Source organism: Mustela erminea, chromosome 4, assembly GCF_009829155.1.
Source record: "Mustela erminea isolate mMusErm1 chromosome 4, mMusErm1.Pri, whole genome shotgun sequence".
Taxonomy (NCBI): Eukaryota; Metazoa; Chordata; class Mammalia; order Carnivora; family Mustelidae; genus Mustela; species Mustela erminea.
The window spans coordinates 31,601,010-31,673,098 of NC_045617.1; the positions used below are offsets into that span (position 1 = coordinate 31,601,010).

At 38.3% G+C, this 72,089-nt stretch overlaps 2 protein-coding genes and 1 long non-coding RNA gene across 4 annotated transcripts in view; 1 reads left to right on the forward strand and 2 right to left on the reverse strand.

Annotated features, from left to right (window-relative positions):
• Window positions 1-19,125: 19,125 nt before the first annotated feature.
• Window positions 19,126-24,922, reverse strand: LOC116588196. The gene is made up of 3 exons (XR_004284837.1): window positions 24,813-24,922; window positions 21,560-21,678; window positions 19,126-19,147 (listed from the first exon to the last, which is right to left on the reverse strand). It is a non-coding gene; the product is annotated as an uncharacterized LOC116588196 (long non-coding RNA).
• A 6,165-nt stretch (window positions 24,923-31,087) lies between these two features.
• Window positions 31,088-57,611, forward strand: CCNC (cyclin C). 2 transcript variants are annotated; one of them, XM_032338968.1, is made up of 13 exons: window positions 31,088-31,364; window positions 37,158-37,264; window positions 38,081-38,165; window positions 38,335-38,404; window positions 41,134-41,185; window positions 48,254-48,309; window positions 49,223-49,258; window positions 49,937-50,028; window positions 50,680-50,747; window positions 53,582-53,661; window positions 54,816-54,934; window positions 55,739-55,829; window positions 56,374-57,611. In XM_032338968.1, the coding sequence occupies exons 1-12, from the start codon at window positions 31,333-31,335 to the stop codon at window positions 55,788-55,790; spliced, it is 849 nt and encodes a 282-aa protein (XP_032194859.1). In that variant the 5' UTR covers window positions 31,088-31,332; the 3' UTR covers window positions 55,791-55,829; window positions 56,374-57,611. The 2 variants fall into 2 exon arrangements, with proteins under 2 accessions (XP_032194859.1, XP_032194858.1); XM_032338967.1 differs by lacking the exon at window positions 55,739-55,829 and having other exon boundaries at window positions 31,097-31,364.
• An 8,019-nt stretch (window positions 57,612-65,630) lies between these two features.
• The window catches only part of TSTD3 (thiosulfate sulfurtransferase like domain containing 3), a 13,585-nt gene continuing 7,126 nt past the window's right edge, over window positions 65,631-72,089 (reverse strand). The window contains exons 2-4 of the mRNA XM_032338991.1: window positions 66,377-66,550; window positions 66,118-66,277; window positions 65,631-65,831 (exon numbers count right to left, since the gene is read on the reverse strand). Of these exons, the coding sequence (XP_032194882.1) occupies window positions 65,759-65,831; window positions 66,118-66,277; window positions 66,377-66,550 (407 nt within the window). The 3' untranslated portion in view covers window positions 65,631-65,758. The remainder of the gene's footprint in view (window positions 65,832-66,117; window positions 66,278-66,376; window positions 66,551-72,089) is intronic.

A 72,089-nucleotide genomic window follows, 5' to 3' on the forward strand; every position in this document is an offset into this window, starting at 1 on the left:
CTAGATATACCACATTTTGCTTATCCATTCATCAGTTGTTAGGTCTTTGGATTGTTTCTACTTCTTTGCTATTATGTATAATGATGATATGAACATTTGCATATACATTTTTGTATGTATATGTCTTAGCTCTTTTGGATTTTTAGGTATATGTATTAGTTCTTTTGCTTATATATCCATGAGTGGAATTGCTTGGTCATATCATAACTCTATATTTGATTTCTTTAAATAACTATCAAACTGTTTCCAATTTTATAGTCCCACCAGTAGTGCAGGGGTGTTCTAGTTTCTCCATATCCCCTAATACGTTTTATTATCTGTCTTCTTAAATTATACCAGCCTGGTAGGGGTGAAGTGGTATCTCACTGTAGTTTTGATTTGCATTTCCCTAATGACTAACTGAATAGTACTCAACCATTTTTTTATGTGCTTCTTGCCATGTAGATCTCCTTTGGAGAAATAAACTCCTATAGAGTTTATTCAAATTCCTTGCCCATTTTTTAATTGGGTGATTTGTCTTCTTGTTATTGAACACCATACTTTTTTTTTAAGATTTTATTTGACAGACAGAGATAACAAGTAGGTAGAGAGGTAGGCAGAGAGAGAGAGAGGAGGAAGCAGGCTCCCTGCTGAGCAGAGAGCCCGATGCGGGACTCGATCCCAGGACCCTGAGATCATGACCTGAGCCGAAGGCAGAGGCTTAACCCTCTGAGCCACCCAGGCGCCCCGAACACCATACTTTTTAAATCATTTTTTAAATGACCAACACAAAACAGATTGTTAGGTTTAACCATCATAATGACACTGACAAGGAGATTTTATTATTTGTCTTTTACCCATGAGGAAAGTTCAGAGAGGTTAAGAAGCTTGCTTAGGGTCACATGGTAAATAATAGATACAGAATTCTTTTTACATCTTTCTGAGTTCAAAGCCCAGGGCATTTTCACTTGACCACACTGCATTCAGAAGAGTTAATTGACTTTATACATCTGCTGTCCTCTGTGAGGATCATTAAGTTATCATGGAATGTCCCAGGATTGAGAGAGGTGGGCCCTGGAGTCAGACTGTCTGGATTCAAATCCTGTCTCTGAGTCTTATTAGCCATATGAACTTGAGCAAGGGTAACCTTTTATTCTTCAATACTGTCATCTGTAAAAATGAATAATAAGAAGACCTACTTCGGGGGCACCTGGGTAGCTCAGTGGGTTAAGCCGCTGCCTTAGGCTCAGGTCATGATCTCAGGGTCCTGGGATCGAGTCCCGCATCGGGCTCTCTGCTCAGCAGGGAGTCTGCTCCCCTCTCTCTCTCTCTCTGCCTGCCTCTCCATCTACTTGTGATTTCTCTCTGTCAAATAAATAAATAAAGTCTTTAAAAAAAAAAAAAAAAAGAAGACCTACTTCTGGATTCCTGGGTGGCCCAGTGAGTTAAGCGTGGGACTCGTGATTTTGGCTCAGGTCATGATCTCTGGGTTGTGAGATGGGAGCCCTGCATCCAGCTCTGGGCTGGATGTGGACCCTGCTTTAGATTCTCTCTCCCCCTCTCCCTCTGCCCCCCTCCCCCACCTCTTTCTCTCTCACCCTGTTAAAAAAAAAAAAAAAAAAAAAAAGATCTACTTCACAGAGTTGTTGAGAAAATTATGAGCTGTTGATACAAAGTGCTTGTCATAGCACTCGGGACATGGGATATACTCAGAAATGCACTCAGTAATGATGTTAGTTACTAATATTTTTATGATAATACTTATACCTACCACTTTCTGAGACCTATAAGGTACTGTACTCACAGGCTGAAAATTGTACATAATAAATCAAATGCAGAAGGACTTCTTGACACCGAGCAGGCACTTAGGCAGTCACATAAGATACAGGTGTGTGTACCTCAGGGCAACAAATAATGGATGAGGTGAGCCTTGGTTTATAGACATAATCCTGCTAATAAAGGACGACAGAGTTCAAAAATACAAATATTGTTGTTCTGCAACACTTCATAAAATAATGGAGCAAGGTGCTGGTCATCAATAACTAGAACCCAGGGGCACCTGGGTGACTCAGCGAGTTAAAGCCTCTGCCTTCGGCTCAGGTCATGGTCTCAGGGTCCTTAGGATCGAGCCCCGAGTCAGGCTCTCTGCTCAGCAGGGAATCTCCTTCCCCCCTCTCTCTGCCTGCCTCTCTGCCTACTTGTGATCTCTGTCTATCAAATAAATAAATAAAATCTTAAAAAATAATAATAACTAGAGGGGCACCTGGGTGGCTCAGTGGGTTAAAGCCTCTGCCTTCGGCTCGGGTCATGATCCCGGTGTCCTGGGATCGAGCCCTACATCGGGCTCTCTGCTCAGCAGGGAGCCTGCTTCCTCCTCTCTCTCTCTGCCTGCCTCTCTGCCTACTTGTGATCTCTGTCTGTCAAATAAATAAATAAAATCTTAAAAAATAATAATAATAACTAGAACCCAAAGGGCAAGTCAACTGCGTATTACATGCCTCTGAATGGAAGTACGCAACATGGGTCATGCCAAAACAAGGAAGCAAACAAAATTAAACCTGAATCTGATTGTTTTGATAATAGGAAATGGAGAGACAGATGAACTTGATAAGCAAATCCAGAGGCATATGATCAGGGGGAAAAAAAAAAAACATTAATCAACAGACTATGGAACCCTTTACTGAACAAATGACCTGGTTTTTTGTTTTGTTTTGTTTTTTTAAGATTTTATTTATTTATTTGACAGCCAGAGATCACAAGTAGGCAGAGAGGCAGGCGGAGGGGGGGGGGTGGGTGGGTAGCAGGCTCCCCGCTGAGCAGAGATTCCCAGGGCCCTGAGACCATAACCATCATCCCCAGTTGAGAGCCACTGGATAGAGATGAAAGCAAATCAGTATTTGTTTAATTTAAGTAACAGGTACATGGGGACACATTATACTTTCCTCTCTACTTTTGGATGTGTTAGAAATTTTCCAAAAAAGAAAGTCATTTAAAAATAAGATTTTTTTAGGGCTCCTGGGTGGCTCAGTCATTAAGCGTCTCCCTTCGGCTCTGGTCATGATCCCAGGGTCCTGGGATAGAGGCCCGAATCAGGCTCCCAGCTTCTCCCTCTCCCAGTCCCCCGCTTGTGTTCCCTCCCTCGCTGTCTCTCTCTCTCTGTGTCAAATAAATAAATAAAATATTTAAGAAAAATAAGATTTTTTTAAAAATCCAGTAGGCAAGAAGAGATCTGGAGCAGCTGGTGGGTGTGTATACATTGTCAATATTCCGCTGAAATCTGTGGAGGAAAAAATAGGTCCTTTGGTTATGTGATCTTTTAAGAAGCTGTAGCAGAGATGAGCCAGAGAGAATGGGCTGAGTTGTAGAGTCTTCAATCTAAAAGGCCATCTGGAATTCTCAAAGCTACAGGGGTGCCCCACCAGGACTAAGGAGCCCACAGGCAGTGTCCAAAGCAGTCACAATAAAAAATGTTCCTCCTGTGGCATTGAACAAAACTCCTCCTCTTCTTAACTGGAACAGAGTCCACCAAATGTGGTCTGTGGTTAAGTCAATTATACGTGGACTAAATTCATTATATTTATACAAATACCTTCCTCTAAAAAAATCAGTGAAGTTATTCTACATTCATCCTTGACCTTTGCAGTCTCGTGTTTCTCTTTTTGAAGCCAACAGGTGGGATGGAAGGCAGTGGGGAGGGGGTGAGTCCCCTGTATCATGGAGTTTGGGGGTACATTACCCCTAATTTGATGTCCCAAGACATGTGTGCGTCATTGGAAATTCTTATGTTTTATGGGTTGAATCGTGCCCCTCCCCCAATTCATATGTTGAAATCCTAACACCCAGTACCTAAGAATGTGACCTTATTTGGAGACTGAGACTTCCCTACCACAGAGGTAAGCAAGTTAAAATGAGGTCATTAGTATGGACACTAATCATGTGATGGTGTTCTCACACAAAGGGAAAATTTAGACATAGATATGAATGTAGGGAGCACATATGAACGTGGGGATGGCCATCTACAAGCCAAAGAGAGTCCTAGAATGGATCCTTCCTTAGATCCAAGGTTGTTCAGAGGAAATCAACTCGGCCAACACTTTGACTTTGACCTCCAGAACTGTGAGACAATACATTCTATTGCTTAAGCCACCTAGTTTGTGGTACTTTGTTATGGTACCCTAGCATACTAGTCCATGTACAAACATCAGAATCCTCTTTTAAAGTTTGAATCAGGAAAAGATATTAGGTGGTTCTGATTCTAAGCAAATGGCAGAAAGACTGACCTGGAGACCACTACGCCACCCCCCAGGAAAACTGCCAAATTTAGACCACAGGTGGCTCCACTGGGGATAGCGCCACTGCACAGGACACAGATCCGTAAATTGCATTGCTGACTCTGAGCATGGACCTCTGCCAATACTGCCTCAGGGAATTTGATATCTCTGCTACTACCCTCATAAAAATGGATTCCACACAAGTATTTGCTTTTTTACATTACATAATTCCAAATCAAAGTCCTGGACAGTAGCATCTGACTTAGAGCATAAGCCACATTGCTATGACCTAGATGCAAAAAGAAATATGAGAAAGTGAGCTTCTCTCTAACAAACAGGGGAAGGATGAAGCCACAAGGTAGATAGTCAATAGATGAAGGTACAAGGCAGTTAGAGGTGAAGGGTTTTCATAGATTCTAGTGGCCAAGAAAAAGCATGATGTAATTTCTCCACATTGCCTTAGTCACTGTAGCAAAATCTTCTGTTTGCTTCCCATGTACCCATTCTCCCCATCATCTTCTTTTTTCCTTAAGATTTTATTTATTTATTTGACACAGAGTAAAAGAGAGAGAGAGAGCAAAGTAGGGGAAGCAGCAGAGGTAGAAGTAGGCCCCCTGCTGAGCAGGGATCCTGAGTCGGAACTCTATCCCAGGACTCCGGGATCATGACTCGAGCTGAAGGGAGACACTTAATGCACTGAGTCACCCAGGTGCCCCATTCTCCCCATCTTCTAACAAAACCCTGACTACATGACATTACAGCTGGTTATTGTTGTCTGAAACAAAGACTATGTGTTCCAGACTCTTCCTAACTAGATGTGTTTGGGTAAGTTCTGGTTAATGTGATATAAGCAGAATGTTTTCTGGGGCGAAGGAGACAACTTGGACCCCTTTGGCTTTTTCTCATGTCTGAATGCAGACGTAATGGCTGGTGCTACAGAAACCATCTTGGTCCATGAAATGTTTTCTGTATATGGAAACCATGTGCTAAGGATGCATAAATAAAAAGATACAAGGAGGCAAGACACCAGATGACTTAATGGAACCACCACATCAACACTGGATTACCTATGTCTGGACTTCTCTTAGGTCAGAATAAATCTGATGTATTTGGACCTTTTGTTTGAGTTTTTAGGGAGAATGAGCAGGAGGGGAAATAGGGTCTCATTACTCACAGCTAAAAGCAATTCCTAAGGGGTACACTAACAAATGGAACATGTTGGTTTGTTTCCTTTTGGGTTTTGAATTTGTGTGTTATAAAAAAAAATGACTTTTTAGATTTCCTTGTAATTTGTTAATTCTTATATTTGGAAGATTTATAATAAATAAACCTTTGAAATTGAGATACCACTGATTTTATTTTACCCAAAATACTCGGAAAATTAAAAGGAAATTATAAGTTATTACTGAAACAGGAACCCTTCTCCTGAAAACTGCTGTTTAATTTTTTTAAAGACATGCTTTGAATCCAGTCCAACACTGGTGTGCATTCATGGATTTGTGGTCTGTGGTCTAAATTGCAGATGTTATCAGTTGCCTCAAGATTTAAGTATATTTTGGTAGTGTAGCTCTTAATAAAATACATCAAACTATCTGCATGCCATCTATCTTCTTCGGTTTCTTACTTTTCACAACTGATTCATTTAGACATCCCTAATATTAAACAGCGATGTGACCTATTTTATTCTTCTCCGGGAAAAGTAACAAATGCAAAATTGTGTTAAGTGCATGACGAAAAAGCAGCTTCCCATCACTGAACATGAAGGAGGGAGTCCCCTGATTTCCAAGATCAAACCAAAGGCCATAACAATATGGTCTATAATTTTAGCCCTGGTAATGACAACAGAGGACTGTATTTAATTTCAGCTGCTTAATTTTAAATCATGTAAAGAGTTGATTTGAGAGAAAAGAATAATAAAAAAGAGCTGGGAAGAGAGAAAGAGGAGATAGAGGGGCAGGAGAGAAGAGGGAGGGAAGGGAGGAGGAGTAAGAAGCTTCGAGTTCTTTACAACTGAACAACAGAGAAAGATGGAATGACTTGTGGATTAGTCTGATTGCAAGCATGGGAGAAATGGATTCTGCTGGGAGAGCATCCAGAATCAAGACATCATAAGGAAAAATATATTTCAGCAAGAAACTTTCTCTCCTCTGATGACTTCACAGACATTTCAGTGTCTACTAGTCACAAAAAGAGCGGTGTAACAGAAGGGCAGCTCTCAGAAGTCACTTATTCCATTCTTAATCCAGGGCAGGAAGCACATGTAGCCAAGTAGATAATTAAGTTGACAGGCTGAAGGCAAGTTTCTGCTTCTTTTTAAATAACAACTTGACTTATGTTTTTACAACCCAGTGATGTTGGGTAAAATAAGACCAATAGATAAATACTAAATCAGGACAAAGCTTCGTTGTTTTGTATAAGAAAAATATTTAGGGAGCACCTGGGTGGCTCAATCAGGTAAGCATCTGACTCATGGTTTCAGCTCAGGTCATAATCTCAGGGTTCTGAGATCCATCCCAGAATTGGACTCGTGCTGAGCAGGGAGTCTGCTCAAGATTCTGCTTGAGATTCCCTCTGCCCTGCCCCCGCCTCACAGGTTCACACACACGTGCACACTCTCTCACTCTCTCAAATAAATAAACAAATAAAATATCTTGGAAAAAAAATTAAAATTAGTTAATTAATTAAAGAAAGAAAGAGAAATATTGGGGCACCTGGGTGGCTCAATCGGTTAAGCGTCTGACTCTTGGTTTTGGCTCAGGTCATGATCTCAGAGTCCTGGAATCCAGCCCCAAATCCAGCTCCATGCTCAGTGAAGAGTCCACTTGAGATCCTCTCTCCTTCTCTCTCTGCCCCTCTCTCTCAAATAAATCAGTAAATCTTAAAAAAAAAGAGAGAGAGAGAGAGAGAGAGAAAGAAATTTAGAAAGATGCTTTATTTTTTTAACTTTTTCTTCTTTTTTTAAGATTTTTTATTTATTTGAGAGAGAGAGCGCAGAGTGAGAACGCAGTGGGGGAAGGGGCAAAGGGGAGGGAGAAGCAGGCTCCCCACTGAGCAGGGAACCTAATGCAGGACTCAATCCCATGACCTGAGCCAAAGGCAGATGCTTAACTGACTGAGGCACCTAGGCGCCCTGAGGATACTTCATTTTTATCCCATACCAGTTCTATTACCTTCAACCATACTTGAATTCATTTTTAGATAATTAAATTATTAATTTTTAAATATATACTAAATTGTGCAAAGTAAAAGTTTTACTCTGCTGAATTCTCATTTTTGCATCTCACTCTGTCACATCTTAGAGAAGTTATATAGCATTCTAAAAAGAATGCTTTGGGGCGCCTGGGTGGCTCAGTGGGTTAAGCCGCTGCCTTCGGCTCAGGTCATGATCTCAGAGTCCTGGGATCGAGTCCCGCATCGGGCTCTCTGCTCAGCGGAGAGCCTGCTTCCCTCTCTCTCTCTGGCTGCCTCTCCGTCTACTTGTGATTTCTCTCTGTCAAATTAATAAATAAAATCTTAAAAAAATAAAAAAATAAAAAAATTAAAAGAATGCTTTGATTTTTCACAATTCTTCCAGTAATTTTTCTTTTCTTTTCAATAGTCTTCTCCTGTGGTCCACTGGTACATAATCATCCCCCTCAGATCAAGCCTCCTGGTATTCATGTTCATGTGTAGTATAGTATCCTCTCAGGGAGACTCCGCACTTAGCCATGTGCCTTGCTCTGCTCAATGGGACATGAGCACATGTGACACCAACAGAAACTTGATAAATATGTGCACTTTGGGGCTTACCCTTTTTGATACACTGTTGATGACCATGTGAAGAAACCTGATCTCATCTCCATAAACATAAAAGATCACATGGAGAGAGAGAAAGGTCCAGCCCCCAGCTGCCTACCAAAAGATTACAGCCACTTGAATGAGCCTATATAATACGAGAGAAAGATCCATCCAGGTAAGCCCAGACCAAACTGCAAAATAGTGAGTAAATAAATAGTTCTATGCCTCTAAGTTTCAAAGTGGTTCACTATTTGGCAACAAGTAAGAGATAATACTTCCTGGGCGCCTGGGTGGCTCAGTGGGTTAAGCCTCTGCCTTCGGCTCAGATCATGATCTCTGGGTCTTGAGATCGAGCCCTGCATCAGGCTCTCTGCTCCTCAGGGAGCCTGCTTCCTCTCTTTCTCTCTCTCTCTCTGCCTGCCTCTCTGCCTACTTGTGATCTCTCTGTCAAATAAATAAATAAAATGTGTTTTTTAAAAAAAAGAGATAATACTTCCTATGAGTGAACTCAATTAAATACAATAGATATAAATGGGAGGAACTCGGGGTGCCTGGGTGGTTCAGTGGGTTAAGGCCCCTGCCTTCGGCTCGGGTCATGGTCCCAGGGTCCTGGGATCGAGCCCCGCATCGGGCTCCCTGCTCAGCGGGGAGCCTGCTTCCTCCTCTCTCTCTGCCTACTTGTGATCTCTGTCTGTCAAATAAATAAAATTAAAAAAAAATTTTTTTAAAGATAAAAAAATAAATGGGAGGAACTGCCTTGATTCAAATGAGCAGCCACCTAGAAACGTGAGAGCAACCTATTTAGACAAAAAATAGCCAACAAAATGGGAGTTTTGACTCATCAGAAGTGTAGGAAACACTATTGAGATGTCCATCCAACTGTCATTGTCCCCGCTTCTTTCTTGCTAACAGAACCTAGACTGTAGGGCGCCTGGGTGGCTCAGTGGGCTAAAAGCCTCTGCCTTCAGCTCAGGTCATGATCCAAGGGTCCTGGGATCGAGTCCTGCATTGGTCTCTCTGCTCAGCAGGAAACCTGCTTCCTCCTCTGTCTGCATCTCTGCCTACTTGTGATCTCTGTCTGTCAATAAATAAAATAAAATAAAATAAAGAACCTAGACTGTATTGGTTAAGTGCTTTAGGGAATGCTAAAATCCTCTAAATCACAGGAAGTGAATCTTGATTAGTTTACCTCAGCCATAGCAGTTCTTTTCCTCTTGTTTGTGATTGCTTTAGGAATGGGCTAAAACTGTGAGCTGATACTGTCCAAAAAGACATGAAGGCAAGTTTTCTGGAAATAATGGGAAAAGCTTAGCCTGATCTTAAAAAGAGGTGTCCAAAAGGAAAGAGTCCCATTATTCCTGCCTTTGAATGTTGTGTGAAAACGAGATTTTTAGAATAGTAATAATCAATTATGAACAAACCTCAGGATAGAAACCAGCATTCGGGGGCACCTGGGTGGCTCAGTGGGTTAAGCTGCTGCCTTCGGCTCAGGTCATGATCCCAGGGTCCTAGGATCAAGCCCCGCATCAGCAGGGAGCCTGCTTCCTCTGCCCTCTGCCTGCCTCTCTGCCTACTTATGATCTCTTTCTCACTGTCAAATAAATATATAAATAAATAAAATTTAAAGAAAGAAAAAAGAAACCAGCATTCAAAGGAGGCCAGTGACTTGTCCTTTAAATAACCAGCCTTAGAACAGTTCTTCTTTAGGTAAATAAACATCTGAAATGATAAATGGTATTTTAAAAGATAAAAGCAAGTTAAATGGTAAAGTACTGATGGAGGAATGTGCTATTTTATGAGAAGGCTAGGAAAGGTTTCTCTGACAAGAGGACGGCTGAGACTCAAAGGATGAGAAGGAGAAGGCCATGTAAGATATCTTGGGGAGATGCAAAGGCTCTGAGGTCAAAGTGTGCCTAGTAAGTTCCAGGTATAGCAAGAAGGCCAATATGACTAGAAAAGATGGTGTGAGAGAAAGAGTGGTAGATGAGAATAGAAAGACAATAATCGGGCCTATTCATGTAGGGCCTTCTGAGTCATCTTAAGAACTGTGGGTTTTACTTTAGTGATGTGGGAAATCATTACAGAGTTTTGAACATATGTGTAACACATTTGAATTTTAATTTAAAAAGACCACACTGGCTACAATATTGACAGTAAACTAAAAGGGACAAAAGTAGAAACAAAGACTAGCTAGGAGACTACAACAATATCCAGGAGAGAGATGATGGTGGTTTGGACCAGGGTGGTGGTGTTAATGAGAAGAGGTAAACTTCTGGAGATGTTTTTAAGGCAGAGCTACCGATTTTTCCTGATGAATTGAGTTAGAGTATGAAAGAAGAAAGGAATCAAAGATGATACTTAGGTTTTGTATGAGCAAATTGTTAGTATGGTTGTCATTTGCTACGATGAAAAGCACGGACAGAGCAGTTCATGTTAAATTTGAGCTGTCCGTTAAACATTCAAGTGAAGAGGGAATTAAGTAGGAAGTTGGAACATACAAATTTAGACTAGAGGAGCATTCAGACTAGAGATATAAACTGGGAAGTCATCAGCATAAAGTATGTACTCAAAGTCATGATAATGGATGAGATTGTTAAAGGAATTAGTTCAGAGAGAGATGAAAAATCCAAGGACTGAGCCCTGAGGTAATTCAACTTTTACAAGTTAGCGACGTGAGGAGGAACCAGCGGAGAAGACAGCAGAACAACCAGTAAAGTAGAAGGAGAACTAAAGGAGTAGTGTCCTGGAACTGAGGTTTCTAGAAAAAAAGAGAAAGGCAATCCTTGTCAAATGCTCCTGAAAGGTCAAGTAACAGGATTAAGAGTTGATCATTAAAATAAATAAAATCTTTTTTTAAAAATAAGAGCTGATCATGAGATCATGCTGGTAAAATGGTGGGCAAAGCTGACTTTGACTGGAGTTTCCAATGGACTAAGGGGTTCAAAAGAGAAAGAGAAAAGCAGAAGTAGGGACAGTGACCATAAGCTACCTTTTAAATGAGTTTTGCTATAGGGAACCAGATAATATAGGGTGGTAACTTTAGAGGGATATGAGATCAAAGAGTTTTCAAAGTTTGGTTGATACTACAGCTGTCTTGTCTGATCATGGTAATGATTCACTCAAGAGGAAAATATTGATGGCTCAAAGAAGAGGAAGGGACAATTGCTGAGTTAACTGAGGGTTAAATCAATATGGCCAGTGGCAACATAGCCCTGAAAACATCTGGCATATTGGAAGACAGGCTTAACAATTCAATCCCTAATGCTATCTATCCTCAATTCTCATCAAACCACAAAACTCAGAAGGCCCTAATGGCTGTCTAGTCTAGCCCTCTCCATTTTTCGAAATATCTCATTTTATTTAATTTTATATAAATTCAATTAATTAACATATAGTGTATTATTAGCTTCAGAAGTAGAGTTCAGTGCTTCATCAGTTGTATGTAGCACCCAGTGCTCATTACATCATGTGCCCTCCCTAATGCCATCCCCCATTACTCCTTCCCCCCACCAACGTCCCCTCTGCAACCCTCAGTTTATTTCCTATAGTTAAGGGTCTCTTATGGTTTCTTTCCCCCCCGATTTCACCTTATTTCATTTTTCCCTCCCTTCCCCTATGATCCTCTGTTTTGCTTCTTAAATTCCACATACCAGTGAGATATATGGTAATTGTCTTTCTGATTGACTTATTTTGCTTAGTGTAATACCCTTTAGTTCCATCCACATAGTTGCAAATGGTAAGACTTCATCTTTTTGGTGGCTGAGCAGTATTCCATTATGTATATATAATATATACGTGGAAGACTGCAGGCAGGAAGGCTGACCTGAAGGGTCACCCTCAGCATGGCCACCAGTTCTCACATGAGCAGTGGTAGGGCTCCAGTAAATTTGAGTGAGCAGGATCTAAATGAGCTTTTAGGGGCCTTCATCCAAAAAGTTTTGATTCTGGGGATTGAAACCAAGGTAGTTTATAGTCTAATTTGAATTGATGACCTCCTCTGGGCAACCTTTTTTTCTCCCAAGCCTGACTGAACTTCCACCTTTTAACAAAGTCCTACCAAATACCACCATAACCTAGCTAGCAGACAACTCTGAAAACTCCTTTGTATTGTGACTCATAAAGTCAGATATCTCAGAACCAAAGGAACATCAGGAGGCTCCAGGTCTTAACCTTCAGATATTTTTTAAAAATATTTTATTTATTTGTTTATTTATTTGACACAGAGAGAGAGAGAGAGAGAGAGAGATCACGAGTAGGCAGAGAGGCAGGCAGAGAGAGAGGGGGAAGCAGACTCCCCGCTGAGCAGAGAGCCTGATGCAGGGCTTGATCCCAGGACCCTGAGATAGATAATGACCTGAGCTGAAGGCAGAGGCTTAACCCACTGAGCCACCCAGGAATCCATAACCTTCATATATTTTTTAAAAACACACATATATATGTACGATATAAATCAAATGAAACAAATATGACTCTTCTAAGTTGCCCAATTAAAATGAATTCCACAGGACATCTTAACTTGATGCTTACTGATACTGGAACAGGTGAACATTTGAGAGATGTGGGTTCTTATTTCAGGTCTCCTTTTTACTCCTCTACTCAAGCCATATTTGAGCTTCCTTGGCCTCAACATTTTATGGTCCAGTAAAGGAGAGATACTTCCTCTCTCATTATAACAACTAAATAATTCCCCAAAATGGGGGAAATCCCACAATGTCACTTTCAAGTCACCAAAAAAATGCATTAATTCAGGGCAAGTTATTATTTCCAATAACCCTCTGTAGACATAGCCTATGGGTAAGCTCTTAAAGTTTTGGTGTGCTTAAGGACAAAATAATTTAAAGGCAACTGAAGGGTCCCTGGGTGGTGCAGTCGGCTAAGCGCCTGACTCTTGCTTTCGGCTCAGGTCATGATCTCAGGGCCCTAATCTCAGGGTTGTAAGATAGAGCCCTGCATGGAGCCCCAAGTGGAGCACCCACCCCACCTCTGGCTCTGCACTCAGCACAGAGTCTCCTTGAGATTCTCTCTCCCTCTGCCTCTGCCCTTCTAGCTCACGCTCCCTCTCTCTCTCTCTCTCAAATAAAAAATTCAACCTTAAAGGCAACTGAAATATTTAAAGAGGTATACAAAGTAACAAAATGTTTATATAATAATGAGAATACTAAAGACACAGGCTACCCTTGACTCAAATTTAGTTCATTTTAAGGAACCATAGCTATGCTGTCAAGGCTAAAGCTCCCAGATAGCCAATAAAGCAACTTTAAAAATTACTGATCTTGCTTAAATGTTGTATAACATTACTGACAAAGTTCTAATTTTATTATTTTATATGATAAAGATTATGACGGAGAATTAACTAGACTCCACACAAAATTTACAAGGACAATAAAGTAAGTTCAACGAGTGTGTTGACCATGAAAACCACTCCTACTTGTTTTCATTCTGTCTATATAATGGAAAACTAATTCTCAAGACTTCCTGTTATTAGGATGGAATGCTGGAGGATAACACATGGAAAAGAAAAGTATTGCTTGATCTCAGGAAGAAAGTTTTATGCTCTTCTAAGTTGGAAAGAATTTTTGAAGTAAGGATGGTTGTAATTTCTTCAAAGCCCTAAACTATGGCATTTCTTTCTTGGCACTCAAGGTAATAAACACTGGAGAAAGTTAAAATTAAGAATCGGTCCCTTTTTTATATTACAAAATAAATCTAAGACTAAAGATACAGAAATCTGATAAGCTGAGATATTCATTTTAAAAGTAGATCCTTGCATAAAAATGGTATTAGTTGGAAGAGAAAAGAAGAGCTTTTGCTCTCAGCAAACTTATTCCTTCCAGAACACACTCCAAATTAGGGAATACTTTCTACTTTGTTTGGTAGAATTGTTCCATCTGAGAAGATGAAGGAAGGTTTAGCTTGCATATACAAATTGAAAAGAACCAGTGCTTCAGCTACTGGCCAGTCCTGTCCTAAAGAAAGTTTCTGCCCAATAGGGGAGAAATAACTTCTGCCCAAAGTTTCTACCTACTTTTCAATAGGTAGTTAGATCTCCACATCAAAGAGAAAAGAAACTTCAGGTGTTCATTTGAATAATTTGACAACAATATCTGTAATCTAAGTATAAGCTGTGGATATTTTGCTTTGCTTTTTCTCTTGCAAAACTGGGGATTGAAATAGGAAAACAATTGCTGGAAGGCAATAAAAAAGAGGAACCAGTTTTCAATAGTTGTTTTCACTAATTTTTGTAACTAGTATTTTCCCTTCTGTATTTACAACTAATTAACTTTTCAGCATTGTTTGGCCTTTTAAAAACTGGTTGGAAATTAATAATAGCATCAGAACTCTACCTTCTTTTTGGAAAATAAATTCCAACAAACTATTCTACATTCTAGAAATATCGAATGTTACAATGAGTGCTGGGATCTCAGAAAGATTCCTCTTTCTGGAGCAATGCAATTAGCCGAGTTTTCCCATGATTAAATGTGGTCATCTACCCAAAAAAAAAATGACTGCTCGGGACATAAGATTATACTTCCTTACATCTAAGTGACAAACGGGTAAAGAAAGTTCCAAGCACATCTACCTCAGACAAACACAGAAGTGAGAAAGGAATGAAGTGTGACCCCATCAGTCCCCCCATTTGCTTCTCCAGCGCCATAGCAAAATTGCGTGACCTCGGACGGAAGCTGAGCAAGCTGTAGCACTGAGAGGAACGCTGGGGATCTTTGCTCTAATGGCCGAGACCCTCCCCAGACGCCTCAGAAGGAGGTCCCAATCCCTGTGCTGAGGCGGCACCGCACTCGGCGCTGCGAAGTCCGCTGCTGTGACCAAAGAGGCTCCACCGGACCGCCGGCCTCACCGCGAGGCCTCGCCTCTGCGCCTATGGCCCGAGCGCAGGGTGGAGGAGCGCCCAGGCTTCCTCTGGGGCTTGGAATGGATGGGGTCGGGGGTCTCTCCCCCCTCTTTCGGGTGTTGGACCCTTCAGGCGGTCAGGCTGTTTTCCTAAGGAGGCGGAGAGGAAAGGCTCGCCCCAGATCGCCGCGCAAGACCTTTCCCTCTTTCCTGTGGACATTTCAGGCCGCTCCAATACCTTCTTAGAGGTCGGCTTGCGTCGAGGTGACCTTGGGATAACGCACTCACAGATAGCCACGCCCGGCCACAGAAGCCCTCGCTGAAGTGAATGCACCCACGCGCCTCGGGGCGGGTTCCAGAAGCTGTTGGCAAGAGGCAGGAGCCGCTGGACAGCTCCTCTGTGGATCCTGTTGGCCCTCTGCCTGGCACTACCACCCCGGGTGCCGAAATCAGAGCGAGGCAGGTGCCCTCAGGACTGTACCAAGCTGCCGTCAAATTCCCAAGGCAGGAAGCGTTTTAGTGATAAAGACATAAATGATGATAAAAGAGAGTTCGGAACTCATAATCGTCTGTTAAAGTTTGAGTAACAGACCTCTCACAGTGAGCACCGTACATTAATTCACGCATCATTCATGCTTTCCATGAACACGTAATGGGTGTTTATTATGGAGCAGCTGTGTTCCCGGTTGACTAGCCTCATTCTAGGCCCTTCCAGGCCTTTCACATACCATCTTCCCCCATGTTTTCAGGAGCGCTGCAAAGTGACTGTAAACAGTTTAGAAAGGTCTGTGAAGCTTGGTGACCACTGCAAAGAAAGACAGGGTCATGTGCAGGAAAAGACTGTCCAGTTTACTTTCTTGGTGCCAGGCTCACATTTGGTATCAGACCAAAGTTTTGATGTTTGGGAGAAAATTGATCAAGGTCAAGGATTTGGTGCACCTCAGTCAGTTCTTGGAGCAAGACCAGGAAGACTCCAAACACTATTTTCATCATAATTATTTACTTTTTTTTTTAAGTTTTGAATGTGTAAAATAATTCCCCTTAGTCAAAGAGTTCAAGCCACAGCTCAATAAACCTGCAGTCAATTTAAGTACTCAATCCTAAGGATAGATACAGAAAATCGATGAGTGTGACTGTAAAATGTGATTGGTTTTCTGCGTCCCACGGTGGGTAATAAAGTTTTGTATATTATGAAACACAAACAAAAATGCATGCTTATCGAGGCGGAAGACTTTTTCCATTAGGAAACTTTTGTAGGTGGAAATGTTGAAATTGTCAGTTGAACTGTCAGGTGAAGTCTAACATTTTCCTTAAGACACAAGTGACAGGAGGATACAGATGCAATAAACGTAGTGGGAAATTAATTTTTCCTTTGCTAATCCCACCCACAGCCCCAAATTCGCCCCGCAACAATGTTACCGTTGGCAGTGTGTGGAGACGTCAGGCAGAGTATGTAATAGGGCGTCAGAACTCTTTTTATTTTTTTATTTTCATTTATTTGACAGACAGAGATCACAAGTAGGCAGAGAAACAGGCAGAGAGAAAGAGGAGGAAGCAGGCTCCCTGCTGAGCAGAGAGCCCGATGCGGGGCTCGATCTCAGGACCCTGGAACCACGACCTGAGCCCAAGGCAGAAGCTTTAACCCACTGAGCCACCCAGGCACCCAGTGGGCGTCAGAACTCTTAAGTAAAAGATAGTACGTTCCCTGGGCTTCCGAGGCCGGGCGGGTTAGCAAAAGCTGGCTCAAGAGGAGACTCCACACCGCCAGCTTGCGGAGCGGCTGCGGCTGCTTCCCGTGGGCCCCCCACGCCGCAGCCGCGCCCCCTCCTCGCGGTCTGTCGCCGTTCTTCGGGTGGAAGATACAAGAACTTCAAGTTCTGTTGGAATTCCGTGCGTGAGACTGGCCCGCGGGCACCGCAGGTTTCTCCGGCTCCAGCTGAAACCCGAGGCGTGGAGAGGGAGCGCCGCAGTCTCGGTTCGCCGCTCGGGAAGAAAGTGGAACCCCCCCGCCGCACCTCCCCAGGACGCCCCGCACCCTGCGCAGGTACCCGCGGGAAGCAGGCGGGGGTGGCGCAGTGCCCCAAGCCGCCCTCTAGGCTGCGCTTCAGGCACTAACTCGGCCTTCAAACCCGAGTCCGCGCCCCGTCCGGAGCGAAGTGGGTCGGGTCGCGAGGAAGAACGTGGCGGGGTGTTGCTGTTTTTGTTTTTGTTTGGGGGAATTTTTCCTTGACCCCCCCCCCCCCCCCGCTGCCTGGAGGAGGCGGGGGAAGGGCATCGCTCCCTGGAGTCCTGCAGGACTGAGCCGCAGCTGGGCCCAGGCAGTCGACAGGTGTGTGCCCCCGAACCCTGGAGCACCGGGAGGCGTCTGGGAGCGAGAGCAGACGCCGCCACGCGAGTCCGTCGGGAGGAGTCGTCTCGCGTGGAGCCTCTCCGGGTCTGTTAGTGGCGCTGTCCGTCGGCGGGCGCTGCGGGAGCCGGAGGTGCACGAACCCGACCGACGTGGACCGGGTAGACGCGCACGCCACCCAGCGCCGCCCTGCTCCGCTTTCAGCCGGGAGGGACGTCCTCGGCTCCGCACGGTGCTGCGCGTCTGGATTAGTTCCCTAGAGGCAGCCTCCAAAGGAAGCGCCGTGTAGCCGTCACTTCCCTTTTCTCAGCTCTTAGAGCTGTAAGCAGCGCACAGAACCGCTCGGGAAAATAACGGTTCATTCATTTAACAGGTGTTTGTTGATTGCTCATGCTGTGCCAGGCATGGACGCTGCCTCGAACCACGAGGACCAGGCATCTGGCCTCAACACGCCTGTATTTACAGTTAGTTGAATAAATGAAGCAAGAATTAGGCACCAAGAACAGCTGTAGAAAAGAAGGTGGCACCTCTGGGCCACCTTTCCATAGGTCACCTCAGAAAGGACAGGACAGGAAAACGGGGTCCCGGACATAGAACTAGAACCACCCTTCCCTCTTCCTGTGTTTCCAGGGTGAAGGGAATAGGGTAGAGGATGACCGGAGGGAGCTCCCGCAGTGATCAGCTCTGCATTCTGTGGGCAAATTACCTACTTTCTTACCGTATGAAATGCTCTGGTCTGAATGTTTGTGTCCTCCCAAAATTAGTAAGTTGCAATCTAATGTCCAGTGTGATGGTATTAAGAGGTGGGGCCTTGAGGAGGTGCGTAGGTCACCAGAATGGCCCCCTCATGAATGGGATTAGTGCTCTTAATAAGAGACCCCATAGGGATCCCTTCCCCTTCTGCCACGGTGAGGACACAAGGAAGAGACAAGCTGCCCTCTGTGAATCAGGAAGTAGGGTCTCACCAGAGAGCAGTCTATCTGTGTCATGATCTTGGACTTCCCAACCTCCAGAACTGTGAGAAATAAATGTTTACTGTTATTAAGCCTCCCCAGTGTATGGCATTTTGTTATAACATTCTGAATGGACTAAAATGGTCAATATATATATATATATATATACTAGGGAGAGAGGTCTGTAGGGTCTAAATGTAATTTGCCAGTCTACTCTCATGACATTAAGACAAAGACCATAAATAAGGAAATAAGGGACAATAAATAAGAGAATAAGGGAATAAATAAGAAAGGGAATGAGGAGAAAGGAGTTCAGTTCAAGGATTGGGCAAACAAGAGAATGGTGGGGTTAACACTACGTCCCTGGTCCCTTCTTACAAAGAAACAGTTAAGTTTAAGTTTACGAATTTCTCATTGTTTTAACATAGATCAAGGGCTGATAATTAAAGGAATTAGAATCACAAAATAAGTAGGTCCTCACCCTGATTACCTCCCTGGGAAGTGGAAGTCTTGATAATACTTGTTACTCCAGGGCACCTGGGTAGCTCAGTTGGTTTAACATCTGCCTTTGGCTCAGGTCATGACCCGGGGACCCTGAGATTCAGTCCCACTACCCTCTCCTCCCTGCTAGATATCTGTCTTTCTCTCTGTCTCAAATAAATAAATAGGTTCTTTAAAAAACAAACAAACAACAACACTAGTTACTCCACTTCTTTTAAAGCTACTTTAGCCTCTGGCTATGAAAAGATATGCTGGGACCATGTTCTGTGCTTAGATCTTATTGTAAAGGTGACTAAGTAATGACACAGACAGGTCAATGCCACTGAAAGAAAAATTAACGTTACTCACAGTTCCCCTGGAAACAAGAGGCACAGCTCACCACATAAGGCCACAGGAGTAACAACAGGTTTGGTTAGGAAGAAAAGACAGGAGCAAGCAGTATGTTTAGGCGAGAATCTTTATTTGGGTTCCTGTGGGAAAGGTAAGTCAGGGCAGAGTGAACAGTTTAAGTTTGGCTAGTTTGGATAATTTCCTGGGATTTGGGGCTATATCGGTGTTCCCTAATTGCCTGGCACTTGGTCCTGGGATGATGGAGGCCGAGGAATATTGCCTCCTGGGGTATAAGGGCTAGATAAAGGAGCTCTGGTTCTGGATCGGTTGGTTTGCATATCAAAGACATGCCAGGAGCTGAAAGCTTCGCAATCTCTACAAATTGGCTAGCCCTGATTAGGGCAGTCGCTCCCCAGCCAGAAGGATTGTTTAAGATGTCAAAACATGGTAATAGAGAGAAAATAAAAAATATGATTAATACAGCCTGGGGTAAGAGAAAGGAACAGAAATTTCTTGTGTTCTTTGGACAAAGTGCCCCTGAGAGTCTAACCTTTGGTGGGCAACATTCTTTTCTTTATCTCTAGAAAATGACTTTGGAAAAGCAGTTGATTAGTTTGGGTGGAGGGGTGATGGAATCAAGTGAAAAAGCCAGAAAAACAGGTTCAGAGAAGTAGGATCCAAGAAAAGAATGAAGTCATCAGGCAGACTTGTGGTGGGATATTGAGGTAGGTTTATACCATCATCAAGCCTGTGTAGTAGGGTTGAGCTGGTTTTTCCAAAGGAGTGGTTCCCTGTCTACTGGGCTTCTTTGAATTTGGAATCTGAGTCTGTAAAGCCTATCAGTTATTCAACAAATCTCATTTTCCCAAGAACTTCTCTGTATATGACCCCAACATTGGGATGTAGGTCCAGCAGGTATTATTATTCTGATTTTAAAACTGAGTCTCAGATAGATTAAGTCATTTGTCCAAGGCTCTGTGATTAGTTCATAGAAGAACCCTTGTTAGTTTCTTGGCCTGCTGCATAGCTCAGTATTCTGTGTGCCATTCCTAAACAATATATTTGTATTTCAGCAAGCACATTTTTTAAAAACTGTAAATCAATACATATTCATTGAGGGATTGCTAGTAATTAAGTGCCTCATACAGTATGAAGGCCTTTGGGAGTGTGATTTTTTTTTTAAGATTTTATTTATTTATTTATCAGAGAGAGAGAGGGAGAGAGAGCAAGTATAGGCAGACAGAATGGCAGGCAGAGGCAGAGGGAGAAGCAGGCTCCCCGCCGAGCAAGGAGCCCGATGTGGGACTCGATCCCAGGACGCTGGGATCATGACCTGAGCCGAAGGCAGCTGCTTAACCAACTGAGCCACCCAGGCGTCCCGGGAGTGTGATTTTTAACTGGTCCTTAATTTATTCAGTGCGGACACATAGCTGGTTTGTTCCTTCTTAGCAGTATCAGTAAGACACAGAAGTCATACACACTCCAGATATACACACTGGTTTTCATCTTGGTCCTGCCATATTATATATGTGGATCTGGCTCTTCACTTAACCTTCCTGCCCCAGTTTTGTCCTCTATATAAAAGAAGCGTACTATTTACTTAACAGGCTTGTTAATAGGACTAAATAAAATATGTACCTGCCACTATTGTTAGCTATGATAATGTTTCAGGTGCTGAATTCGATTTGACATAGATAGAAGGTCAAGAATTGATCCCCCAGCAACTGAATAAGGATTTCTGTAATCAATAATGTGAATTTAAAAGAGAACTCATAATAAAAATGTTTCAAATCATTATTATACTTATCATTTGTAAGGAGAGATAGGATCAGAGCAGTAACTCACCAAAGTCAAGTGTTTTCTATTACAGTTAGACTGAACCATGGTTTTTTTTTTTTTTAAGATTATTTATTTATTTATTTGACAGAGAGATGACAAGCAGGCAGAGAGAGAGAGGAAGCAGGCTCCCTGCTGAGCAGAGAGCCCGATGCAGGGCTCGATCCCAGGACCCTGGGATCATGACCTGAGCCAAAGGCAGTGGCTTAACCCACTGAGCCACCCAGGCGCCCCATGAACCATGGTTTTCAAATTAAACTTTTTTTAAAAAAGATTTTATCCATTTATTTGACAGAGAGAGAGAGAGATCACAAGCAGGCGGGGGGTGGGGTGGGGGGGCAGGCTCCCTGCTGAGCAGAGAGTTCGATGTGGGACTCAATCCTAGGACCCTGAGAGTGGAAGGCAGAGGCTCAACCCACTGAGCCACCCAGGTGCCCCCAAATTAAACTTTTTTTTTTTAATGTAAATGTCTTTTATTTATTTTTTTTTAAGATTTTATTTATTTATCAGAGAGAGGGGGAGAGAGCCAACACAGGCAGACAGAATGGCAGGCAGAGGGAGAGGGAGAAGCAGGCTCCCTGCTGAGCAAGATGCCCGATGTGGGACGCTGGGATCATGACCTGAGCCGAAGGCAGCTGCTTAACCAACTGAGCCACCCAGGCGTCCCCCAAATTAAACTTTTAAGTGAGCTTATCTAAGGCAATTTTTTTACTGACCTTAGGTAGGGATTCTCTTTCCTCCAGTGTTGCCATTAATCACCTCTAGTTAAATAATTAGTCCCATAAGACCATTTGAAGCCTTTCATTATGTGTTATATTTCTTGATATCCCTCCTCCTATTACATCAGAAAAAGAGAAAAGAAGAAAAGAAAAATATGATAATGTTTCTCAACCTTGGCCCTATTCACTGATGTGGGGGGACGTCCTGTGCATTGTAGAATGTTTAGCAACATCCCTGGCCTCCAGACAATAGATGCCTAGAGTGCCCACCCCACTGCTGAAGAAAAATGTCTTCAGAGAATCCCAAATGTTCCATGACTGTCAAAATAATCCCTAGTTAAGAACCACTGACATACAGATACAATAATGAGCAGCAACAGAAAAGGGAGTGATTGTCTCCCCCCTCCAAATGCTTCAGTTTAAGACAGGGACAACCTTGTCCAGAACCTCTCAGTGGATTTTTCTTCTGTTGCATTAGCCAGGATTGCACATGCCCAAGCCTCAGCCAACCACATGCAAGGCAAAAGGGAGCCAGCACTGCCTTTAGAGTCAGTCAAGTGAGATACTGCTCTAGTATGTGAAATTTAGCGTGTACATCATTTAGAGTATATATAATTCAGGGCCTGAAATTTAGAGTATATACAATTTTTACAATAAACCTTTTTAGAAAAAAATTACAGAAAAATTGCAAAGATAATACAGAAAATTTCTGTATATCCTTTACCCAGTTCTCGCTTGATAATATTAGCATCTCATATAACTAAAGTACAACTTGTCAAAATTAAGAGGCCAATACTGGTACGTTACTATTAACTAAATTCCACACTTTACTCAGATTTTTCCCACCAATGCTCTTTTTCTGTTCCAGGATCCTAACCTGGATATCACCTTATATTTAGTTATCAAGTCTCCCCCGTTCTCTCTGGTCGGTGAGAGTTATCAGTCTCTTCTTGTTTTTGAAGACCTTGGCAGATTGAGGAATCCTAGTCAAGTGTTCCATAAAACATCTCTCAATTTGGGCCTGATGCTGACCAGGAGGTAAAGTGCTCTACTTGTAACATTATGTCTGGCGTATATACTATCAACATAACTTACCACTGCTGTTGTTAATTTTTATCATTTAGTGAAAGTTGTGTTCACCAGGTATTTCCTTTACAAAGTTACTATTTTTCTCTTTCCATAATCCATTCCGTGGAAGCAAGCCCCTAATTTCAGCTCATACTCAAAGGGAGAGGGATTAAGTCCCATCTCATGGTGGGGGGTAATATTTACATATATTGCTGGGAATTCTTCAGTAAAAAAGTTTTATCTCTTTTTATCCATTTATTTATTCAATTATATATCAGTATGAATTCAAAAGAAATGTATTTTGTTATGTGTGTTATAATTGCTCACATTGTTTCAGTTTAGGCTATTGAGGTCTCTTTTAGGTTGACTCCTGTGTTCTGATATAGTCCCAATCTTTTGTTTTTGGAGCACTTCTTTTCTCCCTCATTGGTAGTATGAGCCAGGACCACCTTGTCTTTTCTCTGCTCAGTCTTAGAATTAGCCATTTCTCCAAGGATCCTGGGTTCCTTTTATTGGAGTGTGGTATTTACAAACCAAGATTTGGGTGTGAGTAGGCTCATTACAATTGGGTATCAGTGCTTTCAACTCCTCTCAGGAGATGAAACTAAAACACAGATATGTTACATACATGTATATGAATACTAACACATGTATACAAGCTTATGTATATCTACTCCATACCTATCTGTATATATACATGAGCAGAGCTAGTTCTGTAATTTCTGATTCTAATCCATTACCATAGAGTTCATTCTGTCTTTCTTTCCTCAATGATTCATAACGTCCTTCTCTGATGATGAGAAACCTGGCTCCCATTATGAATTATACATTTACTTATGTGTTCAACCTCAGCATGCATATTCAGAATTATTAATCTATTCTCCTGTGAGAAACCATTTAAAAACCAAAGTACAATGTTTATGTACAGTTTTTTCTGTTTTTAGTCTTTCAGGTTCCAGTGGAATACATTTCTAAATCAGAATGTTTATAGAGAAGGCGATCCCACAAAATTTTTTGCTCTAAGCCTCACACCCTAGCAGTGGTCGTGTTCTCTTTTCCATTAATTCTATTATTATTTTAATGCTTGGTGCATATTCTCCCGCATTTTTCTTCTTGATCAAATATAAATAAGTACACAAGGATATAGATACTGTATAGGTGTATTTGTTCTACAGAAGACATTTGGCCTGGGGTTACAGTTTGAGAAAAGGAATGTTTTAGAAGCAACCCAAGTACTTCTAAGGCAAAGTCATGGTTAAGGATCACCACTCTAAGCCAATCATGGTCATTCTAATCAAGGCTACCTCTAGACAATACTTCTTGTGTGTGACCTTTACCTATGTAGACAAGCAAATAGAAGAAATAAGTAGAAAATGAAGTAAAGTGGAACTGAAGTGGAAAGCTTATGATGTAGACAAAAGCTGAAGAGCATACAGACAAAGTTAAAGGGAACAGAGATGATGAAGGAGACAGAGTGGGGAGACTGCATGGGCCAGTTGGGAACAAAAGAAATAGAAAACACACAGAGAGAAATAAGTCTCAATTCAGGACAGTTTTCTAGGTACAATTCTAATGTGAATCATGTTTCTTTATAGTGAACTGTAAATTTCTGAAATTTTAGCAACCAAAAGAGTCTAATTAAAATATATAGATTGAAGTAAGAGTGAATAAAAAGAAGAAAGGGAATTGGCAAGTGTTGCAGGGATAAAGGATTGTAATGGAAGAAGAGAGCATTCTGTTCATAACCAGATGGTAAGATCTATTCTGAGTTTGGGTTTAAAGAGAAAGATATATTAAAGTCATATTTCAATCATTTGAGACAGATGGACTTCCTCAAGGCTTGGGGATCTGAGTCTTATTCTTGCAGACTCAGAAACCTGAGTTTACCTTATCTAGATCATCTCTCAGGTATGGCCACATAGTAATCCATCCTGCAGAAATTAATATATTAAAAACCTAATATAAATTTATTGGTTTATATGGACAATTAATAATTGACAAATTGATTGGGTATTTTTGTTTGCTGTTGAGAGCATTATATTTCCATAGGCAAATCCATGTGAAAAGCCAAATTACTATTGGGAGATTGCTTGGTAAGTATACAATTTAGATTAATAGGAGTTAGTTGGAGTTAGTGTTATTAAGTTACAACACTCATATGTATCCACTTCTAAGAACATACCTGCTGAAGAGCCTCGATACTTAAGTCTTTGAGTCAGAGCCACTAAAGGTACTGCAGAAATCAGAATAATACACCCCGCCCCTGTAGTCAAAGATATCTCAAAACTTAATACCCAGAACCTGTAAATATGTTAGGCTAAATGGCAAAAAGGAATTAATATTGCAGATGGAATTAAGGTTGCTAATTGGTTGAATTTAAAATAGATTATTCTAGATTATTCAGTGAGTCCAATGTAATAAACACAAGCTTTAAGTATGGAAAAGAGGTAGAAGAGTCAATGTTAAAGTGATGGTTTGTGAGAGTTAATTGGCATTATTAGCTTTGAAAATGAAAGGGACCATGAGCCAAGGAATGTGGGCAGCCTCTGCAAGTTGGAAAAGTCAAGAAAAACAGATTCTCCACTAGAGCTTTTAGAAAGGACCACAGTCCTGCTGACTCCTTGATTTTAGCTCAGTGAGACCCACCCATTTAGGACTTCTGAGCTCTAGGATTATGAGATTTGAAAATTGTGTTGTTTTAAGCCACTGTTTATAGTAATTTGTTATAGCAGCAATAGGAAAATCATATACTCTGCTAATTTGACCTTTCTGATTACCATTTATATATTCCATAAATTTTCCTTTCTTCCTTTCTTTTTTAAGCAAAATAATGTAATAACTTAGTGTTAACTTTTAGTTGCAATCACAATCCTCACAGGCATCCCAAGGTGAATCACCTTGACCGGACTGAAGTGTTTACCCATATTTGGATTTCTTTTTTGTTCTGGGGAATCTTCTTAGAAATGGGCCATTTTTTGGTCCCAGGGCTCTTCAGGCAATAAGGATATTAGGCTCTGGTTCTCAGGTTTCTTTATGATATACACTGTGTTCTCTCAAGGCCATTCTAGACTCCCTGAAACCAGAAAGTGAATTCTGGAATCCCTAAACTGTTTGGGGATTCTAGACCTAGAAGTATGCAGGGCAGAGCAAATGCCTCATGGCATAAATAAACTGGCACATTGTAAATCATCATACTTGATTATTTTTCTCTGTGGAGTGCAGAAGTATTAAAGTATCAAGGACTAGAATTAAGAGGCAGAGTACATATTTGTATCAAGGTAGCACTATTTTCCTTGTCTCTGAAAACAGAGTCCTTTATAGTCCAGATTGTAGAATCTAAACTTGTTTTAAATAATAAAAGCTAAAAGTAAAAAAAAAAAAGTAAAATGTAAGAGGGTTTTTTTTTTAATTTTATTTATTTATTTGTCAGAAAGAGAGGAGCAAGAGCGAGCACAGGAAGACAGAGTGGCAGGCAGAGGCAGAGGGAGAAGCAGGCTCCCTGCCAAGCAAGGAGCCCGATATGGGACTCGATCCCAGGACGCTGGGATCATGACCTGAGCTGAAGGCAGCTGCTTAACCAACTGAGCCACCCAGGTGTCCCAAATGTAAGAGTTATTGAGCTCTTACCATGTACTAGGCACTGTTCCAATTTCATTTAAGGTTCATTTAAACCTCTCCAGAACTCTATGGTTTAGGAACTATGATTATCCCTGTTTTACAAACGATGAAACTGAGGTTCAGTGTGATTAAGTAGTTTGATCAAGTTTACTGGCTTAGACGGAATGGAATTCATATGTGGAAGTTCTGATACCCGGGGGTATTTAGAAATGGGGCCTTTGGGAGTCAGATAAGTTTAGATGAGATCATAAAGGTGAGGCCCTCATGATAGTATCCTTACTGTCTGTCTCTGCACCACGTGAGGACTCAATGAGAAGACACCCATCTGCAAGTCAAGAAGACAGTTCTCTCCAGGAATCAAATCTGCTGACACGTTGATCTTGGACTTCCCAGCATCCAGAACTGTGAGAAATAAACGTCTGTTGTTTAGGCCACCCAGTGTGTGTGGTATTGTTACAGCAGTCTGAGCTAAGACAGTTACACAACTAGTAAGTGGCAGAGCTGTTACCTGAACTTGATCAGTCTAATTTAGAGACTGAGTTCTTTTTTAAAGATTTTATTTATTTGACACAGAGAGACGATTCACAAGGGGGAGTGGAAGAGGAGAAGCAGGCTTCCCACTGAGCAAGAAGTGCAATGCTGGGTTCCATCCCAGGACCCTGAGACCATGACCTGAGCTGAAGGCAGATGCTTAACGACTGAGCCACCTAGGTGCCCCAGAGACTGAGTTCTTAACTAGTATCTTTCACCATAAGTTAGCAGTTTACTCATCTTCCACAAATACGTGTATCCAGAAATTAAAATAAAGGGATGCAGAGTGAATGACCACATAGAGGAAAGGATATTTCCACAATAAAGACTATTAGTATCAGGGCAAATTACAAGAATACTTTAATTAGAAGTGAGAAGATGTGTGGGGTGCCTGGGGCGCTCAGTGGGTTAAGCCTCTCCCTTCGGCTCGGGTCATGATCTCAGGGTCCTGGGATCGAGCCCCACATCGGGCTCTCTCCTCTGTGGGGAGCCTGCTTCCTCCTCTCTCTCTGCCTGCCTCTCTGCCTGCTTGTGATCTCTATGTCAAATAGATTTTTTAAAAAATGAGAAGATGTGGATGACTGGAAGGCTCATTCGGTTAAGAGCCTGTCTTCGGCTCAGGGTCATGATCCCAGGATCCTGGGTAGAATCCCATAGAAGGCTCCTTGCTCAGCCGGGAGCCTGCTTCTTCCTCTGCCGGCCTCTCTCTCTCTCTCTCTCTCTCTCTCTCTCTCCCTCTCTCTCTCTGTCTGACAAATTAAAAAAAAGTGAGAAGATGGTCTCCAAAAATAGTGTTTGGGAAGAGAAACTTCTACTACAAGCCTGGAATAATGTGTTTATAGTAGTTTAATCATTATAGTTTTATCATGAAAAGCTCACTGCACTGGGAATCAAAAGAACTAGATTCTTGCTGTTTCGCCACTAACCAGCTAAGTAAGCTTGATAAAGCCACTACATTTCTAGGTTCTAGTTTCTGAGAATAGCATTCATACTTCTGAAGAAGGCATTGTAGGAAAAAGAATAAAGGGGCACCTTTTTAAGTGTCGTTAAGTGTCTGCCTTCAGCTTGAGTCATGATTCCAGGGTCCCATGATCCCATGATCCCAGGATCGAGCCCCATGTTGGGCTCCCCTCTCCCACTCCCACTGCTTGTGTTCCTTCTCTATCTATCAAATAAAGAAATAAAATCTTTTAAAAAAAGGAATAAAAACTTTTTTTAATCCACAGGAGAATCAATATTAGCATCAAGAATTTATTGATCATATACCTATTTGAAAAGTACAAGCTAAGTAAAAAATTAGAAGGGACAGGCTGATTAATTCCAGTAAGTGATTAAGTTAAGTAAGTGATTGAGTAGTGAGGACTGAGAAATAATACTAAAATTATAAAGAAAAGTTAAAAAAACTATCAGTAAAATGAAGCCTACATGACATCTTCTTTTGCATCCAGGTAAAGTGGGATTTCTAGGCATTTTAAGAGCTTTTATAAATTTCTCTATCCCATCAGAGATATCCTTAAATTAAGTTGGCTTTTGATTCAAGTCAGTTCAATTCAACCTATATTTACAGGATATCTTCCGAGATGATTTGCCCTGAAACTAAGCTTCATTCAGGACTTGAACAGCCGCTGGGAGTGCCAGAGCTGCTGGGAATATGAAGTTCTGATGGGAAGCAGAAACCGGTTTGCAGACAGAAAACATTTCTATTTAACATTTTTGGTAAATTGCCTAAAAATATCCACAGAAGAAAATGACCTGATCTCCAAGGCCTTAGTCATTTGTTTGATTTCTATTTTGCATTCTAATACTCAGTTTTTGACCTCTGTCCATAACACTACATTCTTTCTCTTCAAGCACCTTGCCCTGCATTTATACATCACTTTCAAATGCCAGTATCTTCTGTGCTTACCGCATGTTATGCTTTGAACTGATAGAGATACAAAGATGAAGGAGCTCACAGTTTTGTAGGAAGAGTGCAGAATTAGACATAAAACAGTGCTAGTCTAGTGGTAGAAACAGAGTGTAATCGGGGCACATGAACAAAACATTTTACAATACTAATTTGTGTCCTTATCTTTTGAAAGATATTAAACTGCCCAAACCTCTGGGAATTGGAATTCTGAACCTCTGTGAAGTAGTCTGTGGCCTACCACTTTTCAAACTTTTTTGTCTGTGATCTGGAGTGTGGCAGACATAAGTGTTCATCAAATGTACTACATGTTCCCCTGCATTTCTCAGCCTCCCTTGCAGTTGGTAGATCATGCACCTATTCTTGTCAATGGGTCAGGAGAGGAAGGGATTGTACTGTTTCTGGTTCAAATCTCTTAACACTGATTAAGAGCCAGTGAGAGTCCTCTGTGCTCTCTTTAGAAAGATATTTAAGCCTAGAAGCAAAGAACCAAGAGGCAATAGTTGAAAGATGAAAATATGCTGGATCCTTAAAGATCTGGAGGACAACCACCAAGGAGGTCAATCTACTCCACATCAGACTTTATGGTAGTGACATGCGACATATAAAATATTTTTATGGGATGGAACTAGAGCGTATCATGCTTAGTGAAATAAGTCAAGCAGAGAAAGACAACTATCATATGATCTCCCTGATATGAGGAAGTGGTGATGCAACATGGGGGCTTAAGTGGGTAGGAGAAGAATCAATGAAACAAGATGGGATTGGGAGGGAGACAAACCGTAAGTGACTCTTAATCTCACAAAACAAACTGAGGGTTGCTGGGGGGAGGGGGTTTGGGAGAAGGGGGTGGGATTATGGACATTGGGGAGGGTATGTGCTTTGGTGAGTGCTGTGAAGTGTGTAAACCTGGTGATTCACAGACCTGTACCCCTGGGGATAAAAATATATGTTTATAAAAAATAAAAAATTAAAAAAATTATATTTTTATGTTAAGTCACTGCCATGCATTTCACATCTGGACCCAGTGTGTATGCATGTGTGTGTATGAAACAAAAATTTAAAATAATACGACTGTAATACTTGCTGTTTCTGACATAGTTATATTTTCATTCAGGAAAATGCTCATCAGACTTACAATGTCACTACACCCTAATTGGTCCCCATAATGTGAAAAATAATGTTTTTAAGGGGCGCCTGGGTGGCTCAGTGGGTTAAAGCCTCTGCCTTCAGCTCAGTTCATGATCCCAGGGTCCTGGGGACCGAAACCCACATCCCGCTCTCTGCTCAGCAGGAAGCCTGCTTCTTCCTCTCTGCCTTCTTGTGATCTCTGTCAAATAAATAAATAAAATCTTTAAAAAAATAATATTTTTAAAGTTTTTCTCTTATTTTAACTTTAATTCCATTATAATTAACATACAGTATTATATTAGTCTCACGTGTACAACAGAATGATTCAACAATTCCATACATTACTCAGTGCTGATCACTGATATGTGTACTCTGAATCCTCTTCACCTTTTTAACCCATCACCACTCACCTCCTCTCTGGCAACCACCAGTTCTCTATGCTTAAGAATCTGTTTTTTTGTCTCTTTTTCTTTCTCCATTTGTTTTGTTTCTTAAATTGCATGTGAATGAACTCATATCCCATTTTCTTTCTCTGACTTATTTCGCTTAGCTGAAAAATAATGTAAAGCTGCTCAAGACATTGGTCGTCTAGGAACAGCTTTCAGGTGTATCCAATTATTTAGAATAGGAAGGTTTACAATAAATGCTGTGTCACAATGATAATAAAAATGGGAAATACCGAGTATTTCATCTTGTAAAATTAAATTATTGCATTTTGGCTGTATGTTTCTATTTGGCATCTATTTGTGAATACACACACCTACATACATGCATACGTAATAAAGGAACAATGTTTTTCACTGTTCTGCAAAACCGGTAGTCTCTGGCACTGAAACGTACTGCTGCTCTAAAATTTGCATTCCAAAAAATAAAAATAAAAAATAAAATAAAACAAAATTTGCATTCCAATCCTAAAGGACTCCATTAAGAAAGTATTCGGCTTGGTGCAGGCAAATTTTGGTAGATCCCTGAGGACAAAATAAGCTTTATTCCTTTTCTCAATAACAGGAGAAAGAACCGAAGTCAGGAAATCTTATACTTTAATGAAGCGCCGTAGCGGTGGCCTGTAAAACGAAGCAGCAAGATCCCAGACCGGCCTAGCTTTCCTCTCCACTCTTTGAATGGACGTAGCTCAGAGAAAACAGCTCTCCAGCTCTAGGCCGGAACCAGAATGAAACTCTCGCGAGAGCCTCCCGAGCGCCGGGAGCCTTCTGTGAGCACTAGTTCCCGCCCCGTCAGTGCGCCTACAGGCTGCCTGCTCCCCGCCGGCTGGCTTCCTCTGCTACTGCGGGGCGGGCCGGAACTTTTATCCGTAGGAACGGGTTTACACTGTAGAGTGTTGCCGGCCGGCGTCAAGGAGAATAGAGTGCCATCCTCTTCCTCTCACCGTAGCCGCCGCGGAGCGGAGCCGAGCAGATCAGATCCAGGAGCGCGGTTACCGGGCGGGCTGGGTCTATGGTCGCTCCGCGGGCCGCTCCGCCGGCTGGTGCTTTTTTATCAGGGCAAGCTGTGTTCCATGGCAGGGAACTTTTGGCAGAGCTCCCATTAGTAAGTGATCTTCCGTCTCGTCGCCCGGGGCTTGCTCTTGGGAGTCGGTGAGGACGGGGCCTGCGACTCCCTTTGGCCTGGATCCCGGCCCCTGTCCCGAGCGCCGCGGGGTCTCCCGGGAGGCGGCAGCGGCCGGAAGCGGGATGCACTTTTCTCTGGCGACTCCCCTCTCCCCGCCCCCTGGCAGCATTTCGGGGGTGGTGGGGGGGACATAGCTGTGAGCGGGGAAGGGCAGGGGCTGAGGGGGTTCGGTCTGCGGGGAAGGAAGGAGTTTAACTTCCAGTTCTTGGATAATCTAGGCCTGGAAGCGGGTGGGGTGGGATGGGGTGGCATGGGCCCAGGTCTAGGAAGCGTGGCCCGGTTCCGGACTGTGAGGCCGGCTCCTCGGGACAGTTGGGGTTCGCTTTTGCCTGGGCTCTCTCTTCCGTTGCCGGCATTGTAGTCTTTTGTCGTTGACCTTCTCTCTGGAGTGGATTTAATACTATTCCGAGGAGAGATCCAGACTCAGTCTTGTGTCTGCTCTCTCCCCGCTTCTTGCCATTGCCTTATGCCTAGCTGGAGTTGGATTATTGGTTAGGTATAGGGCAGGTGCTCTCAAATTATCCATTTCATTAGTCTGTGCCTTATACTTTAGGCATGTATTTTCCTGTGACGTCGCCAATTTCTTGAACCCATTTCATGAGTTTTTGTTTTTGTTAGTGACCATGGAAGAACTAGAGCAATATTAAAAATGTGTAAATACATATATCCCATACATACATTTGTTTAGGCCGAAAGGTGGGTGATGCGACTGACAGAACTTGGCCCAGGCTTTCCGCTGCACGGTTCAAAGATGAACAGAGCTGGATACTGTTATATTTTAGTGTAAATATGTCTGAATGCCAAGAGAGCGTTAGTAACTGGAAGTTAAACTTTGATTCTGTGAAGATGGTGGATTCCTATTCATTCTGCTTTTAGTCGTTTGTAAGAGAAGAAAACAATGGGGTTGGAAACCTATTTTCAGAACAGCTGGTTTGCCCCTTGCTGTAAATGATTCTGTGGAGATGAAATTCTATAGAAGCCCTACTTCTGATTATATTTTTATTTGGCACTCTTTTGCTCAGTGTAATACTTGCTTGGGCAAAATTAAAATATAGAAAATTTAGTGAAGAAGGGATAGTATTTTTTTTTAAGATTTTATTTATTTGTCAGAGAGAGAGGAGCTAGAGCGAGCACAAGCAGGCAGAGTGGCAGGCAGAGGCAGAGGGAGAAGCAGGCTCCCTGCCAAGCAAGGAGCCCGATGTGGGACTCGATCCCAGGACGCCGGGATCATGACCTGAACTGAAGGCAGCTGTTTAACCAACTGAGCCACCCAGGCGTCCCCAGGGATAGTATTTTGATAAACTTTGAAAGAAGGTGAAAGAATTGACAGGTAGCTAGGTGTTAGTTATCAGAAGTTACAGCCATTTTTCAACTTAAAAAAAAAAAGATCCTACCTGCCTTTTGATAAATGGTCTCATTATGCTTTCATTTATTTTTGGCGTAATGAGACCATTTATCAAAGGGGGAGCAGTATCTATAATACTTGTTTTTTTCACTTTGGAAACATAAAATTGTTACACTGTTAAATGTGCCTCCCCCCCCCCAAAAAAAAGTGTTTAAATGTACTTTTTCGAAAGCGTCCTTGCCTTACAGTTCAAATAGTCCTGGAGAAAGGGGCCACTGAGATCTCTTGATGATCATGAAGTGCCTGATCTGCAAAAGGTTACAAGTGAGAAAGACAAGGCAATCAATTCTGGGAAAACAAACCAACAAAAAGATTACAAAAACCATTGTTCTAGGTGATTTTGGTAAAAGAGGAAAATTGACGTGAACTATGTTGTATATCATGGTTTGAAGATGCACAGTTTAACATTTCTGAAATGGGCATGACAGTTTTTTTCTTAGTAGCACATGATATAATGGTAAATTTTACAAACAGTGTAATCTTAAATTTTATGAGATTTCCTATTTATAAGTGTTCTTGGTTTACCTCCATACTATATGCTGTGAGGAAAAACTTGAATACTTGTGAAATTTATTGTTTTAAAAACCTTAAATGACTGTAAGGATGGAATTAATGATAATGCCAGAACATAGTGAATCACAGTATTTTCTAGAAAGTTGAAGTAGAGCACAACATATTCTTTGACCTTAACTGCAGTAAAAGTGGAAGGGCACTGAATACTAGGGGTTGACTGAACTAGTGAAGAGATAACAGAAATAAAAAAGTACAAAATCAGTTCTGGGTATTTTATTGTATCAAAGAGGAAACTGAAAATACAGTTACATAATATCAAGGAAATAACCTGATGAGATCAATATATATCCATACCTATGGGATGTAGCCAAAGCCAGTTATAAACAAACATCCAGAATAACTGAGAGAATAAAAATAAGTCAAAATAGTCTACTTAAGAATATTAAAAAGAAAATGGTGGAATAAATCCAAGGGGGGAAAAAAGACTTAAAAAGGTAACACTGATAATAACATATTAAAAGGAAAAATAGTCAAATTATAAGTGCTGATTCTTTGGAAGGGAAAATCAAAACAGTAGACTGAACTGTTGAATCAAAGTTGAATCAAAGAAAAGAGGGATGATGCAAAGATAAAAATTAGGATAGGAATGAGAAAAGTAAGTAAATCTAGAGGTACCTTTGGGTCATCTCCACGCTAGTAGATTTGAAAGCCAAAGCAGGGGTGCCTGAGTGGCTCAGTGGGTTAAGCAACTCTGCCTTCAGCTCAGGTCATGGTCTCAGGGTCCTGGGATTGAGCCCTGCATCTGGCTCTGTTCAGCAGGGAGCCTGCTTCCTCCTCTCTCTCTGCCTGCCTCTCTGCCTACTTGTGATCTCTCTCTCTCTGTCAAATAAATTAAAAAATAATAATAATAATAAAATCTTAAAAAAAAGCCAAAGCAAATTAAGTTTCTACCCCTTAAAAAATGCTCTGGCCTACCTTATGTCATGGGTAAATGTTTTCGCATTTTCAAGAGAATCTACTGAAATTATTCCAGTTCACACAGAAAGAAAGCTTTCCAATTCTCTCTTTGAAGCTACAAGAACACTGATAAAATATAGCAAAGGTAGCACTAAAAACAGTCTCAGTTTTGAATATTGATACAAATGTAAATTATTAACAAGTAGAGTCTAACATTACATTAGAAATATAAAAAATGATAGTCATTTTATTGTAGAAATATAGTCAGTATTAGGAAATCTGTTAATGAACAGTGAAGACATCAAAAGAAGCCTATTAATCTGTTCTTGACTAAAAGAAGTATGTTGTTTTCTTAACATGGTAAGAACATCAAAACATGAATAAGAGATATTTAACGGTGAAACATTAGGAAAATTAGGGTGCCTGTTTAACATTATTCTGAATTGATACTCAATACAATTAATAGAATGAGGTATTAAAAATGATAAAGTAGTCAGCCTGTAGAGATAAAATTAACTTGAAAATTCAGCTGATTGAAAAATTATTATAAACAATAAAGGTTTAATAAAGTGACCAGTTACAAAATGTAAAAATGGAAAGCTTTCTTTTAAATGAATAGCAATGGAAAATATGAAATACACAAGAATAAACTAAAGAAATGTGTAGGACCTATCTGAAGAAATTTTTAAATTCTGTAGTAGAAGATTTTAATAAGAGGAATTTGAATTCTAGCATTGTAGAGATAACATTTCTTTATTTCTAAATTTTTATTTCTAAATTTCTAAATTTAATGCAATTGGGACTTGACATAATACTTCTAATTCTAAAGTTCACGTCTTGGAATAATTGTAATAGAATATTGAGTTTTTTTAAAAGAATAGCAAGTGGCAAGGGGGATATTTTCCATATGAGATTTTAATAATTTAATCTTACTTTTTAATATAGGATGGCATAGGAATAAGAAAAATTGAAAGAAAAAAGCCTGAAGTGTATTAGAGAATATAGGTGGTTTTTTTAAAAAAATAATTTTGTGTTAGTGTAGGCCTTCCCATTTGTGACCAGCATAAAATCAGAGTGAAATATGGGTTAGTTTTAGTAAGTGATTCATATTTCTATGTTACAAATAATTAAATGTTACGAGATCATGCTAAACTTAGGAAGTGTTTGCAGTTTATTTGACAAATGATTTATTATCCATAATATGCAGATTATAGGGGCGCCTGGGTGGCTCAGTGGGTTAAGCCTCTGCCTTCAGCTCAGGTCATGATCTCAGGGTGCTGGGATCAAGCCCTGCATCTGTTGCATCTGTCTCTGCTCAGCAGGGAGCCTGCTTCCCCTTTCTCTCTGCCTGCCTTTCTGCCTGCTTGCGATCTCTCTCTGTCAAATAAATAAATAAAAATCTTCAAAAAATAAAAAATGCTTTAAAAATATGCAGATTATATGGGAAGACTCTCTAAATCGTGAAAAAGACCATTCCATTAGAAAAATTATCATTAGAATTACAGTGTACAAAAGAACTCTATTTGGCCAATAAGGCATGGAAAAATGTTTAACCTCAGAAGTAAACTAAAAAACAAATAAGACTCCCTTAGACTCCCTTAAAGATACTACTTTGCCTTTAACTTGTAAAGTATTTAAAAGATTGACAGTAGTAACCCATGGGGGGTTAAATATCTTACACTCTCAGGTACTGTTAACATGAACGGAAATTGGTATGACACATGGAATACAGACTGACAGTGTAAAACAGAGTTACCAGCAAAACCTACTGATCGGTTCTATTTCTGGGAAATTATTTTAAATATATTATTAACCAAATATGCAAGGGTGAATTACAAAGCTGTTCATTAAAGCATTATTTTTAATAGTGAAAAATTAAAAGCTGCATGCCTATTAATAGGAATTAACTAAGTAAGTAACAGTCTGTCCATAATACTGTGCAGCAGTTTACAGGTATGCTGAATAACAAATTTGTTGACAGAAAGACTTCTAGATCATACTCAGTGACAAAAGGAAGTTGCAGAATAGTCATTTTAATTTCATATCTCTGGTTAAAAATAGTAGACTTGATTAGGCAGGTGGAGGAGACTATTAGTGTAATAACTTCTGAAGCAGCTTTTAACATGATTGGACTTTGTGAAGTAGGGAAATTAAATACTGTAGTTACTCATGAACAATGAGAAAAGATACTTTATTTTTTTTTAAGATTTTATTTATTTATTTGACAGAGATCACAAGCAGGCAGAGAGGCAGGTCGGGGTGCGGGGGGTGCGGGAAGTAGGCTCAGGGCTGAGCAGAGAGCCTGATGATTGATCCCAGGACCCTGGGACCATGACTTGAGCCGAAGGCAGAGGCTTTAACCCACTGAGCCATCCAGGCGCCCAAAGAAAAGATACTTTAAATCTAAGGCACCATCATTTGATGCTAAATAATTATATATATGTGTGTGTGTGTGTGTGTATATCTGTCTATCTAATGATTTTATGTATCACTAGGAAAAAATAAATATTTTGCCAGTTAAAAGCTTAAGGCATCAGTGATTGTAAGATTTTCTTGATCCCAGAGTCTTAAAACCAATAAAATAACAATATAAGGTAGTGAGAGAACAAAAAAGAGAGACAGACAATTAGAGTGAAATTTTTTTCAGGGCATATTTACATTCATTACTGAGATACTTTCAAGAGTTTCAAGAAATGTGGAAAATACTATCTTCTAAGGTTACTTCTTGCACTTCGTGTTTTTCACAATGTTCATAAATTGTTCAGTCTTAGAATTTTTTTTTTGTGACTTTGTTAGTTGATTTTCTGTAACATATCTTAACATCTTCATTCTTCTAGTTTACAATGGATTTTGGATAAACAAGATCTGTTGAAGGAACGCCAGAAGGACTTAAAGTTTCTCTCAGAAGAAGAGTATTGGAAATTACAGATATTTTTTACAAATGGTAAACTTAAAAAAAATTGGCTGAAATGGTATAGTTGGTGATCTCTGAATTAAATCTTTGTACAGTAATTTGTGATGAGCTATTTTAGTCCCTACTTAGTATTTTTTATTCATGTATTCTTTTTATGACTTACATTCATTTAAGTAATCTAAATAAAGTCTTTTGTGGATCTTACGTTGCAGAGACACTCAAGACAGTTTGAAGGTGTTCATTAATCTCCCTAAGCCTCTATAATATGTTGTTAAACCCAATTTAATATTGGCTAAAGCAAGTATTTTGAGGATAAATGGATTCTTTGGGCTGATATCCTATATTGGTCATTCTTACAAATTTGCTTTGGAGGGAGAGGGATTGTTACATGATCTTTCTAACCCTCAGTTCACTCTTCTGCAAAACTACCTCTCTGTTGTTTAGAGAATTTACTATGGACTTTTTAATAAATTTTACGAAGTAGAAGTTGTAGTGAGTTTGATAACTCTCTAATATTTTCTTTTTTACATTTATTCTAAAGATAATATAAAAATATTGAAAATACTTAAGGTAGAGGGAAATAATTATCATTCAACCTTAATAGAAGAATAGTGTTTGCTGTGGGACACTCTCTATTTTTTATTGTTTATGCATACCTATATTTTTTTTAACAGATTTGCAAATCCTAGTACCAGCCCAGTGTGATCCAAATAGAGTTTTACAGCATATATAGGTTTTTCTTTTTGTTAAAAATTAATACAGTCATTTAACCACATGAAAGTTCTTGTTCAATGTCAAAATTATAGAGATACCTGAACATTTAAAATTTTATTATTTTTCTTTTAGTTATTCAGGCATTAGGTGAACATCTTAAATTAAGACAACAAGTTATTGCCACTGCTACGGTCTATTTCAAGAGATTCTATGCCAGGTAGGACTTTTATGTTGGGATTATGTCACACCTATTTGAAACTCTTACATAATGTTGATGAGCCTTCGTATAAATGAATCATGAGTTTGCCACTAGAGTTATCTTGTTTTTTATTTTTTACAGTGTTTTCTAAATGAGTGATATTTAACTTTGTTTTATCATATTTTAGGTATTCTCTGAAAAGTATAGATCCTGTATTAATGGCTCCTACATGTGTGTTTTTGGCATCCAAAGTAGAGGTATGAAATAGTTTTCTGTTCTTCATTGAAGTATAGTCAATGTACATTGGTTAATCTGTCCTGATTTTCACATTACCTGTATAAAAATAACGACAGATGGTGATTTATGCAAAATACTGAAATTCATGCAAAATCAAAGATACACGTCTTTATATATTCCTTTAACGCTTACGTAGCATTTACTATATACCAAGTGGTATTCTAAATTCTTTTACAACTATAATTGACTCATAATGTGATTTATAATCCTCGTAAGAAACAGTGCGGTATATGGTAGTAATATCTTCCATTTCATAAAGGAGGAAACTTAGGTATATAGAGGTTGAGAAACTTGCCTAAGATTATAAAGCTGGTAAGTGGCAGAGCCTGGGAGCCTGGCTACTAATTCCATGCTTTTAACTGCGTTTTTCTAGGTCCTCTAAGACATTTACTGTTTGGCACTGTAGTATTCCATAAGTGCCACAGCTTCTCTACTATGACCTGAATTATAGTACCTCTTCCTATGTTTGTATTATCTTTCTTAGATGTCTTTAGAGTCATAATTGTATTCTTGAAAATTAAATGTAATTTATTTTATTTTTTTCTTAAGATTTTATTTATTTGATAGGCAGAGATCACAAGTAGGCAGAGAGGCAGGCAGAGAGAGAGGGGGAAGCAGGCTCCCTGCTGAGCAGAGAGCCCGACATGGGGCCCAATTCCAGGACCCTGGGATCATGACCCAAGCTGAAGGCACAGGCTTTAACCCACTGAGCCACCTAAGCACCCCTAAATGTAATTTAATCGTAGTACGTTTATGTTCCTTTTGGTGGTCAATTTTGAATTAGTTTTTAGTCATTATTTAGGATTACTGAAGACATTTTACCTAATTATTACCTGAAGTAATGAGAGTTGACTCTGTTAGAAATAATATTAAGACAGACTTTCTAGAGGCTTATGGTTTTCCAATTTTAAGTGGTGGCTTAAGCAGAATCTGTTCTGTTGTTATTATTGAGTTCTTAATAGTGGGAAAAGGAAGTGTTTATAAAAAGCCCATGGTATTGGGTGTTATTTCCAAATGTTAACATGTAATTTGATGTATCTGAAGTGAAACCAATATGGAAAATCTAGATAAAATTTTATAAATTTCTATTCTTGAAGATTAACTTGGGGAGTTTAATTTGTTAAATACCTTTTGTTGTATGATTTACTGAGTGAAAGTTTTCATTCTGAGAATATTAGATAAAGAATAATTCCTGGATTGGGGTGCCTGGCTGCCTCAGTTGTTAAAGCATATGACTCTTAATCTCGGGTTCATGAGTTCAAGCCCCACATTGGGTATAGGGAATACTTTAAAAAAAATTATTCCTGGAAAAAAAGATGTATCCCTTCATATTTGGTTATAGCATTATGTTTTTAATCTTTATCTGTGACCATATGTTTCTGTGTTTTGTCTAGTTGTGTGGGTATTATATAGAAATGACTTTTAAGACATCTGAGGCATTTACTTTTTAGTATCAGTTACTATGGTTTAAGATTTGAATATAAATATAAATATATATGCACACATACATAACCACCCCAAAAATAAGGATGTAGGTTGAAGGTATTTATATAGGCTAGGTTCAGTTTAGTTCCTTTTGTTGAATAAGGAAACCAATTTTGGATTTTTCTGTTTTAAAATGAAGTGAAGGCTTTAGTAATCTTACGAGGTTAATCAAATCAAATGAGACAGTATATGTAAGGTGGATCACCTCCTAAATTTTCGTTATTTTTACAATGGTGGCATACTAAGTTCAAAAAGGAAGTGGGAATTGACGTTAAGAATCTTGCGGCACGTGGGTGGCTCAGTTGGTTAAGCATCCGACTATTGATTTCAGCTCAGGTCGTGATCTCCAAGTCTTGGGATGGAACCCCACATTAGGCTTCCTGATCGTCACACAGTCTGCTGAAGATTCTGTCCCTTTCTGTCTGCCCCACCTCCCACCCCCAACCCCGCTTGCGCTCTCATTCTCACTCAAAAAAAAAAAAAAGAGCTTGCTTTATGGTAAGGCTGAAATTACTTTAAAAAAAAAAAAAGAAGAAGTCTTATGGGGCATCTGGGTGGCTCAGTCAGTTAAGTGTCTGACTCTTGATCTCAACTCAGGTCTTGCTCTCAGAGTTATGAGTTCAAGCCCCATGTTGGGCTCCTCACTGGGCATGCATGGAGCCTACTTTAAAAAAATAGAAAAAAAGGAAAGTTTTACATTGTATCATTCTATTATTCTTGTCTTCTTCCAAATAGAATAATAGTTTCAGTGGTCTTTTAAATTATTTTGGTGATACTAAAGTTTATCTTTAGAGATTTAGGTGTTTTATTACTAAATAGCGTAAGTACCTGTTCATTAATCCAAAAACAGTTGAATAGGAAGCATACTTAGTATTTTTCTTGCAGTTAAGTGTAGAATCTAAGAAATCTTTTTGGAAACTAATTGGCGTGGAGAAAACTGGCACTGTTGGTTTAGGGCTTGACTTCTAACTTGGTTGATGTTAAATGACAAAATTATTTAAACATTTGTCTTACTGCAGCAATTTTAAAGAAAACTAATACATTTTAGAGACTTAAGTACTTCATGCCTCAAGTAGGTAGAAGATGAAAAACAAACTATAAACATGGGGGATATATAAAAAATGCTTTGCTTTGAATAAACCCAGATACCCTCAGGCTCATTGGGTTACTATGTACCTGATCTCATCCACTTTTATTTCTCTAGGAATTTGGAGTAGTCTCAAATACAAGATTGATTTCTGCTGCTACTTCTGTATGTAAGTGCAAAAAGTATATTCTGTTTTAAGGATGTAATTCTTTAAAAAAGCTCCATAGGACCTTAATGTTTTTCAGTTTATGAGAACTATGAAAGATTTGGTTGTGTTTATTAAATTTCCTGGGGTCACATTTATGGCTAGTGTGTTTGGCTAAAAATAAAGTTAAAAATACAAAAATTTTAAAAACCACTTGTAGTGTTATGTCCAGGACATTGCTTTTTAATTCTAAAAGTGGATAGTAACTATTGTCCAAAAACATAAGTTCAGTGGCTCTTAATTTTAAATAATAAGGGTAAAGAAAAAACTTATTTCCCAGCTCTTTTGTATTTTTTTGCCTCATAATGACTAGCCATTGTGTCATTCTTGTGGGTAAAATAAACTGTTTCTTTAGTAATTGTAGTATATGTATTTGATGGGAATTAAGTATTTTGCCTCCATATTGAAAAACAGAGTGCAGGGGGAAAAAAAATGCTGACTGTAGTAGTCAGCCCCAATTCTGTCTAAGCAGCAGCTGTATAACCTTGAGCAAATTGCTTTACCTCTTGGCTTTAGTTCTGTTTACAAAAAGATAGGGTTTAGCTTCCTTGGAGTCATGGCATTAAAGGAAATAACACTGTAGACTAGTGATTGTAAAATATTGTATACAAGGTATTAACATGATGCTATTCTGCATCTACATAGGTTAAGCACAAAGGCAGCACCTAACAAAAGATGAAAGATAATGCAGATTTTTTTTTTTTTAATGTGATCTTGCACAGAAGAGGCAGAAGGTTTTTTTGTGTGTTTTTAGGTTTCTGAACCACACTAATTTTCATATTTTTGGGTCTTTCACTTTTCTGAGATGAGTGTAATAATCTAATTCAGTTTTTTCCATGCCATATTTTACTCTTCTGAGGATAGCAGAGTAGTAATCAGTTTTGTCATAGAATTTAATATAGCAGACATATCTCATTGATAAGTATTGAATTGCCCTCTGGAAAATTGAATTATTAAACATTCAGAAACAGCCGGAAGGTAATCCACCAGAATGTTAGCAGTGCTCATCTGCGAGTAGTGTATTCTAGGTGCCTTATTTTATTCCTATGTCATTTTTTGTTTTCCAAATTTTTTAGAAGGTGTGTATTTTTAAAAATGTAAAATACAGGGGCACCTGGGTGGTTCAGTTGGTTAAGCATCCACCTCTTGATTTTAGCTCAGGTCATAATCTCAGGGTCCTGAGATCAAGGCACACACTGGGCTCTGTGCTGAGTGTGTTAGCCTGCCTGAGGTTCTCTTTTTCTCTCCTCCTGTCCCTCCCCCTGCTCACACGTGTGTGCTCGCTCTCTCTCTCTCTCTCTCTTAAAAATAAATAAATAAATAAATAAATAAATAAATAAATAAAATAAAATACCTATTACTAAGGTTTATTTTTCATGCAGAGATGTAAAGGTATATACTTAACAGTGTTTGGTTCCTAAAGGAATAGGAAATTATTACAGTAGAATATTTTGTTGAATTTCATAAATGTTATGGTGTATTATATTGGCCCACACAGCTAGTTTTCAAATTTCAGCTCTCTTGCTTTCTTTGTGGCAAATCGAACAAAATACAATATCTGTGTCTCAGTTTCCTCACCTGCAAGGTGAGGATTAGTAACATTTACGTCAAATGGTTGTTGTGAGGATCAAATGAGTTAGTATCAGTAAAGCCCTTAGAACAGTGTCTTGCTTAGTGTCTTAGTTTGGTAGGTCTGCCATACAAAGTGATAGAGACTAAGTGGTTTAAACAACAAAATTATTTTCTCACAATCTGAAAGCTGAAGTTCAAGATCAAGGTCCACAAATTTAGTTTCTCCTGAGGCCTCTCTTCTTGGTTTTCACTTGGCCACCTTTTTGCTATGTCCTCACATGGCCCTTTCTTTGTGGTTGTGCACCCTTAGTGTTTCCTCCTCTCTTAAGGACACCAGTCCTATAGAATTTGTGCCTCACCCTTATGACCACATTTAACCATAAGTACTTCTTAATTACCTATCTCCAAATCAATCACATTGGGGGTTAGGTCTTCAACACTGAAATTTGGTAGGGGCAGGGAGAGAAAGCACAGTTCCATCCATAATACTCAGTAAACTTAAGTGCCTACTCATCATCAATAACTGGATTATCCTCACTAGAAACACCATATCAAATGCAGTGATGGTTACAAAGATAAATACAAGGAACTTAAGGACAAGAATACAAGACATGCATATATAAATGCTAATACAAAAGAAAAAACAAGTGGCATAAGAGAATTAGAGAATGCAGCGAATGTTTTAAGTGATAAAAGATTATTTGTTAGAGGAATCCAGAAAGGCTTAACTGGGATTTGGTAAAGAAAGACTTTGAACCTGGGGAAATGTAGGGGAAAGATAGACTAGTAACACTGAACAGTTTGGTCAAAAGTAAAGAAAACTAATGAGTTCCATTCAGTGAATAGTCAGTAAGGAAAGAGGCAGGAATAGTCCTACCTGGCTAAGGCCAGGTAAAAGAGGGCCTTCAATGAAGAATCTGCCATTTGTTCTGTTGATGGTGGTAGTATGTTTGAAGGCTTTTTTCTCAACATGAGGATAATGCCAGAATGGCAGATTAGGAAGGTAAATCTGGCAGAATAATGTAAGATGAATTAGAAAAGAATGTGAGTTGAGGTAGACAGATTTTAAAGTTTTTCACATGCTACCACATGGATGAACCTTGAGGCACCTGGCTGGCTCAGTAGGATAGCATATGACTCTCAATCTCAAGGTTGTAAGTTTGATCCCCCACATTAGATGTAGAGATTACTTAGAAATGAAATCTTAAAAAAAAAAAAAAAAATGGATAAACCTTGAGTACATTAGGGTAAGTGAAATAGGCCAGTCAAAAAAGATAAATACTGTGTGATTCCATTGAATACTATAAATAATCACATTAATAGAGATAGAAAGTAGAATAGAGGCTGTTAGGGACTGCAGGGAGGGGAACATGGGGAATTGCTGAATGAGTAGAGAGTTTCAGTTTTGCAAGATGAAAGTTCAGGAGATGGATTGTGGTGATGGTTGCACAATTGTCAGTGTACTTAATACTACTAAACTGCATACTTAAAAATGGCTAAAGATGATAAAGTTTATGTAATGAGTATTTTACCACTTTACCATTTTACCATTTTGAAAGCACCCAAAAAAATCCCTCTGAAATATACATAAAACTGCAAATTGTAGTCAGTGACCTCACCACAGGGTGCTATGAGAAATAAAAACTAACAAGTTTAAAAAAAAATAGGAAAATATTATTTTGAAGTTACTGAAGTGGCCTAGGTGAGTACTAATGAAGGGTTAAAATGATGTTTGGGCCCCCAGCAAGGAGAACAACAAGCAAGCTAGATTTGCATAATAGAGTCAGCAGAGCTTTTACAAAGCAAGGTTTTAAGACAAGTCAGAAATGGTTTTTGAGGTGTTTTGCCTGGGCATTGGGAAGGTGAAGGTGGTACCAGAAGAGGAGAATAAGTTGGTTCTGAAAAGAGTTAAATTTAATCTTGGACCTTCAGTGTGTAAATGTATCAGTAGAACATCTTAGAAATGTGAGGCCGATGATAGAAATTTGGAACTTGGTAAAATTTAAGAGATAGAGGTGCATAGTGTCTTGTGCTGCTTAGAAGATGGGTGCCAATGGGGGTGGGGGGGCAGGAAGAGACAGACTTTTGGTTTTGTGATCTTTGAGAATGTTGCCATCATTAAACATGGGATGGGTGTTGAAGCCAGATTGCAAAGAACTGAGAAGTGAGTAGGTGCAGAGAAAAGGAGAATCTAACTGTATTACAAATACATAAAATAGCCTTAGTGAAGGGGGTGAGGGGAGGTGCTGACCTAGTAACTTTAGGAAGTAACTTTAGGAAGAAGAACAGTCTGTAAGACCAAAGGCAAAAGGAACTGCATACGAGCACTATATTCTAGTTGATAGATTTGATACTTAATAATATGGACACAAGTTAATTCTGATACTGCTATACTTGTATCTGGAATTGAACAATTCCAGTAAATATATATATCCATGGTAAATGGATGGCAGATGTTGGGAACTAGGTTTCTCACTGCTGGAATGGGAATACACAAATAAGGAGAGGAGACCAGAAAATCCATGTACTGATCAGTTAGAGTTAGAGGCATCAGTATGAGCTCATGGTTACCTTAACATCTCAGTTGCAATGAGTTCTCCTTGTGTTCACATCTTTGTATCTAATGCCATTCTCCAATAAAAGAACTAGGTCTCCTTGGAGACTGGGATAGGAAATATGCAAGATAGACCTGGTGCATAGTGCCAATAAGTAAGGAAGTGCTTTAAAAAAAAAAAAAAGGCCCCGAAACAAAAACACCTAGCTTAATAGGATTACAAAGGGGACATAAAACCCAACTGAAAGCTCTCAGTGGCCAAGGCTAGAAGAATTTGTACAACAACAACAACAACAACAAAAAATAGTATTGGATTATAATCCAAAGTATAAAAAAAAAAATCCATGAGTCCATACTGATACAAATAAATTATTGAGTAAATGGGGGAAGAAGAGAGAAATTCTAATACAGGAGAATTTCATATACTTTACATAGCTAACTACATCGTCAGGGAAGCATAGATTTCTGCTTCTTAAGTATTCATTGTGCATAGTGACTTCCTTCTAATTTGTATATTATGAAAAGGGATGGGGGAAATAATTTTACAGTAGACTAACCCAACAAACACTACCTCAGCCAAGTGGTTGAGGTTATTTTCAACAGTGATAAATCACTAGTAGTGTGTACCTTTCATGCGATATGATGAAATGGTGCTTTATTTCTGTCATCCTTCCTTCCAAGATCCCACAACCCCAGTCTAAACTTTAAGTAAACATCAGACAAATTCCAATGGAGCGTCAAGCAACAAAATAATACTTGGGGGGGATACAGTACTCTTAAAACTGCCAAAGTCATCAAACATGGAAAGTCTGGAAAACTGTCACAGCCAAATGGAATCTAAAGCAGACTTGACAAGTAAATGTAAAATGGTCTTCTGGATGAGAGCCTGGAACAGAGAAAGGACATTAGGAAAAACTAAGGAGATCTGAATAAACTATGGACTTTAGTTAATAATGTACCATACTAATATCAGAGGTTAATAATAAGGGAAAACTGGGTGATGGGGGGTTGTTTTAGTCTATTCCAGCTGCTCTAACAAAATACCATAGACTGGGTGGCTCAAACAATACACGTTTATTTCCCACAGTTCTGGAAACTGGGAAGTCTAAGATCAAACAAAGTGTTTTCCTTGATCAGCTCCATGACTGGCGGTTTCCTGGCAAGCAGACAGTGGCTTTCTTACTGTGCTCTCACATGGCAGAGAGAGGTTGCTCATCCTCTTATGAGAACACTAATCCTGTCATGGGAACCCCACCCTCATGACCACCTAAACCTGATTAATTCCCTGAATTTGGAGGTGGCTCTAAATACCATCACACAGGGGTTGTGATTCCAACATACGAATTTGGGGGGACATATTCAGCCCATAACAGGGAGTATATGGGAACTCCCTGTCTTTTCAGTTCTATAAATTTAAAAATGTTCTTGAAAATGGTCTACTTTTAAAAAGCAGAAGAATATAATTTGGTAGAGGTTTTATGTGTTTCTGATTTTGAGAGAAATTTGAGCATTTTAGTAAGTGATGGGACAGATTTATTGGAGGAGGAATGGTTAAGGGTGCAAAAAAAAATATGAACTGTCAGTTGAGCAGATGAAAAACAAATACACAAGTGATAGAGGTAGCAGTAGAGTGGAGGGGTGTACTTTCCTCCCAGGTTAGAAAAGGATTAGAAGATAGAAAATCAATATGCAGAGCAGTTTTATCATGGAGTAGGAGAGAGGTTAACAGTATCAGGTGAATGTCAGAAAGTTAGGCGTCATAGTTTCAGCGTTAGGGATGCATATTTGCTTTATGTACATTTTTTAATTTGTTAATTAGTTACCATTATGTAAGTACCATATGTAAGTTATGTAAGTATACTTTACATCTTGTTTGTATCACCAGGATTTGTAAAACTCAGAAGCCTTAATATTAGGTATGTCTTCAAATAAAGGAGAAAGAAAAGGAAAGCTTAAGTATAAATTTCCTACTGTCAACTTTAAATGGTTTAGATTTCAATCTTGGCAGATGTTACCTATCTAAATTAGTTGTTAGGTTCCTCAGTTTACAAAATAAAACTTTTTGAAAATAAAATACATAGAATAAATGAAAAAAAATTTAAATCTCTGTGAGGTCTTAGGCTTTATACAAATGGAAGGGATCACAGAACAGATCCTCTAGAATGTCACTTGATTTAGTGAAATGTTGCATCATAATAACCTGAATACAGTTTTTTCCAATAGTAGTACTTAAAAGTGTACACTCACCATTTTGAAGAGATAGAGGATTGATAGTTCAGCTTTTTCATTTGTACTTAGTGACAAAGAAGAGTAGTAACTGTGTGTATGCGTTTGTGTGTGGTGTGAAAAAGTCCTAGAGAACTTTGCACATATATTTATGCTTTTATTTAAATATATCTTTTGACAAAGAAATTCCTATTTATTCTAGAAAGTATAGATTAGTAAAAATCCTTAAATCTCAGATGACCACTATTAACATTCTTTGGTTGTATTATCCTTTCAATTATTATATATATTTGGAAATACATATATTATATATATATTTCTGAACACATAAATAACTTGTGTTCCTTCTACGCTAAATTACTGAGAAATAAAACCAATACCATTCTAAAGTTGGAAAGATTTTAGAGATGAAACCTGCCCCTTTATTTTTTAAGCTGCAGAACCCCTTTTTAATACAATAGTATATAATTAAAGCTCTCTGATTGTAATATAGATAGGGGCCTAGGACTTCCTGCCACTTAGTTCTTTTCCCTTGACTGACAATAAACAAGTCTGGGTCCCTAAGCATCTCTAAGAGCACTTACTAACAATGATTTAGCTCTTATACACTGTGTTAAAGAAATTTTGGTTTAATTTACTTTTTCTTTTTCTTAGTTTAAGTCATTTTTTGTTTTCTGCAGTAAAAACTAGATTTTCATATGCCTTTCCAAAGGAATTTCCTTATAGGATGAACCATGTAAGTATATTATATAAAATAAAACTACTTGTCAAAGCTGTATATAAGCTAGATCCATTTTATGTTAGAATAAACTGTATAGTTTATAGGAAACGACAGTTTCCTATAAATGGCAGTTTCAAATACTATAAGAATATAAACTTTAATTCTAAATTAAAGCTAAATTGCTCCTATCTTAAAAAAAAAAAAACTACTTAATAGCATTGGTTATCAACCCTGGGTGCTGCCCGTTAAATCACTTTGGGAACTTTTTAATAATGCTGATACCAGGGCCTCTGTAGACCAATGAAAACAGAATTTTTAGGCTTGAAACCTGGGGATTGGTATTTTGTAAAAGCTCCCAGGTGATACTAGTATGTAGCTAGGGCTGAGAACTATTATAATGGAACAGTGTGAAAACCATATTTGAAACTTTAATTTAGAAGGTGAGTTTCTGTTAACATTTTTAATAGGCATGTCCTTTTTCTACTTTTGAGGGATTTCATCATCCTGTATAAATTGTATATTTTTGTTTCATTTTCAGTATTCTTCCCTTTTATTGATGCGTAATACAATAAGAGTAACACATAAGTGGAGATAGTTGCATTTTTGCATTTGTTGAGTGTAAAGTGTATTAGAAAATCTGAAGTTTACACAGCAGCTTTTAAATTAAAAAAGTAAGAATGCTTATATGAGGCTGACTTTTCTATAATGATTAAAGTCCTTTATAGTCATAATTGCATGCACTGTATAGTAGTAAAAAAGTAATTTTTATTGAACCTGTTCATTTTGATATATTGTATGTATCTATGTATATTTTCTTGATTTAAAAAAATTAGTAAAAATTTATGGTATTTTAATGTATAAATTGTTAGGTTAGACTAAGACTCACCTAATTTGTTTCACAATGACATTTATAATTTTTTTTAAACAGATATTAGAATGTGAATTCTATCTTTTAGAACTAATGGTAAGTATATTACTTCCTTGTGATTAATAGAATAAAACTTATTTTCAAATTTAGTGAAGTCAGAAATTCTTTAAAGAAATGATTTATAGGGAGGTGCATTTTTAAACCATCAAAATGATACATGATGGTGAAATCGGAGTACCTAGTAGCATCATCACCTATTACCTCTGAGAAGCCTGTAAAATAATTTGTATATCCCACTTAAGATGGGAAAATTTTTCTATTCTGTGGTAACTGTAATAAAAGAATACAAGCAAACCAGTCAGAACATGAAGCCACTGTAAATAATTTGCACAATTTGTGTATGTGTGTGGTGTTATTTAAAGATAGATTATGTCTTTGGCAGAATTCTGCTCCTCCAGTTGGGAATTACGGATTTATAGGCTAATAAGAGGTTTCAGTGTGTTGCAGATGTGACACTTTGAGTCTCTAAGGGAATGGATGCTGACTGACTGCCAACCGATTTACCAAGGTATATTCCAGAGAGAGCGCTGCCTTCACTATTATAGTAGAGTTTAGGGCTACCATACTGCTTGCTTAAGAGAGTAAGAGGGAAGCAAGCATGAGTTAGAGAAATACATTTTGAAATACACAATTACAAATCAGTTGGGTAATGATAAGTTTTTGTGTTGTAATAAATCTGTTTTTATACATACACATTTTTTAAACTGTTTCTAGGATTGTTGCTTGATAGTGTATCATCCTTATAGACCTTTGCTCCAGTATGTGCAGGACATGGGCCAAGAAGACATGTTGCTTCCCCTTGCATGGTAATTAGAACAGAAGTTATTCATAGTGTAACATGTTATTAGCTAGGAAGGTTGACAAATGAATGTGAAGTTTAGTATTTTTAAAGTAATTAAACTAGTGCCCCAAGATGATGTATATTGAGTGAAATACCTGTTTGTTGAATTTTAATTAACTATATTTATAAATGCTAAATTGGTAAGGATCCTTAATTCGATCAATATTTCCATTAAAATTTGGTCTTATCCAAAAAACCCAGACTAATTACATAAAAGTTAAGACAGTTTATCTTTCAAATACAGTATTTTTTGTTGTTATTCAACAATATTACATATTAATTCATTGTATAATTTCTGGTTTCCTCTGATTTTCTAGTTTTTGAAAAATTGGGAAAATCCTTATTGTAATTTATTGTAAGGTTTTAAGTTTTAAAATCTATTTAGCTGTAATTTTATCCATTAAAATATGCTTATTCGTTGTCATGTTCATGTATCCATCTTTTTCCCTTGATTGGTTTCACCTGTGTATCTATGCTTTAGTAATAATATAATGTACAAAGATGGAAAATCTGACCCTCTCTGGGGGGGAACTCTGACCCTCTCGGGGGGGAAATGTACAATCATACAAGGTAGTTCTGATTTCAGTAATAAAATGATTTACATTTATTTCTATAGGAGGATAGTGAATGATACCTACAGAACGGATCTTTGCCTACTGTATCCTCCTTTCATGATAGCTTTAGGTATGTAAGCATGGTATGCCTTTACTAGTAGAATCGTTACAAGCTTATTTAGGTCATCCCAAAAGAAATTTCACCCTGTTACGCTTTGCATTCTTATGGTTCATGAAGTAATAGACTAATCCTTGCATGTGAACTTGTAATATTCTGAAATGCAACTCTCAGAAGTGAGAGTTATTGTCCTTCTTACCCCCCTTTCTTTTGGTAAGTGTTTATTTTTTGGTTTTTTTTTTTTTCTAAGTCATTTAAGATAATTTTGACCAGTGTTTGAACAGAACGTTTTTGTTTAGGAGGTAAAGTTCAGAATTAAGCCTGCTCATATTACTTGTAAATTATATAGAATAACTGGGCCTGACTTTTATTCCCTGAGCTCAGTTAAGTCCTCAGAGGTTCAGTAAAGGAAACTTGTTGTCGTTGCCTTGCTGGAGGGAGAAGTTAGCTACCATTTTATTTATTTGTGAAAGGTAGTGTAATGGGTTAGAACACTGTATTTGGAGTCAGATAGTCCTTGGTTTAAACTTAGCTTTCTTTACACTTGTGGGAAAAGCATTTAACCTTTCTGAGTTTGTTGCCTTAATTGTAAAATGTTGGGGATACTAACTCCATACAATTGTTGCAAATATTAAATGAGATATATTAGAGAACATCAGTAATTGGGACACCTGGGTGGCTCAGTGGGTTAAGCCTCTGCCTTTGGCTCAGGTCATGGTCTCAGGGTTCTGGACTCGAGCCCTGCATCAGTCTCTCTGCTCAGCAGGGAGCCTGCTTCCCCCTCTATCTCTGCATGCCTCTCTGCCTATTTGTGGTCGTCTCTCTCTCTCAAATAAATAAATAAAATCTTTTTTAAAAAAATTTAAAAATAGGGACACCTGGGTGGCTCAGTTGGTTAGGCGGCTGCCTTCGGCTCAGGTCATGATCCCAGCGTCCTGGGATCGAGTCCCACATCGGGCTCCTTGCTCGGCAGGGAGCCTGCTTCTCCCTCTGCCTCTAGCCTGCCACTCTGTCTGCCTGTGCTTGTGCTCTGTATCTCTCTCTCTCTCTATAACAAATAAATAAAAAAAAAAATCTTTAAAAAAAAAAAAAAATTTAAAAATAGATTAAAAAAATAAAAGAACATCAGTAATGCCTGCCATATATTAAGCACGTAATAGTTTCTTTTCCCTTTGTTTTTCCTATCAATTTCCATGATTCTGTCCTCTTGATTTTCGCCCATTCTTTTACCGGCAGTTTCTGGATAAAATACACAACTTCTTTTAACCTGTACAGTACCATTCTCTGCTGCCATTCTCACCTTTTTTAAAGACTTGTCTCACATACCACCTCTTTAGTGACCCTCTCATCCCCAAACTTCCTACATCACCTCACTCCAGGTTTAGGATGTTTTCTCTATGTTTGTCCTGTAAATGGCATTTTCCACTGTATTTTATTTTATTTTATTTTTATTTTTTAAAAGGAGTTTATTTATTTATTTGACAGACAGAGATCACAAGTGGGCAGAGAAGCAGGCAGAGAGAGAGGAGGAAGCAGGCTCCCTGCTGAGCAGAGAGCCCGATGCGGGGCTCGATCCCAGGACCCTGGAATCATGACCTGAGCCTAAGGCAGAGGCTTTAACCCACTGAGCCACCCAGGCACCCCTCCACTGTATTTTAATTACCCGTACTGTAATTTCAGTTCTTTGACCTCTTAATCCCTTCAGGGCCTACACAGTACTTTACAGCTTCATTTGGCTTGGGTCAACCAGTATGTCAGTTCACATTTGAGTCACTATTTGCCTAGAATGTCATCCTTTGCAAAATCACGCGGGTAACTAAACCAGGGAATATAACTCTTAAGAAGCTGGTGTGGGCTTAAGGTAGCCAAGCTGCTGGTAGGAATTATATTAGGTAAAATGAGGATGTAGATTGTTGTTTCTGGGTTCTTTTACTGTTTTTGTTAATTTATGTTTTGTGTAATGTATATATACTTGACCCTAGAACAACATGGATTCGAATTGTGCAGGTCTACCTATTTTACACAGGTTTTCCTTATGCTGGTCTTAATAACATTTTTTCTTTAGCTTTACTTTATTATAAATATACAGTATATAATAGATACACAAAATATGTGTTAATCAACTGTTTATCAGTCTTCAGTCGAGAGTAGGTTATTAGTAGTTAAGTTCTGGGAGAGTCAGAAGTTACCTGCAGATTTTTTTAACTGCAAAGGAGGCTGGTGCCCCAACATGTTGTTTAGAGGTCAACTGTAATTATATTGTATATAGTGCATTATACTTTTTTCTAAGCTCCTTTTAATTGTAACATTGAAATTAAATACTGGGGTGCCCAGTGTTCACTGGACTTGGTCATGCACTAATAACTGAAAACAGAAGCAACACACTGCTTTTAATTGAAATATCAAAAAATAATCAGTTGTTGAAATGTATCAGCATATTATTGGCCTGTGTGCGCATGAGTATATGTATGTGTGTGAAACTGACTTCTGGGTGTATTTTGACCACTCCTTTAAGCCACTGCTCAGGGATTGCTTCCCTGCTCTAATTTCCTCATTGGATTTTTTTCTTAACATGCCCTGTTAGAGCAACTGTACCATCCTTAGTATACAGTGAAGAGCAGGAAATGTCAAGAACTTTAATATAGTCTAGTAATTTTTCTGTCTGTGCTACATTAAGTTGATGGGATGGTCATTGGTAACTATTAGATGAATCTGTGTAATTTTTAAAAAAGAATGTTGGAAAATGCACATGCAAATTTTAAATGAAGACCTTATCTTTAGTTTTGAGTCCATACATTCCATATTTGTGGTTAAACATGGGCCTTTTTCTTTCATTTTCTTTCCAGCTTGTCTACATGTAGCCTGTGTTGTACAGCAGAAAGATGCCAGACAGTGGTTTGCTGAGCTTTCTGTGGATATGGAGAAGGTATTCTTTAAAATTCCCTTAGTTGAGGGGCGCCAGGGTGGCTCAGTTCGTTAAGTGTCTGACTCTTGGTTTCGGCTCAGGTCATGATCTCAGGGTTGTGAGATCAAGCCCCATGTTGGGCTCTGCACTGGGTGTGGAGTCTACTTAAGATTCTCACTCTCCTTCTCCCCTTTATCCTGCTTGCACTTACTTTCTCTCAAACAAAAATTTAAAATTTTTAAAAATACATTAAAAAATAAAATAAAAATAAAACACCCTTAGTTAAATATAAACTTGGACATTTTAAAGTTATTATGGTATTTACTTAACATGAATCTAAAGTCTTACAATGTCCACAAGGCTAAGAAAATTTTTGGTAAAAAATATTAAGAAACATATTTGGCAAGAACAGTTGATGTTGACTGTTTTGGTTATGTTTCTCTTTTGGGTTTAGGCTTAAACAGAATGATAAGCTTTTGGTTTGCTGAGGTGCAAAACTGCCTCTGATTTCCAGGATTATTTTAAAAACTACCTAGAGACCCGTAAATACTACTGTAAACTTTTGTAACAGCCTGTCTCTGACAAAGTGGGTTTTGCCCTTTTTTCTACCCTTTCTGTGTAAAATGTTGATAGCATTAGAATCAGTCCAATGTGAGGTCTACTCAGATGAGAAAGAGGGCTGATTTGGAAACTGGATATGACAGATGTATAGCTGCCAGCTTTTGAGTACCTTAACTCGTGTGTAGAGTAGTTAACAGAGAAACCAAACAATGTCTTTCCTGCACCAGCTCCCATTAATTTGTTTGAAACAACTGGTTTTAGAGGACCGTACTTTGTAGTGGCATACTTCTTCATGATTTAGACCTTGTTCCCAGTATATCACTGATTTGTTTTGGTTTAGGATAGTAGCAGATAGAAGGAAACCAACTGCGGAAATCGGTAAGGATGAACAAAGTATACATGTTAAAAGATGAGAGGGTAGAAGGAGAAGCTTACAGAGCAGTGCAGTAAAAATACTGCTTTCAAGTTTATCAAGATTGTCTAATAGAACATGAATACTTAAGGACAGAGACTATCTTTTCACTGTTTTCTGAGGATGTGTGTGATATGTGTTCTTTATATACTAAATGTTGCTTGATATTGCCACTGAGAACTTCTCAAATATTTACTTCTAGATTTTGGAAATAATCAGGGTTATTTTAAAACTATATGAGCAGTGGAAGAATTTTGATGAGAGAAAAGAGATGGCGACTATTCTTAGTAAGATGCCGAAACCAAAACCTCCTCCAAACAGGTACTTTGTAGACATTAATTACTGATTTCACTTATATATTTCATATGTATTTTTTCATAGATTATATTTATTCTTTTAATGAAATTGCTTCCAAAACTTCATGATTTATGTAACTTTTTAAAAAATCTGATTTGGTAGATTGACAATGCCTCATTTTAAAAAATACATTAATCTGATTATCTGTTAACTTTCCCTGATGCAATGGCAGGTCTCTTACAGGTATCCCTCAACATATGGCTATATACAGTTCATAAATTTAAACAGAACAGAATTTAGGCTAGTTCATTTGAAATTCAGGGATAAAGAATTCTGTGGTATCCTCTGTCATTTTGACTCTCTGACCTCCCCACCGCCACACACAGTGCTGGCTTTTATCCGGTTTTATAAATTTCAGTAGCAGTTTTCAAAAACTTAGGTGATTGATCTATTATTGTAAAGATAAATAATTTTTTCTTTTGAGCTACCTGAAGATCCATGGCACATAGTAACATGATTTTGGTAACTGAATCACTTGTGCTAAGAGGGTTTTCTTTTTTTTTTTTTTTTTTGTACAGCATCTTTTTATTTAGGTCAGTGGTTCTCAACTCTTGGTGTATATCAGATCACTTAGAGTAGGAAAAAAGATCAGAAGGGAAATAAAGAAATGCTACCCATCTTAATGATCAAGAAAAATAATTATATAATATTAAGATAGATTTATAGGTTTGATAAGTTGATGTTACCATTTAGAAAAAATTGATACTTACACAAGGAGCTGTTTAAGGCAGTCATTCAAACAGCTACCTTTGGATACATTTTTTGCAGAAATTCCCTGAGTGATTCTCCACTAGTGGCAGGGCCTGAAGCTGCAAGATGATGATGGACAAGATAAGGCAATAATCCTGTTGCCACACTGGTATTTTGAGTTTTAGTTATTTTTATTTTAAGTATTCAGCATTTTCCAAGAAATTGCCATTTTTCTTTCTGACTTATATAAGTTTGCTGTATTTACATGTGATTCTATTATGCATTTGGACAATAATATTTTGGGAAGAACCCTTCTTGATTTTCATATTTAGTAGGAATGAGATTTTATATGTAAGATTTAATTTTACAGGAAATTTGTTCAGAAGAAGCTCTAATCTCTATGTTGAGTGATACCTGTAATGACAGTAACATCCCATACCCTTATTTAAATTTTTTCAGTGTATATGGACACTAACTTCCAGAAAGTTTGTTTTGTGTGAGGGCACCAAGTTAACATAAGAATAAAAATATAAAACCAAATGTTAGTCTTCTGTATTTTAATTTTCCATCTCTTGTCTTAATGTTATCAGGAATGCCTTTGTTTTGTGGGTTGTACCATAGAGTAACTAACTTTAAAAATTAGTTGGCTTATTGGGATGTTGAAAATGAGTCTTTTAATTGGTATAAAATCTCTTTCTTCCCCACTTGAACAGTGAAGGAGAGCAGGGTCCAAATGGAAGTCAGAACTCTAGCTACAGCCAATCTTAAAACATTCCGAAGAATTCCGTAGTGGACCAGTTGGAAATAAACCATTGGACAGATTTCAGTTATGTCTTCAATGGAACACAAATGAAAATGAATAGCTTGTTTCTGTCAAGCATATTGGGAAGTGATTTTATTTTTGCAAATAAGTTTTTCCTTACCTAATTTGATTCTAGCACATAATTGATTAAAATCTCTTGATTATAAAAGCATGAAAGGTTCTAAGGGGACCTACAGACAGACTTACATAGACATTTCAAAATTAATAGCTTTTGATTAGTATAATTTTTCTTAATTTTCATAATAGAAATTATAGCTTTTTAGTAAGCCACGAAACATGAAGCATAATCTGTTTAAAATTCTCTTTGGTCATTGAAGGACCAAAAAAGGACATTAAAAAGTGAAATATTTGAGGGGTTTTTTCCCTCCTTAAGTTAACTTTAAAACTGTATTTAAGGAATCAAATCTTACAAAATCCTGGAAGATTTTGGTAATGATGTTGATAATTTCAGGGAAATTAATCAAGTACCTATTGATTTAAAAGTGTATTTTATTCAATAGTTTTAGTATCTTGCCATGGAAGATACTAGCCCAGCCTAGCAGAAAAGTGCAATATGTATAGCATACTTTGACATTTTAAAAGTTATATTAATTCCGTAACCATTTTGAAATGCTGGGCAAACTTTTAAAAAAAGAATCCTACATGATGTTATTTGTATTTGATTCACAGTTAATCAGGCATTTTGAAAGCTAATTGGATAAAACATGATAATATGGTTGAAATTTGGTAACATTTTAATGTTAATTTTTACTCTACTGTGAAAAGTTTTTATATGACATACACACCCTAGTTTATTTTTGTGTCTTAGTGTGGATTTACAAATTTACTACAGGTATCCTGAGCCAGGAACACAATCAGGTTTCAGGCCAGTTTGATACTGGCTATTCTTAATTCTCATGAGTGTAGGACTTTGGACTAAATGTTATGTCAGTGGGCCTGTGCTGTCTGTGGAACTTAATCATTTTCTTCAGATTTAAGGAGAGTGATAAAATTTGGAGTCAAAGGATATTGATGTACAATTTAAGGATTAAATTTTTTTATAAATCAGTTGTGAACAATGGATTATTAAATTAAATGTTGACTTCCTAGTATAAAACTGCAAGAATAAAAAGTAAAGTTCTCCAGCTATATTGACTAGTGTCTTGAATTTATCTCTTTGAATCTGCCTTATGTTTTCTGAGAGCCTTCTTCCTTTAGATCAGTATCAAAGTCTTCTATAGCTTGTCAAGTGGGTAATTTCAAATGGCTTATGAACAGACTTTGGAGTTTGCTTCCTAATGGGGAGGATTAGATAAGTTGGAAAGGAAGATTATGTGTAAAGTCAGTACCAATGATAAATACAGGTCTCGTAGGCTTACAGGGCAGGATAAGAAATGAGGAGAAAAGCTGTCCTCAGGTCTGAAAGAATTAAGGTTGGATTTGGGTTGGAAGAGCAGACTGATTATATATCACAATCATTGACTTGACCCTAATTTTTCACTTAAGCCCACCTTTATTTCAAAGTTTTCATTTTGAAAATTAATACATGTGACTTGCAGTTTTGTTTTCAACCTCTTGTTACAGAAAATTTAAAACAGATACAAGAGTGTAAAATAGTGTAACGAACCTCCATGTATCATTACCCAGTTTCAACAATGATCAGTTTATGACCCATTTCATTTCATCTAAACTCACATCCACTTCTCATATAATAGGCATATTATTATTATTTTGTTTAAAGATTTTATTTATTTATTTGACAGATGAAGATCACAAGTAGGCAGAGAAGCAGGCAGAGAGAGAGGAAGGGAAGCAGGTTCCCTGCTGAGCAGAGAGCCCGATGCGGGGCTCGATCCCAGGACCTTGGGATCATGCCCCGAGCCGAAGGCAAAGGCTTTAACCCACTGAGCCACCCAGGCGCCCCTGCATATTATTTTTGAAGCAAATCCAAGATACCATATTTCATCATCAAAGTATTCCTAAAGGTAATGGCTCTTAAAAAACTAAGTGTTATACCTGAACAATTAGTTAAAAAAGGGGCACCTGGGTGGCTCAGTGGGTTAAGCCTCTGCCTTCGGCTCAGGTCATGGTCTTAGGGTCCTGGGATTGAGCCCTGCATCTGGCTCTCTGCTCAGCAGGGAGCCTGCTTTCTCCTCTCTCTGCCTGCCTCTCTGCCTACTTATGATCTCTGTCAAATAAATAAAATCTTTTAAAAAATTAGTCAAAATAATGTTAAATCTAGTCAAATCTAAATAAGGATAAATTATTGCAATTGATGAATCCTTTAAATCTTTTTAAATCCATGGATTCCTCCTCCCATCTTTTTTTTTTTATGTTCAGTTAGCCACTGTTTAGTACATAACTAGTTCTTGATGCGGTGTTCAGTGATTCATCAGTTAAATATCACACCCAGTGCTCATCACAGCACTCCTCAATACCAATCACTCTATTACCACCACCCTACCCTATCTTATTTTTTAATTTTCCCTTTTTGGCTTGATTACCTACTAAGAGTATCTCTCCATATGGATCTTGCTAATTGTATTCATGAGGTACCATTTAACACACTCCTTTTTCTGTATTTTCTATAAATTAGTCATTGAATCTAAAGGCTTGATCAAGTTCAGATTTTAAAAAAATAGATTTTTTTTGGTGCAGGTAGACTATTGTGTAAGGTTCTTTTATCAGAGGGCATACCATACCTGGTTGTCTTTCTGTGACTTATCAGCCATTGATGACATGAATTGTTTTTAAAAATCAAATAGTTAAAAAAAAAAAAAAAATCAAATAGTACTGTAGGCTGCACTGTCTAGTGTCATAGCCACTAGCTACATGTGGCTGTTGAACACTGAAAATGGGGCCAGTCTGAACTGAGATGTGCTATAAATGTAAAAATAGTGTTAGATTTCAATACTTAGTACAAAACAAAAGAATGTATACTATCTAGTGTTTTTAACTATTAATATAAATGATAGGATGATGGGACCAAACAAAACAGTATTGAAGTTAATTTCACCTCTTTTAAAAATGTAAGACAATTAATGATCACCTAAATGGCTTGCATTATAATTGATGGACTGTGCTGCTGCAAGGCAAGGAAGATGTTAGACCCCTGACCCATTCTCCCTACTGCTCATTCCTGCTCCCCAGAGCAACTTTTAGTTATTTCTTTGTTGTTGTGTTACTTTCCACATTTCTCAATAATAAGCATATAATTACAGCATTTATTGAGCACTTAGGTGACAAGAATTTTCTCTGCTTTCTATATTATGAAATTGAATTCTCAGAACAAGAGAAGGAAACTCAGGAACAGAAAGTTAACTTACCCAATCACAGGTCAAGTATGTGACAAGAGCTTGGATTAGGTTCTAATTCTTAAAACCTGGGCAGCTGGGCTCCAGGGCCCATGTTATTAATGACTTTACTGCCCCCTCTGTTTACCTTCCAGTTTTTTAATTCTTTTTTCAATTGTAAAATTATCTAGTAACTTCCTACTCTGGTAGATGAAGATTTCACTTTCTTATACACCCCCCTTTATTCTGTTTCCCCACCAGCCAGGTTCTATACTAAGACTTCTATTCCATAGGGCGCGTGGGTGGCTCAGTCATTAAGTGTCTGTCTCGGACTCAGGTCATGATCCCAGCGTCCCGGGATCAAGCCCCACTGTCAGGCTCCCTGCTCATCGGGAAGCCTGTTCTCACACTTTCCCTGCTTGTGTTCCCTCTCTTGCTGTGTCTCTATCAAAAAAAAAAAAAAAAACCAAAAACCAAAAACTATTCCATCGCATTCCCAATTTAATTATATAATTTTTGTTAAATTCATGTAAAGTGTACATAGTAACAAGTTCTGTAGTGTACTGTGTTATATTTCCTTTGAGAATATTTTTAATCTTTCTGAAAGGAGTAATTGCCTTGGTTGTAATTTGCTCAATTTGTTTTGTATCTTTTGTTAATTTATCACTGGAATAATTTATTACTCATTTATTCCCTAAGTCACTCATAAGAAGACGTTCTTCCCCCAAGTCCTTCATCTTTTTGTTTTGGTATCCAAGATCCGGGGAATCCACTTACTTTTCTTTGCCTGCCTTTGTTTTAATGGGATACATCCTCTAGTTGCTTCAGAAAAGGTGCTTTTTAAGTAGCACCTTGTTCTTGCTTGAGAATGCACTGTGTTATCATTTTACAGATAGTCATGTAGGTTTTCCGGTCATTTTAAAATTTTCTTTGCTTCCTGCATTAGCACTTTTTCCTTGAAGTTCCTTTTTTCTGTTTGGTCATAATTTTTCAAATTAGAATCTTGCTTTAATTGTCTCAAGATCCATATTTGAGAGACCAAGGGAGATAATTGGGAAGTCTGTGTTCATGAGTAGGACTTTACAGAGGTGGGCCTTATTACACCACAAAACATTTTCATTATTATCCCACCCCTAACATCCCATCTAAAGCTCTTCTTTGCCAGTGGGTCACTTTTTCTAGAATGAAAGCTGGCTTTATCTGTGGTGGTACGAGCTGGACTGTTCAGAGTTCTTGGAGGCAAGTGAGGTCAGGGGTCTAGGTATTTCATTATTCAGTATTCAGAGTTTCATTTTACATTCCCACCTGCAGTAAGGGATCTCACTGCCATTCTTGCCACCAGATGTTTAACTGGAAGTTTCACCTCCCTTCTTTATCTGTTAACTGAATGCAAATAGCAACCCAAAATACCAGCTGCCTATAAACAGGTAACATACCATACAGATCCACAAGCAGCAATAAAGCATAGTATTAAATATTTAGCATAAATTATCTGATATAATCTTCAAAACAGTACTATTATCCCATGTGAATACACTTTTTTTTTTTTTAAAGATTTTTAAAAATTTATTTGACAGATCACAAATAGGCAGAGAGGCAGGCAGAGAGAGAGAGGGGAAAGCAGGCTCTCCGAGAACCAGATGCAGGACTTGATCCCAGGACCCTGGGATCATGACCTGAGCCAAAGGCAGAGGCTTAACCCACTGAGCCAACCAGGAGCCACCCAGGTCCCCCCAACATGGATACACTTCAACCAGATCCTACCATTGTAATACTTTTTATTAATTTTCTCTCCTTTTTGGGGGGCGCCTGGTGGCTCAGTCGGTTAAAGTCAGCCTTCAGCTCAAGTCACGATCTCAGAGTCCTGGGATTGAGCCCCACATTTAATCAGATTAAAAATATTCCCAAAGGAAATATATCACAGTACACTACAGAACTTGTTACTATGTACACAGAGGGACTGTAAATGAAGGAAACCTGAGACACTTTAATTCAACTCTGAGCCTGTCCACTTGCTACTTTTTCTAGGACCGCTTCCTTCTATCCCATTAGGAGAACAGTATATACAGTATTTTAAAACATAATTTGGCTATTCTACATTTCTAAAACTTTTGATCTACCCTTGCATTAGCAGAGTAAAAGGGGTATTCTCCCATGACTGAAATAAAACAGCCACTTCTTAAATGATGTATTAAATCGTATGCTATATGGATTTTGAGGCATTCAATACCATAGAACTTAGTAATGATTTTACTCTTAAGACGTAAGTGTAAAGGTCGCTGCAACTTCAGATACATTTGTTAAATTTTAATTTCAAAGTAACGAAGCTTGTCTTTATAAATTTGAATATAGAAAATAAATTATTCTAACATATGAACCCTTTGCTTGTTCACAAATACACAAGTGCATTTATGTTTGTGTTAATAGGATACTTTATCATAAGTTTTTTTTTTTAAGTACCAGGAATCCAGGATATTATAATTGTAAAATTTGGTTTAATTTCCTCCAAGTTGGAGATACTAAGTTCCTATCCCATTCTCACAAAGGTAAAATAGAGTGTTTAACCAACAAACATGCTAAATTAAAAGTCCATGCTCTCTCCCCAAAGAAAATTATTCTGAATCTGGTATTTATTCATCTCCTAATTTATACTTACACTATATAGGCACATCCATATATGTATAGATAGCAGTACTTTGCATGGTTTCAAACTATATTCACATTTCTGTAGTATACTTCTCTCAACATTCCCTGTGCAAGTCATGTTCATGTGTACCTCAGTTTTTCCATTTTTATTAATTCTCATCAGCTGTGTCTGTTAAGCCCACCCACTGTCTACTGGGTTTTTAAATTTCAGTTACTGTGTTCTTAAATTCTAGAATTTCTATTTGATACTTTTTTGTAGTTTTCATTACTTTAATAATTTTTGTCACCTAAGTTATTGAATATGTAAGTCAGTTATTTTAAAGTATGAAAATTCCAACATGCGGATCATCTTCAAGGTGGTCACATCACTTTTCTACTCCAGATTCCCCTTGTAATACCATTTAAGATAGGTTTCTCTATTGTGTCTTTTTTTTTTTAAATCTTCTAAAAAAATTTTTCAATCATGAGGTCTTATATACTGCTATTTCTAATAAATTTTATAGAATTCTGAACAATGAATATGACAAACTGTAAGGAATGTTTGTGGCTTTGGCTCAGGGGTCTATAAACTGTGCCCTATGGGCCTAATCTTCCCTGCCATCTAGTTTTGCCTGGACTTTGTGCTAAGAAGGTTTGCCATATTTTTAAATGTTTGAAAAATAATTAAAAGAATATGCGGCAACACGTGGAACATAAAATTCAAAGCTAAGTGGCTGTAGTTTTGTGGGTATCCAGCCACACTCATTCATGTATGTACTGTCTGTGGTTGCTTTGTGCTACAGTAGCAGAGTTGAACAGCTGCAATAGAGACCTTATGGCCCACAAACCTAAAATATTTATTGTTGCCAACCCCTTGCTCTAGATAATGACATCTCTCTCTAAGAGAGGACTTAACTGCTGGTAGGCCCTTAGGTTAGCAGGAAGATCACCTTAATTCAGACAGGGATTTAGTTGATTCAAAGCCATTCTTAAATTTTATGAGGGTTGGTCAATTTCTGGTTCTTTGCTCTGAGGGTATCATTTTCCAGGGGTTCCAACTAAACGTCTGGTGTATCTACCCAGGTTCTCATTCCTCAATGGGCCCAGTTCTTCAACCACAACTTCCCTTCTCTCTGAGATCGTGGCTCTTCAAATCCCACCTTAGTATATATGTTCTAGTACATTTGTTTCTATAGATAAATAAGATCAGTTTGATTGATCTTATCAATGAAGATCAATGAAGGAATTACTAAAGCAGCAAGGATTTGAAGGGCTATGCTCCGAGAGCAGGAAAGCTGTAGAGGATGACCCAACATGGAGGGGTGTGCGTGCATCAGTGCATGTGTGTTTACTTGCCAGCTTCTCTAGTTCTTATAGGGAGTTTGCTAGAAACTAGACTGATATTCTCAGAAATAGAAGTTCAAGGTGGTCACATCACTTTTCTACTCTAGATTTCCCTTGTAATACCATTTAGGACAAACCAAGTCCTAATAGTTACTTCTTAGGCCTTATATGGTCTGAATGACTGCCAAAATGAGACAAAAAACATTTGGGGGTGAAGAGGTACAGAGGAAAGAAACAGAGTTGTACCGTCAGTGCTCTAAGGCATACACTCATCCTAGTGAGAGTCCTTTACATTTAAACTCCCCCCCCCATTTTCCTTATTTGTAATTGAGATATAATTACAGAAGATATGTTTTCTTTTTTTTTTTTTTTTTAAGATTTCATTTATTTATTCGAAAGACAGAGATCACAAGTAGGCAGAGAGGCAGGCGGGGGGGGGGGTGGGAAGCAGACTCCCTGCTGAGCAGAGAGCCAGACGTGGGGCTTGATCCCAGGACCCTGAGACCATGACCTGAGCTGAAGGCAGAGGCTTAACCCACTGAGCCACCCAGGTTCCCCCAGAAGATATGTTTTCAAGTGTTCAATGAGTTTATGCTCTGGTTTCTCTTCAGATCACATAAATCTTTCGCCTTTTAAAATGAGTTTTGATACATGTATTATTACCTATGTACCAACACCGCACTCAAGATCTAAAGCATTTCCATCACCCTAGAAATTTCCCTCCTTGCTGCTCTTTCCAGTTAATCTTACCTCTACAGAAGCAATCATTTTGCTATTTCTTTTTTCTTCATAGTTTCTTAAAAAGATTTTATTTATCAGAGCGCACAAGCAGGGAAGAGGCAGAGGCAGAGGGAGAAGCAGGCTCCCTGCTGAGCAACGAGCCCAAACTTGGGGCTTGATCCCAGGACCCTGGGATCATAACCTGAGCTGAAGGCAGATGTTCAACTGACTGAGCCACCCAGGCATCCCTGTTATTTCTATCTTTATAGATCATATTAATTTTTTGTTACAAATCATATCACTACCATGGTTACAACACTACCGTAAGCCTTTTAGACGGTGTTAATGTATTTTCATTGTTTGTATTTCACCTATTTTTCTGGATCTCAGATTCTTGGTGTTTTAAGACAAAGTCTGCTTTTAAAAATCTAACTTCTATATACCTCTGCTAGACATCAGACCTCTTCAGAGAAGAATCACATCTTTTTTATTATCTTTTTAGCATTTGTAATATTTAGCATCGGATCTAAGCCAAGGAAATGTGTTCAAGAAATGATTACTAGCTGTTTTTATTTTATTTAATACATTATGGGTGAAAGATATATCCATCAGAAATATCTGTACTATATATCATTATAAGAAAAGAAATTTTATGAATTTTCTAAAATGGGAAAATTTACAAATATATTATTATTAAAATATAACTTGTTTAGTTCATAGCCTCTTTATTGAACAGAAGCTATGCTAACACAAATGGCCATAACATTATGATTAGGTACTGTAAGTAACCTGAGCTTGGGAATACTATTGTACTGTACTAAACTATTTTAAAAATTCATTTCTAGAATCCTAACCCTTAATACTCCCATGGCAAGTCACATACATTATTTCAATCCTCAATAGCCTTTGAAAATAGGCAAGGGCAAGTAGTATTCTCAACTTAAACAGTTAAGGAAAAGATACAACAAATAACTGAGTTACACAAAACCCTTTCCAGTGATGCCAGGGCATCACTGGAAAGGGTTTTGTGTAACCCTTTGTACATTTCAATATCATAAGCTGCATATACAGAAGGAAAGAGCCAACTTGATTTTCTTTTTTTGTTTGTTTTTAAGAATTTATTTATTTATTTGACAGAGAGAGATCACAAGTAGGCAGACAGGCAGTCAGAGAGAGAGAGAGAGGAGAAAGCAGGCTCCTTGCTGAGTAGAGAGCCCGATGTGGGACCCTGAGATCATGACCTGAGCCGAAGGCAAAGGCTTAACCCATTGAGCCACCCAGGTGCCCAAAAAGTGCCAACTTGTATTCCAAAAATCAATTTCCGTGTTTCTTCTCTGAAAATTCATAGGTTGCCCATTCCTTCCATCCTCCAGCATAGTGTTGAGCACTGAAAACATATAACAAGGTTAGTGCTGTAAAAATTCCCTTCTGCTTTATAACACAAAGTTGATAGGAACTTTAGAGATGTAGAGATGCCATGACTACTCTAGCCTTTAAACCTACGTGAAAGACTGTTACTTTTGAGTAGGATGAAAATATAGAGGGTTAGTCTCTATCCTATTACTAACACAGTATTAGAAGACATTTTTCAGTCGACCAGTAAAAATATAATACATATGAAACATTGCTATTATACACACTCTTGAATACAATTTTATACTTCATTTATGCACCTGTTAAAGCCCAGAGATACTGCCGTGTCCAAAGCCTTCTTGCTTCTCACTCCGGCTAAACAAGAAAACACCAGACTGTCTGATTTGGATGGTTTTACTTCGTTGTACTTCTCTTTGAAGTCTTTTGGGTTCATCTGTAGAGCTTTACCTACCTCACCCACTGAAAGAAAATGTTAAGAATTTCAATTAAATCTTAGGTACAGTAAATTACTGAATATATACTTTTGTGAGGAATTAATTCAAGTCACACATCACTTACGTGGAATGTTGACGGACCCGGGAATTTTCCCATACTCGACAATTTCCCATGGCTCTCTAACATCAATTAACATAATTTTTTTGGAATTCAAGAGGTTTTTAAGTTCCTTATAAGTGACATCTTTAAAAATAGCTGTACAAAAGTTATAGCAGCTTCCCTTTATTGACTTCAAACCTGGAAAGAATAAAATAATTTAGGTACCTTCAAAGTAACATTGCTATTAATATCTGGAAGGCAGGTCAAAGGAATTTCCCCACTGATTCCAGTCAGTTCTTTTACTTCACTGACCTGTATATGTATTTTGTACACAGCCTGACAGAGCCACAGGAAGGCTACCCTCTTGCCCTCCATGCTGAATGGCTGGCCTTGTGCCAGCTCCATATTCTACTCTCTCCAAGCCCTTAATTAGGTGGAACTTGTAAATACACATTCAGCATTTGGTACCTGAATCCTGCAAATAACTTGTGAATTTAAGCATAATCCAAATTACAATGTTAAGAAAATTTCAATTTCCCCTTGCAAGTGAAGATATGGGAACCTTACATTTGAAACTACACTTGTAAGTACTTAAAGGTTGTTTCTATCTGTTAAATAATTGGTGGGGCACCTTGGCTGGCTCTGTCAGAAGAGCCTGTGACTCTTGATCTTGGGGTTGTGAGTTCAAGCCCTATGCTGGGTGTAGGGATTACTTAAATAAAAACTTAAATAACTGGTAACATAATACGGTACTGGGTTATAACCTATAAAATAAATCCATGGGTCCACACTGATATAAGGATATAATTGAATAAATGGGGAGAAGGGATTATTTCAATTGATAAATGTAGAATGAATGATGAAAAGAGAAAATCACCATTAGGTTAACAAGTAATAATTATTTCAGCGAGAGCCATTGACAGAAGCTAGAGTTAGTAGATGAAATTTTGATTAGAAATAGGATAGTATCTCCCCCAGGAAATACTTACTAATAACAAAAGGAAACACCTGAAAGATACTACTTTAACCAATTATTCAAAGATCACTTCACTAGTAATAAGAAATGTCAAAATGTATACTTTGATAGGATGCTCAAAGAAGAACACATCACTTCCTTAGTATTTTTGCCAAAATACATACCCTGAATCAAGTCAGAAGAAAATCTCAAACTCAACCTACAAAATAACCAATACTCTTAAAAAAGTGTCAAAGTTATGAAAGACAAAAGCTGTGGAACTGTCACAGATTGAAGCAGACTAAGGAGCCATGACGATGTAATAACATAGAATCCTGGATTGGATCTGGGACTATAAAAGACCTCAGTGGGAAAACTGGTGAAATTCAAATAAGGCCTATGGATTAGTTAACAATATTATGTTAGTATTACTTTCCTGATTTCAGTAACTGTACCATCTAAGATGCTTACGTTAAGGGAAGTTGGGTAAGAATAAAGGGAACTCCATTTTATTTTTCTAACTTTTCTAAAGGTCCAAATTGATTTTTTAAGCATGAAAGAAAACCCCGAAGATTTTTAAAATAAAATAAAAATTTAAAAAATTTAATAATCATATTTCACAACAAAATGACTGCTATAAAGTAAATAATAATGCTCAAAGGTTGTTTAAAATATGAAATATCTGGGGCGCCTGGGTGGCTCAGTGGGTTAAAGTCTCTGCCTTTGGCTCAGGTCATGATCCCAGGGTCCTGGGATCAAGCCCCGCATCGTGCTCTCTGCTCAGCTGGGACCCTGCTTCCTCCTCTCTCTCTGCCTGCCTCTCTGCCTACTTGTGATCTCTGTCTATCAAATAAATAAATAATAAAAAAATCTTAAAAAAAAATGAAGTATCTTATAAAGTGAAATTGGTATAAACAGTATAAGCTGGCATAGAAAGAGGGTTTTTTTTTAATTTTTAATTTAATTTTTTATTTTTTATAAACATATATTTTTATCCCCAGGGGTACAGGTCTGTGAATCACCAGGTTTACACACTTCACAGCACTCACCAAAGCATATACCCTCCCCAATGTCCATAATCCCACCCCCTTCTCCCAACCCCCCTCCCCCCAGCAACCCTCAGTTTGAGAAGCAGACACACAACATACCGTAATCTATGAGAATTCAGTATTTGGTAACAATTATATTTCAAAATAATGGGGATATTTTGTTCAACAAATATGCAGGGCAAATAGCCAGCCAATAGGAAGAAAGTATAAGCAGGCTATTGCCTCATTCCTTACATGTAAATAAATATAAATTTCAATCTAGAAACTAGTATATTAGAAGTACCAATAGAAAACATGAGCAGATAATTTAAACCTTGGGATAAGAAGACCATTCTAAACACGGCAAAATCAGAAGCCATAAAGATTTGACCTCATAAATATGCTAAATTTATATATGGGAATAGAACAATGAATAACTAGAAGACACGTGGCAGGCAGGAACAAAATATTCATAACACAAAAAAGACAAAACATTAGTATTAATAGAGCTTATACAAATAGGAAAAGGACAAAATTCCCAATAGAAAAATGGCCAAAACAGGAACAGGGAATTGGCCTGAATAATACCAATGATCAATAAAATGTAAAAAGATGCCTTATCTCACTACTTATTAAGGAAATGCAAGATACAAACAAAATTTTTCAAATTTTGCCAGATTTGTAAAAATTAAAAGGGATTGATAACATCAAATATTGGTAAAGGTATGAAGAAATGGGTACTCTTTTACAATGTTGGGAGTGTGTAATGTCATAACCTTTTGAAAGGAAAATTTAGCAGGAATAACACTCTGTGTATATTTTTTACTTCACAATTTCACTTTTAGGAATCTATCTTCCTACAGGAGTATTAACATGAATGCATACAAATGTATATTTGTATAAATATATTCATGGGCAGCATTCTTTGTAGTACTGAAAAATGGTAAGAAGCTGGAATTCTATCCATAAGGAAATAGTTGTAAGTAGTGCATTTATACAATGGCATATTATTTAATGTAAGTTATCCAAAATATAGTATTAAATTTATAAAACTAGTTAGAGAGCACTAGGTATAAACCAGGGGTTCCCAGACTTTCTTGGTTCATCCTTTAATGTCTTAGTAAATTTTCTGCAGTGTGCATAGACCAAACAAAACAAAACAAAACAACACACACAAAAAAACACTTCATGGTTCTATTTATTAAATAGTTAAGAAAATCCAAAAGGGAGTTTTGAAAAACCGCATTTCCTTTGTAAAACCAAACACTGTGCTATTTTCATTTGTCTTTCTCACTGACAGCAAAAGATGGAAAAATGGACAAATATAGTAGTTAAAAAATTCAGGTTTCCTAGCAATTCCACTCCAAGGTATGTACCCAAAAGATTTGAAAACAGGGACTCAAACTCAGACACCAATGCTCATAGCAGCATTATTCACAATTATTCGCAATAGCTAAAAGATGGAAGCAGCTCAAGTGTTCATTCAACAGATGAATGGATTAACAAAATGTGGCTTATACATACAATGAAATATTATTCCGTCATAAAAAGGAATGAAGCTCTAACACATACTGCAGCTTGAAAATAAGACATGGAGAACACGCTAAGTGAAGTAATCCAGACACAAAATGACAAATATTTGATGATTCCACTCATGAAATATCTAGAACAGGTAAATTCATAGAAAGTAGGTTAGAGATTACCAGAAGTTGGAGGGAGGGGTGTTATTGCTCAATGGGTTTGAGTTTCTGTTGGGGGTGATGAAAATTTTTGGAAATACAGTGGTAACGATCCCCACAATGTTGTGAATACAATTAATGCCACTGAATTGTACACTCAAAAATGGCTAACAGACACATGAAAAAATGTTTATCATCATTAGCCATCAGAGAGATTCAAATCAAAACCACATTGAGATACCACCTCACACAATTAGAATGGCCAAATTTAACAAGACAGTAAACAATATGTGTCGGAGAGGATGTGGAGAAAGGGGACCCTCTTACACTGTTGGTGGGAAGCAAGTTGGTGCAGCCACTTTGGAAAACAGTGTGGAGATTCCTTAAGAAATTAAAAATAGAGGGGCGCCTGGGTGGCTCAGTGGTTTAAGCCGCTGCCTTCGGCTCAGGTCATGATCTCAGGGTCCTGGGATCGGGTCCCGCATCGGGCTCTCTGCTCGGCAGAGCCTGCTTCCCTGTCTCTCTCTCTCTGCCTGCTTCTCCATCTACTTGTGATTTCTCTCTGTCAAATAAATAAATAAAATCTTTAAAAAAAAAAAAAAAAAAAAAAAAAAAAGAAATTAAAAATAGAGAGGTGCCTGGATGACTCAGCTGTTAAGCATCTGCCTTCGGGTAGAGTCATGATCCCAGGGTCCTGGGTATGAGCCCTGCATCAGGCTCTCTGCTTGGCCGGAGGCCTGCTTCTCCCTCTTCCAATCCCCCTGCTTGTCTTCCCTCTCTCGCTGTCTCTCTCTCTCTGCAATAAATAAATAAAAAGTCTTAAAAAAAAAAAAAAGAAATTAAAAATAGAGCTACCCAATGACCCTGCAATTACACTACTGGGTATTTATCCCAAAGATACAGATGTAGTGAAAAGAAGGGCCATCTGTGCCCCAATGTTCATAGCAGCAGTGGCCACAGTTGCCAAACTGTGGAAAGAGCCAAGATGCCCTTCAACAGACGAACAGATAAAGAAGATATGGTCCATATATACAGTGGAATATTATGCCTCCATCAGAAAGGATGAACACCCAACTTTTGTATCAACATGGATGGGACTGGAAGAGATTATGCTGAGTGAAATAAGTCAAGCAGAGAAAGTCAAGTATCATACGGTTTCACTTACTTGTGACGCATAAGGAATAACATGGAGGACACTGGGAGAAGGAGAGAAGTGAGTTGAGGGAAATCAGAGGGGGAGATGAACCATGAGAGACTGTGGACTCTGAGAAACAAACAGGGTTTTGGAGGGGAGGAGGAGTAGGAGGAGAGGTGAGTCTGGTGGTGGGTATTAAGGAGGGCACGTATTGCATGGAGCACTGGGTGTGGTGCCTAAACAATGAATCTTGGATCAATGAAAAAAATAAAATTAAATTTAAAAAATTTATAAAAAATGGCTAAAATGGCAAACTTTATATTTATTTAATATTTAATATTATATAGAATATATATAATATATAATATAAATATATATTTAAAATATATTTACATATATTTTATCAAAGCAAATACAGTAAAAAAATAAAAATACAGATTTCCCCATCCTCTTCAGATTTTGAATAGTTGGCTCATGTAATCTATAAGATTCTATCTTAAAATGCCTGGGATAAAACTATTTCTCACTCAACTTTTTTGTGAATTCCCGGAATGCAACAAGTCAGCCAGCTGACTTGATACAGTTCCTTGTAGTTAGGAATTGGAAAACTACGGTAATTTAAAAAATGGTTAAACTCAAGTCTGTGGTACTTCACCACAGGGAAACAAATATCATCTCGGCATGTAACTTGTGTAACCGAATCAAAGATAGTTATGTTTTTCTTAGATATTAGAGCCAAACTGACATTCAGTTTTCTCTATGCTTCCTGTTGGGGTGTGTGTGTATGTAGGGGGCAATGGAGAGCATGTGTACAGTCAATGAGGACTAGATTTCCTAGCTTTCTACGGCACAAATATTCTCTTAACGAGTCTCTGCCCCCCCCAAGCCTCTCATGGTGTGAGCCTCAAGTCCATACTAACTCTTGAGTGAAAGCTATAGT

Coding starts and splice junctions, on each gene's coding strand:
- CCNC (XM_032338967.1), top strand. CDS start 31,333: ATGGCAGGGAACTTTTGGCAGAGCTCCCATTA. Junction 38,166..38,334: donor TTCAAGAGATTCTATGCCAG/GTAGGACTTTTA, acceptor ATCATATTTTAG/GTATTCTCTGAAAAGTATAG. Junction 50,748..53,581: donor TCCTTTCATGATAGCTTTAG/GTATGTAAGCAT, acceptor TTTTCTTTCCAG/CTTGTCTACATGTAGCCTGT.